This window comes from Lonchura striata, chromosome 7 (genome assembly GCF_046129695.1).
Source record: "Lonchura striata isolate bLonStr1 chromosome 7, bLonStr1.mat, whole genome shotgun sequence".
Classification (NCBI taxonomy): Eukaryota; Metazoa; Chordata; class Aves; order Passeriformes; family Estrildidae; genus Lonchura; species Lonchura striata.
This window is the reverse complement of record NC_134609.1, coordinates 6544689-6616777: the sequence shown is the minus strand read 5'-3', so window position 1 is coordinate 6616777 and position 72089 is coordinate 6544689. Positions and strand designations below refer to the sequence as shown.

General features: G+C 42.0%; 2 protein-coding genes across 2 annotated transcripts; both read left to right on the top strand.

The window, feature by feature from the left end:
- The first annotated feature begins 29602 nt into the window (after window positions 1-29602).
- SLC18A3 (solute carrier family 18 member A3) lies at window positions 29603-31841 on the top strand. The gene has a single exon (XM_021536140.1). The coding sequence runs from the start codon at window positions 29603-29605 to the stop codon at window positions 31187-31189; it is 1587 nt and encodes a 528-aa protein (XP_021391815.1). The 3' UTR covers window positions 31190-31841.
- A 1435-nt stretch (window positions 31842-33276) lies between these two features.
- On the top strand, window positions 33277-69414 carry CHAT (choline O-acetyltransferase). The gene is made up of 15 exons (XM_021536141.3): window positions 33277-33369; window positions 36328-36472; window positions 43676-43867; window positions 45957-46075; window positions 47508-47561; window positions 49060-49240; window positions 50250-50427; window positions 54857-55026; window positions 57329-57429; window positions 57625-57753; window positions 58969-59091; window positions 60525-60666; window positions 63744-63806; window positions 66737-66874; window positions 68518-69414. Exons 2-15 carry the CDS (start codon window positions 36410-36412, stop codon window positions 68785-68787), a joined length of 1923 nt encoding a protein of 640 aa, XP_021391816.1. The 5' UTR covers window positions 33277-33369; window positions 36328-36409; the 3' UTR covers window positions 68788-69414.
- Window positions 69415-72089: the final 2675 nt, after the last annotated feature.

Genomic DNA, 72089 nt, shown 5'->3' with positions numbered 1-72089 from the left:
TTTGCTGCTCCCAGCAGCAGAAGAATGATGGGGTATACAGTAAAATTAGTTTGAGATGTGCATTTTCTGAAGTTCATGGTTTGAGGAGTGTTCTTCATATCTGCCTACTGAAACACATTATGGCTTACATAAAAAGACTGTAATAATCTAATAAATAACAGCTAAAGACATTTCGTTGGGGACCGAGTCCCTTTGGCTTAAAGGAAACATACATCAGGAACTCATCTCAGATTTTGGCTCTTAGTCCATTTGGAGATTGACTTTTGACTTGCTCTTACTACAAACTTTCTAATGTGGGAGTAGAAAGCAGCAGAGCTGTTTCTTCATTCTGTTGGACAGCCACAAATCTAAATGTGCCTCTGCTTAGGTTTGTGCACTCTTATTCATATTGATTACTGAGAAGTAGTGATGGGGAAAGCTGACTTAGAGAGTATAACATGGGTAAATGGTATTAAAGCCTTGAGACAAATGGGGCCTCTGTCCCAAGCAGCAACCAAAGCTGTCCTCTGGACCCCACTGAATAAATGCAAGGTAACAAAGTCACTGAAACCTTTCAGATGGTGCAAAACTTACAGATGAATTGTGAAGAACACAGGGTATGTTCATATGGCCCAGCATAGTGCTATAAGCCTGGGAATAAGCAGAGGCAGCAGAGTGCATTACAGCGAGATGAGAACAGCCTGTCCCACCCAAGAGAGAGACCTCACTTCAGATGGTTTCCTGTGCACATTGGGTCAGAAATTCCACCTGGTTTCACTCTGCACCTCTAAACCTAAAGATGTACACAAAACTTGAGTGATTTCTCTTGTCATTTATCTCCCCCCTAAATATCTTCAACAAATGCTTCTCAGCCAGTCAGGTCCATAGCTGTTCCAGCCTGAGGGTTCCTTTATACAAGTTACAAAAGCTCCTGACTGAGTGAAGAGAAGTAAACAAAGCATTGGAACAAACTATTCAAACTCTAGTTTATTGCCTTGGCTGCTGACTTCCTGCCTGTGAGGGGAGGAACTGAGGTTTCTCATGGCTCATTTATTGGATTATGGATACTTAAAAAAAAAAAACTGAAACAAAAAAAGTCATAGAAAGAAAAAAGAGAGTTTTGAGGGACTGTTCACCAAGACCTAGCAGTACCTGATAACTGGTCACTCTTCTGGCTATGACTAGTTCTCACCACTGGTTTATCCATGTTAAGAAGGGGTGATGACCACTAACAAGTGTTTAGGCTGATGGGCTAAAGAAGTGTACTGTGCTTCAGGAAAATGTCTGAAAGCAAACTGCAGTGCATCAAGAAGCCCAACACATATTTCCAGTTAATTACACAGTTTATCCTTAGCACAGTCAGCCTTCACCACAACATGCTGGCCCAGTGCCCCATGGCACTGCTGGTTGTCCAGGTCTTGCCAGTGGGTATCTCTTACCATCCCCTGCCACAACAAAGTGTTATCTTGAGTAGTTTAGGCTGAAGTATACAAAATCCCATAAGGGTCTTGCACTCTGGAGAGTCACAGATGGCTAGAAACAGGATTTACATTACCCTAACCAAACTACAGGCCAGTGGGGTATACAGGGGATGCAAGGCACTCCTATACACGTAGTATTCCACCTATTCTCTAAAGCAAACTGCATAAGAGCAAAAATTGGAGAGTCAGCTTAAGCCAGTCCAGCCAATATGAACAGCAGTGATTAATACCTGTCCTGTCACTAAAGATGAGAGTGACTACAACAACTGTGTGCCCACTGTTAAAAGTAATTAAATGACACCTCAGGTTATGTCACATAAGCCGCTGGAACTCTTTGCTGGGGATATTTTGAACACAACCAAAATAGAAGTGGAAGGTGGGCCTCTCCTTAGGCTTCAATTACTTGAGTCAGTATCCAACCCCTCTTAACACCCAGTGATCTGCAGCATTATATCCAATATCACTTAAACACCCTCCTGTGCCTCTCACAGGCAAACTAATACTGCTCATTTGTGTCAGAGTGAGCATTGTGACACACTGATGAAAAACAGACTCTCAAAGAAAAAACAGAAGGCAATTTTTCCTCCTTATCCTTAGATACAAAGTGTAATTTCTACAGGTTTTCTTTCAGCAGACATAAATGCCTCACACCTCAAACAGCATTTCACACAGTTCTATGTTCAAGGTTATTAAACGCCCACAACTCCAAATGAAGTTACTATGTCCTCAATAATGCTGCAAATCCAGATCTGGCTGACTCAGCTTTCCTGCACTGCCCACACTCACAAACACCCTCCAGTTCAATAAAAGGGAGTCAGGTTTTTCTGCAGTGCACATTCCTCATGTGCCTCACACACATTGTGATGTGTTTTTCCCAGCACCTGCAATACAGCTGATGGGAGCGTTACACAACAATTCTTCAATAGGGCCACAGGAGGAATCTGCACTGTTCCCAGTCTATCATCATGATTCTTTGAACAGCATTACTGTAAAACAGGGCAGTGAGCTGGTTTTGTCATCACAGAGAACAAAAAGGGCTGCCAAAATCTTAAACATGGACCCAAGTGCTAGTGATTGGTTTGCTTCAACAATGACACAAAAAGTGAAATATAAGATCCTTATAGCATGATGAATGGCAAGTGTTAGTCACAAGTACTCATCCTTCCTGTATGTCTCACTTAAATTTCTGTTTGTGTTCCACCTACAAGGATGACAAAGTAGAGGCTCACACCTCAGCCCATGATAGTGAGAGTTTGCATGTTGGAGTTAAACTGCAAAAATATTTGTACCATCATGCCTTTTTATACATATTCCCATTTGAGATTGTTAGACAGAGGATTACAGTCAATGGTCTGTATGAGCTACCCTGACCAGGCTAACACAGTAAATACTCACAGGGCTTTTTGTTATGAAAACAGACACTTCACTTTCTGCAGAGAAAAAAGGAGGGTGGGCCTGGTGCATTAATATTATGTAAAATAATAAGAATTTTCAAATGGTGAACACACATGCCTACACATATATATTAGGTGTTGTTTGGAAGCCTAATAATGTAAAGTAATCTTTTTTGTATATCATTAAAAGGATCCAGTAAGAGCATTGGGAAGCACAAAAATGCTTCTCAATGAGATGCAAGTCTGAATGATTATTAACACAATTTAAATTGTACATGCAAGATTTAAGAATTATTTTTTAACACTTTGAGATCTTTGGATTTCTGCAGACTGTAATTTCTTCCAGTGTTCGCCATGTATGAAATTTTCCAAAGCAGGTTTTGTTCAGAACAGAACATCAGATTACAGAACTGTCAGAAAAGGAGAGCTACTGCTGTGTAAAGGGGCTGTGCTACAGGTTTTCCTCGTTTCAGAAGAAGCAGGAGACAAGCACAGAGCTCACTGGTTAGGAATAATACCCCTGAGCAGTGCCACAGAGGTGAGGCAAAGGGAGCTGCAGAGAGCTGATACCTCCCTTGAGACTCTGACCCACAGAAATGGTCAAGACAATTAAGATTTTGCACCTAAATGCCAACTTAATGTCTTTCGGATGCAAATTCAATTACCTGTTTTAAAGGAATCTAATTTTAATTAACCCAGGTCTCAAATTAATGTAAACTAATTAAACATTATTTAGAAATATGTTTCAGAAGAAAATACCTAGTTCAGTAGGTCTGTCAAATTCTGTCAAAAGTCAAGTTTTAAAAAATTCTAATTATAGTAGTACAAAAATATGACTCTAGGAAGACAAACATTTGTATCCTACAAACATATCTTTTTTTAAATGGAGACAACAATAGTTCACTTACATATAGGCCAAGTTGGATGGGGTTCTGAATAACCTGGTCTAGTTAAAAGTGTCCTTGCTTAAAGCAGAGGAGCTGGAACTAGGTGATCTTTAAGATCCTTTCCAAACCAAATAAAGCCATTCTATGTTATAAAAACCAACAAAGAATATTATGCAAGTGGAAACAGGGAGCAAACTTGCAAGTGCTACAGCAAGAGTGCTAAATTTCCAATGTGCTTTAGATCCTGACAGTGAAAACAAACTGTATTTTGACAGCAACAGTTGGAGGCTCAAATTGCTGGAGAAGCCACTCTTTTAATCTTTGTGGTGAACAGTGAGAAAACATATTTTCATGGTATTCATTGATTCATGCCCACTGTCCCAAGATTTCTTCCACTGACCTACACCATGAGGTGCTACAGCAACATTCTTGATTTCTCTATCAATAAACTGACCCATCATTCAAAGACAACCAGTTTGCAAGCAAATTATATCACACTGGATGAGAAACCATTGTGCTGAAATCAGCTGTAGAAGCAGCAGGTTAAGGATGCTGTTAACTATGGATGGGGCAGGGAAAATGCCATCAAACAAACAGAAGGAAGGCAAACCCAAAGCTTTAGTGGCAATATTTGTCAGCTCTTTCTCTACTGAACCAGAGTCAGTTCAAACTTTAAAGCTAAAGTTTCAGCACCCTGCAGTTGAGCTTCTGTCTCAGCAGCTCATTGAGTAGCAGCATGCCCCAGGTATCACATGGAATGGTGCCTCTGAGGCATGGATTAAATACTCCATTTCCCAGAGAACTCTGAAGCCTTTCCTTTACTAGGAGGGTTCAACTTTCTTGAAATAGATTACAAACAAAAAAATTAATGGAGACAAGACAGTGGGCTGATTTACTGTTAGCCCTTTATCTACAAAGAATCTGCATACTGAGATGCGTGGCACCACCATGTGATACATCAGCTCCTGGAGGATGGTCTCCAAGCCTGAGTTTGGTACATAAGCTCTCCCCAAAACTGGAATCCACAAAGAAAGTAAGGAAAGGCACCTTAGACTATAAATCTGAAAAGAGGGGGAATTTTTGCTTCATGTCCTTTCTCAGCACATTGAGCCACTTCAGTGCAGCCTGTTTTCAGCAAGGTTTCAAAACTTGGGACTAGGCAACTCAGCATCATTGAATTATTTAATCCAGAAAAGACCTTCCTAGAATCACATTCTTGTACTACAAATTAGGAATAATTATTTTTAATTAATGGTTGGACCTGGTTTTGCCAACTGAATGAGAACATGTAATTTGGAATTTATTTGACTTGACCAGATGCGAAGAAATTTAGATAATGATATTTTTCCAAGGATAAAATGCAAAGACTCCCATGTTCCTAGTGAAAACTTGAATTTCCCCAGGATACTCATAAGGATAAGCAAGATACAGCCAATTACACCTTTTATGGAATTACCACATAACATGTTATATGAACTGAATAGTAGGTTACTGCCAGCTCTTAAAATACAGTTCATAGGTAGATACCACTGAATGGGGACATTTTAAAACCAAAGACTTTTTCTTCACTGAGTCTTTGGTTTTGCTTCTCTGTGCTGTAGTCCCATCTTCAGAGGACATAAAACTGTGTGGAGTAGTAACAAGAGAGAGATGGGTAAATGAGCCATCAGGGTTAATAGTTGTAACCTGAAAAAATGTATTTTGGTAAGATCAACTGAGATCCAAGAATGGAAGTTGCTTATATTTACATGATAGAAGACATTGCTTTGAAAAACAGAGCTCAGAAAAGGACTTAGGGGTCATTATAGATAATCACCTCAATGTAAGCTGTCTGGGCAATGCTGTTGCAAAAAGGACTAATGAGATTCTTGAATATGGGTGGGGGAGAATAATATGAAGCAGAAATAATGAAGGATTTCAGCATCATTTGGCAGCACTGCCAAGACCATTACTAGGTTACTGAATGCTGTTCTAGTGTCTGCATTTTAAGAGGATTGAAGATATTGGACAGAGTTCAAGTGAGTGTCACAAATGAATTCTCTGGCTTTAGAAAAAGCTCATGCCTTCTGACATGATGGGTAGGAAGCTCAGCATATTCACCTCACTGAAGAGAAAGTGTAGACATACCTTCATCACACTGCAGAGGTAATTGTTCTTGGGGAAGACATACGTGAGGAGCTTTCCAATCTGGCTGACAAAGACCCAATGAATAAAAGTTGAGCCAGAAAAATTCAGCCTTGAAGTAAGGGGAAATTTCCCAGCAACAAAGGAACGAAAGACAGAAACAACTTTTCAGAAGAACTAGTGAAACCACCATCACTTGCAATCTTTTGGACAAAGACAGATAGTTATGAAGATACACATTTGGCCTAGTTTCAGACTAGATGATTGTAGTTGTCCTTCCTGGCTTGTAAGCCCTTAGTTTCCCATGCACAGCTTTATTTCCTCAGCCCTTGGTGAAACAGGGCTGCCTATACTGTAATCAATGTGCTTGCAATGTTTCCATGGTGGCTCAAATGATTCAACAGGAGCTATGACTGGCAAGGATGAAGGGATAGCACTGTGGGGCCACATTGGCCTCATGGTCAGGGAGAAAGGGTAACCCTATGTCCTGTTCTGACATAAACAGGTAAAGATAGCAGGTGTTTGAGAGATCATAATCCATTCCTAAGGATGCAAACCAAGTATAAAATCTTGGGTAGCAGTGGAGAGTGATCAACCCTTGTGAAGCTATGAATGCTTTCTTTTACATTAAGGCCAAAACTATTTTGAAACAGCTTCCTAGTTTCTCCAAACTCATCCACAGAGAACTTGGAAAGTGGAGAACATCACAGATATGGTCAGATCTGATCCCATGTGCCTGCTGAAGAGAGTCACACTAGCCAACTTCACTGGTCTAAAAGTTTAGAAGAACCCAGGTGCTTATTCAGAGGCAGGATCGTGCAGGGAAAATGTACACTGGAGAGCATTGCAGACAGACAGATACACCTGCTGTGGGATAGAGAGACGGGGAGAACAGAGTATCAGCACCTCTGAAACAATTGCCTAAAGATGGCATTTGAAATCAAATGTATATAGCAGCCATACCTATGAAGCAGCAATGAGTTTTTACCTGAAGCACCAGTGAAAAAAACATGGTTCTTGACTCCAGTGAAACCTCACCCAGTAGCTGAAATTAGAAATATTAATCCCATGGCATGTCCATAATTAAAGACTCCATCTACCACCAAACAGCTGTGTAACTACTGCTGGCTGAACCTCAGTGCTTTGAAATAGGATTAGGAGGAAATTAAAAGAGAAGTAAGCATTGCAAGCATCAGTAAGACAAGCAATACCGTTGTGTTACATGGATCAAATTATAAAACTGATGTTCTTTTGCAGTTACTCTTTCTTAGAATTCATTACCAGCAAAAATGAGAGTATTACAAACAAAACTAAGGAATTCAGGACTTGAGGCATGTCAAAATTCTATCACCCAACAGTGTCTGCTTATGTTGAACATTTATTAACTTCCTTTTGCTATTTTTCAGGAGCCTGAATTTGCTATTTGTTCTGGTTTTGGCTGGGTCAGAATTCATTTTCTTCATAGCAGCTGGTGTACAGCAATATTTTGTGTTTATAATACAGTGATGTTTTCTTTATGGCTGATCAGCATTTACACAGAGCCAAGGCCTCTTCTGCTCCTCACCCCACGCCACCAGTGAGGAGGCTGGGGGTGCACAAGGAGCTGGGAGAGGACACAAGCAGGACAGCTGACCCCAGCTGACCTAAGGGATATTCTGGACCATATTACATCATCCTCAGCATATAAAGCTGGGGGAAGAAGGAAGCACTTCCCAAGTAACTGTTACATGTGAGGAAGCTCAGCTTTCCTGGGGATGGATGAACATCTGCCTGCCCATGGGATGTGCTGAATGAATTCCTTGTTTTGCTCAGCTTATGGATGTGGCTTTTGTCCTGCCTATTAAACTGGCTTTATCTCCACCCACAAGCTTCCTCACTTTTACTCTCCCAGGTCCTCCCCATCTCACTGCAGGGGGGTGAGTGGGCAGCTGTGTGGGGCTTAGTTGCCAACTGGGGGTAAACCAGGACACCGCTGAAATCTACTCCATTGATTTACCACCACCATGCCTCAGACAAAGATTTACAAATAATTATCCAAAGGGATGGTTTTCTCTCCTTGAACATCTCTAAACAGTGCATGTTGTTTTTCTGACTGAAAACTATTTGTAGATATGGACAAATGACAGGATAGCAATAAGAAAGTGTCATCCTGTGAGAAAGGTGCCATATGGTACACAAATCCTATTAAGAGGGTTTAATTGTTATTTAAAAGCCTACAGACAAGCAGGAATAAAAGGGAGCCCAGTTCAGGCATTCTCTGGATGATGGTTTTGCTTCAGTTTCGGTTGCAGTCAGAATGCAAGATCCCTCCCTCCTCCTGCAGGGAGCCATTAAATGTGACTGGAAGAACACAGAATAATCCCCAGTAAACTGGTGCTGTGCATGTATCTGACCAAATCACCAGGCTCCTGCAGTGTCTCAGTGCTAGCAGCCAGTCCTTTCTCAGCTGCACGGACAATTTAACTCAGAGAAGCTGGTTCATCTATAATGTATGATGGGAATTCCATGGTTTAAAATTTTTTGTGTCTCTTTTCAGAAGGAGTCCACCCTCCTGCCAGAGCCATAAAGCCATGGCTCCAAACAACATTATTTGTCACTATTCTGTCTCTTCTTCCTTTTTTTTTGCTCCAGGTGATGGAAAATAAATTAGCCAGGAGGTCTTTTCAGGCGAGGTGGCTGTACTGTGACCAAGGGGCAGTACTGGAGCTGCAGAGCTGCCATCTGCACTGGTTCCTCACATCCCAAGCTGGGTTTCCTTGTCACTGTCATGGAGGCAGGAATACAGACAAGGAGCTGGCTAACTGCTGCCTCCAGTAATCAAAAATTATGGCACAGAGTTGGCTTGCCAAGCTTCAGGCAGTGGGAAAAAAAATGACCCCTGAAAATGTATCCTGGCTGTTCTATCAAGGGTAAAACTGAAGTGTCTAGTTTGACTTTATTAAATTGGTGTATGGAAATAGTACATAATTTAGAATCATAGGCTTTGGATAAAGATATGATTGCAAGGTTTTTAGCAGGTCAGGGGCCCAATTAAAAAAATTAAGTCCACAAAATTTAATCCCTCTGTACCTTTATGCTTCAATGTGACTCCTGTTAACTCCCTAAAATTAGATTTTTAATCTCAGATTGGCACCCCTTTCTCTGCCTCTCAAGTAACACAAGCAGTGAGAAGATTATGGCCACTTATGTAGTATCTATTTTCCTATAATCCTTTTAGCACCATAAATGCTAAATATAGTATCCAGTTTAAATTAGCTTTAACCTCAAGTTGACTCCAGTTAACCATGCAGAAACAGTCAGAAGAAAGGCAAAATCAAAAACAAACCACACCCCAAAGAAGGCTAGAAAGAGGTAAAAATATTTCCACACTTAAAAAAAAATGTGGTAAGCTGTTCAGTGCATATTAACAGATGACAGCAATAGTGCTGAATTGTCAACAGCTTTTTGAAAATGTGGGGCTTGTGAGCCCTTAGTCTGCCACACACGAGTAGATTGGTCACAGTACTCACCCTTGCAAACAGCCATCCCAAAAAGTACAACAAGAAATTGGGGCTGCTCCTGCAGCTCCTTACTCCCGGCTGTATTTACAAATCATTAACACTGAACATGGAGGCATTTCTGTGAATCAAACTCCCACTAGATTTCCCAGGACAACCCTTTGCAGGCATCATGAGACCTTCACAAGGAAAACTGATCCATCCCCTAATTAGGGGAGGACCCCCATCGTAACTCAATACTAAGAAGAGCTAAAACAGGCTCAAAACCTAAAACAAGAATTACTTCAGTAAAACAACTGCAGAAAACCCTGTCTTTTGCCTGACAATTGCTTCAGGAAGAAATAAGCTCTCAGCACCAAAGCAGGAGGGTCCCAGGGAGTGGGTGCCAGCTCCTGCTGACCACAGCCAGCTTTACAGCTGCCAGGGCCAGATCACTCCATGCATTTTACCTGGGACATTGATAGGTACATACTTGTTATCTTGTATGCTCTGTTTCTGCCTCTGCAACAACACTTACTCTGAGCTGTTTTTCCAGCTGTTTTAGCCAGTTTGCCTATAGAGCATAACAGCAAATGAATCCCAACAAACAAATCATCCTGAAGTAAACAATCATACACCATTAAAGTTACAGGTTCATCTCAAAACTTAATACTAGATTTAATAAAGCTGCAAGTTTCTCCACTGCTTACTTTTGCCCTTTTCAAACATCACATGGAGACAAGGGAAACCCTCCCTCAGACAGCCTGGCGTTTTTCATACTCCAGAGACAGAATGACTGCCAAACCCTACTCTGGCATGGAAAATATCATAGAGATGCAAATTAAAATATACCTGATTGTGTCTGCCTGTCCATTTTGCTTCAGCTTGTTAGGAACAATCAAACAGATGCCTAATGCTGAGCAGTAAAATGAGTACCCAGGAACTCTTCCCACAGTTTTCCTCCTTCACTTGGAGGACTGCCACATACACAGATTGCAACAATCTCAAATGTTCATTATCAAGATACACTCATCTGTTAAACACAGATTAGAAGGAGAGGATAGGCAGGGTTGGTGAAAGGAGAAATAATGAATTAGGAAATGTTCGTGTGTACTGTCACAGCCACTACCAAAACATGTGGTTAGCTTCTGTTTAAAAAGCTATGAAATTTCAGCAAGATAAACAAACACATTGATGAAATGTGGTAAAATTGGGGTTCTACACCAAAAGCAGAATCAAACTGGCTGTAGGCAGGAACTCCAGAGTCCACAGTACACTCATGCATCAAATTTCTTTTACTTTTTGGAAAGGATTTATAGTAGATGAGTAAATAAAACATTTTCAACTACACCTGGCTAAAAAACCAAGACAGCAACCAGTATAGGTCATATCTGGAGGAAATATAAACTCCAGGTACTTGTCTTGAGCCTCCTGAGGTTAGACTGAGCACCTCGTGGACCACAGCAGGAGTATCACTGCCTGAGGAACACTCAGTCTCTCTGAGACATGAGGGGAGCAGCAGTACCCTAGAGAGCAGGGGGAATACCAAGGTGAAAGCTAAGGGCACAGTGGTAGAATCACATATTTAGAGAGAATATTTATTGCAAACCTATTCAATTCCTGACTTCAGCAATCTCTCTCACTCTGAACCAAACCCCTACAGCAAGTGATGGACAAAGATCCCAAGTAAGTTGCACAAGAAGTTATCTGGCTTTCATAAACTTCACTTTTTGGAATAAAATCTTTCTAATTACTCTCAATCTGCAGAATTTTCAAAAGTTTCTCAATGGTTCTTTTAAAGTGATTAGCAAGCTGAGCAATTATCTAAGCTATCATTTCCTCCTGAAATACAGGTTAGTTAAATCTTCTTAGGCTCTGCAATGGTACTATGGCACACGTTACAGTACAGAGTAACAAGCTACTCCAGATGAAGGAGTCTGTTAAGGTTTTGCTCTCCTCTTTATTCCTAAAAATGAAAACCAAGACCTCATCATAACATAAGAAAACCCAGTCCTAGAAACTGGAAGAAAGAGATTACTGTTATGATGCTAGTGGGGCCATGGCCTGTAATAGTGAAGAGTCAGCATGTGTTCTCCTTATTCAGTCCTGTGTGCCATCACCAGCACACACTGAAATGGCAAATTTCCACAGAGGGCAAAAATAAATGGCTCTATGCCAAATCACCCCATCCACAGCCCACAGCCAAAAAAGATTCACAGCTGGCACATACCTGAGGTTGCCTAAGGACATTTCCCACCACAGCAGCACCCTCAGCTGGGCCCCAAGGAAACCTCAGTCAGTCCTTTTTGTTCTTAGTTAGCTCTTTTTCTGTCAGAACAAAAGACTTTGAACTTGAAAGTGTAATGAGAAGAATATTTCTTTAATAAGGTTTTAGGCTTAGCCAATGCCCAGGCACTTCCTAATGCCACCAGTGCTGCAAGTCCCTTGACAAGAGCACTGGACCTCTCTTTAGCTTTTTGGGGTATTTATTTTTTGTTTGTTTTTAATTTTTTTTAATTATTTTCAATTGGGTTTGGGATTTGTTGTTGTTTTGTTGTTTGTTACCTTTTTGTTTTATTTTTTTTACCATGGCATGGATAGGGATTAATCAATTTCACATTAGATTTTTCCTCACCCTTCCCTCAAGACAGCAATGAAATCCAAACTCACATCAAATTGATTTCATTTGTCATGAAACAACAGGTCTGTGTGTTGAGGAGTATTGAGTAGTCCTCATATATAAATATATACTCGTGTACAAATACATGAGTGGCTTGTTTAACTTCTGCACCTCTTAGGGACCTCTCTAACTAGATCTCTGTCATTACTTCCAAGTAATGACAAAATAATTTCTCCAATTAACTGTTTCTAGTAAGAGTAGTGTTAGAGGGAGAGAACAGTCCCTGCCTCTCTTGCTTGGGGATCTGGTGTCCCGAGTACATGCCAGTCCATTTAATACAGTGACCTGTCTCCATTTACTGAATTGATTTGGCATATGAATGTTTACACTGCCGAGTGTATTTAAGCTAATGGCTGCTAAAGCAGCTTATGTGACTTTTTAATCTAGCTTTTGCTTAGAGTCATTTGTGGAATGACTGTTTGAAAGGGAAACAGACAAGAAATTGGGGCAAAACTTACTCTGACAGACACTGAAAATGGGATGATGTGGCCACAGCACTTACACAGGCAGATTTGTGGCTCATTCATTACCATCAGACTGTTTCCCACAGCTGAGCTTTTCCACAGGCCAGCTGACCAGAGGCACAGCCTGCTCCCTGTGAGCAGACCTCAGGCAAGCCCTGGACAGTCTGCACTTTACAAAATTAATTTCATCCTCTGAAGCAGAAAATACTAATTCCTCTTTCTCCCCGAGGAAAGGGGCTGGTGGGGAATGTGACCAGTTAAGAGAGGCCCAGCTGGGTGCCTCATTCCCCTATGCTGTCTAGGGTTTTGACTTAATGACCTCAAGGATATTTTCCAACCTAGCTGATTTTGTGATTCACACATTTGTTTATAGGATTCTGTGTGAATTACAGTGAACCTCAAAAGCTGACAGATAATTCTGTGTGACTATCATTAAGCACTGAGGCTGAAGGGCCATTGGTGACTGAAAGATAGTTTCAAGGGCCTGCTGCAATGTACAGAGACTGGCTCTGATCACAGATTACCTGATTTATTAAGCAGGTATAATATTCTGTGTCACTATATGGTGGAAGTCTCCTTGTGCCATTTTCCCTTAGAGAACATAATGTTGATCTCTTACAAAGCACTGAGATCTGTTGATCTGTTAGCAAATATATCTGTATCATACTATTTTCCTTTTCAAACTCTTCCAAATCTTTTTATAGTAATTAAGCATGCTACATCAAAAATCAAACCTGTGCAAAATCATACTGACCCCCCCCAATATTTCAGACAACTCATCTCATTTCAGCATATGATGGAAAAAGTGAATCAAAGGACAGAAAACAATCTTTGCAAGAGTAATAATTAGATTTACTTCTCCTAATTCCTTGCACATGATCTTCTGATTTGCACTGCAGGCTTATCCACCTGCCACACTGCAGCCCTGCTGCCATCACAGAACCACGTCTAGGTATTCTAGATAACACCTAACTTCTTCACAGGCCTTCTTGTAGGTATTGCCACTGCTGTTTTAAATATGACCAATAAATTGACATAATGTTCATTTGAAAATGAGCATTGTCTAAACCTGCTATTCTGACACTGATATATCCTTACCAACATTTGGTACAAACATTGCTTCAAAATTAGAGAAAACAAAGCCAAAAAACTCCTTCAAGAGGATTGGTGCCTATCCCATCAAACATCTCCACCTGCAGGTGCCCCCACAGAGCCAGGAGCTGGGGCTGCTCTCACAATCACAGATCCCTGGTGACTGTCCCACTGCACTCACAACTCTGCTCAGAGCAGAGGGTTGATGATCCAAGGTACAGAAATAGGAAAAGGAGATGAGAAGGGACACATAACACAATTATGGTTCCCATCTTTCGTTTCCTGAAGGAAACCCTATTCCATCATCCTGACTCCAAAGGTGAAGAGTCAGTTCCCATCACCTGTCACAGCAAGAAAAGAAGTCATCTTTGGGTAATCTCATCCTGGGGATAATCATGTTAGCTCCTCCTGACAGCTGCTGCAGATCTGAGAAGCAGGAGGTGCAGAAGCAGGATAAGCAGCATGATGTGGCCAGCCCAGCTCTTTATGAAAGCCACCTTTACTCCTGTGTGGTTGAAGCTCTGAGCAGGACCTTCCACTTTTCTGGGTATCCCACCTCCCCACAGCAATGGCAGCACCTGACTTTTGCTGCAGCATCCAAAACTTTGGAAGGAAATGGCATGATTGCCTTAAACTGCAAGATCCACCTGGCAGAGGATTTCTGAGTGATTATCGCATACCTCTGCTTGTCCCCGGACTTCCATCACCCAAAAGTGTGATAATCCCCAAAACACACGCCCTGCTGTGTCTTATCTGCAATTACAGCGATGTCTAAACGATGAGTTGTGCTTTCCTCACGCGTGTGGATCTGGCACGAATCCCAGGAGCCAACTCGAGCCCTCTGCTGGGTCAGGTGTGGAAATCGCCTCTCTCCTTTCACCGCTGCCGGCTTAAAGACATGCCACAAGGTCATCTCCAAACACAGCTCATCAAGCATTTCTGACTAGATACTTGGATTCACAGCTGGGAAATGGAAGGTCATTCAGCACCGTGTCTCCTCTCAAAACATAGCATGACTTGGATAGAAGCTGCTGAATGTAGATTGTCAGTCCCAGACTGACAGCACAAAGCAGCAGAAAGCCAAGCAATGAGAAGGGAAAGCCACAGGACCCTGTCATGATTATATCTTCAGTTTCAAAAATTGCTTTGATGTTCTCTCAACAGGGGATAGTTTCCATTCCCTTCAGTCTTTCCTGAAGCTTTAGTACAAATATTGGCTGTTTCTGTTGGATTTTTAGTTAGAAGTGGACTAAACAATTTCCTGTACAAACCACGGTGTCATCCCTCAGCACCCATTTAGACAGTATGAAAAGAGATGAGTAAGACCAGAACCAAAGGGGTGCCTAAAAATACAGAAAATATTCCTTGGAAGAAGGCAAAGACACAGAGGTGCATTCAGGCTGTAGACACAAAACAGTGCAAACCTCTAAAAGCCCAGCTGGCTCCTGCATTCAGCACCTTGTCTAAGGAGCCCAGCCATAGCTCAGCTTCAATTCATTTTAGACTTCCAGGACAGAGCTGAGTGTGACAAGCTGGAGGAAGGTTCATTCTCGGGTCTCCTCAGGCTGGTGGCCACGGGCAGCACACATCTCACTGCAGCTTCATCAGCTCTAAGCAGCCCAGACAGCAGCTGCCCTTCGCTTTGTGCTCTTGCATAAATGCTGCAGATTTTACTCTGCAATCTGGATTTGACAAACTGGGAACAAATAAAGATACTGATAGTAGTACCCAGGTATCTGAGCAGACCCTTAATGGAAAAGAACTCTGCCAGGAAGAAATTTGTTTCTTATATTTTTAAGATTTATCTTTTTGTTTGCTGTTCACCAAATAAATAATTTGAACAATATTAATCTCCTACATTATAACCCATCTTCACTGACATAAACCTAATGCATTACTGGAGTTACAATAGAAAGAAATAAGAAAAAACCAAAACACAATGTCACAAGTGAATTAGTATTTAACCCACTGATCATAAATCACAGTGGGTACATCCTCAGAGAGAGGAAGCTTTTATCAGGATCCTCATGAAGTGTTTAGAGAGTATAAAAATAGGACTTCCTCCTGCAAAACACCTGTTAAAGCCAATAACTTTAAGGTAGCTCCTAAGTGAGGAAAAAGTTCCTAAATGTTCTATCAAGCATGAAGATGCCAACATTTGTCAAAAAAAAAGTTTTTTATGTCAAAAACACTGCCTTGTGCTTCTTAATTCTTTTAAATAGTTCTACCACTACATACCTACCACTACCCTATATATAATCTACTGAAGATATACAACATTTATTTTAAAAATTTCTAAACATATAAGACTGCTATCAGAGTCTCAGAGCTATCAAATCAGACAGCTAATGTTTGTGTGCAGAATTCAGTGTCAGATATGCCAGCCCAGAACAATACTTGCTAAAGCAGCAAATCAGGGTTTATAGTGGTAAGTAACAGAGAATGAAGTTTGTATATCAAACCCTCTAATAAACAAGAGGAAATATCATATAAGTTCACTCTGCCATCCTGAAGATGGAATTAATTTTTAGTATGCCCCAACAACTAAATTCCTTCTCACATCAGAAAAACCTGGTTTTTACATGCAAAAGGTGGCATCAGATCTTTGTGAAAGGAATGAAAAGGCAGAAATCATTCCATGGCTCAAACATGAAAATAAAGTTGTTTTTGTGGAAAACACATGCAGAAATGTGTTGTCAATAACAATAAAAATACTCTATAGAAAATAGAAATGAGTGACAGTAAGTGGAGGGAACCCCATTCCCTGCCAGGCTCCTGTAACAGGCATATGTGTAAAGTGAAATTAGATTCTATCAAATAATGCTTCTCCATCTGCTGACACTCTGCATCACCTGTGTTCCCTTTCTCCTTTTTCATTAAAAACTTCATTAAAGACTAGGCACTAGATACTTGTGGGGCTGAGCTGAAGAATAAGAGGGTTTTTTCCCCATAAAACACACGCTACCTTTGCACCCCCTACCGGAAGAACAGCCACGAGCAAAGAGCCTGCAGAGTCTCACCACGGAGATCTTTCCCCCCCCCATTACCCAAATATTACCACAGAGGAGTTGTGTTCATCTTAAAAGGGTCATTTCTTCTAACCCTGTCATATCAATTGGATTCTAGTCAGAATCTTTACTGACTTTAGATCGAGACAGCAAAAAGTCCACAAACATGAAAATACTTTATCATATTCTTGCAAGGTAACTCAGGTTTTTTGTTTATTTGGGTTTTGGTTCTTGTGGGTTTTGGGGGTTTTTTTGTATGGAGTCCCCTTGCGCTGAGTAGAAAGGCCATTTAAATACAAAAAAAAAAAAAAAAAAAAAAAAAAGCTCTAGTGGCAATATATCACTAAATAATATGTCCAGAGGACAAACAGTTGCTAGTAAAAATCAGACCTTTGTTATCGATGTACAGAAATGGCTGTAGCAGATTTTCTGTTGTGAGGCTGGCAAGTCCTTTTCCAGAACCTTCCCTCTCCAAGGTAAGCAGCAGATCACAATATAATATTTTGGTTCTTATCTATAGTATATTTTACTAGTATAAACAGTAACCCAAGGGAATTTTTTCATGTTACTTGGTATAAAAAATGTGTTTAAATAAAATTATCCAAGAAAGCCACCGAAGAAGTTTGTCAATATTTGTCAATCCCAGTTTGTCAAAGGCAGCAGTAAACCCTTTAAGAGCAGCTCTGCTGTTACGTTTATAACCAGGAGGTGGCATTAAATGGCCACAAATCTGCTCCCAGTGTCCTTAACTGCTGCTGCCAGAGCAGGGAAGGGTCCTGCGCGATTCACACAGCGAAAACATGAAATTTAGGTTACCCCTCGCATAAACTCCCTGGAATTAGAGCGATGTAGTCATTAACTAATTCGTGTTACAGTAGCAAGAAAAATACTTTATTTCTTCTCTCCCGTCTCTTCTCCTTGTACAACCAACCCATGGCATATCTGCTCTGGCTTTTTTGAAGCCCACTGAAACCACAGGACTGAGAGGGACCCCGTTAGTGTGTGCAGTACTCTCACGTGGGGCGGATCTCAAAAGCTCGGGAGAATTTCAGAGGAACAGGTTCCATGATCCTTGCCATTTATTCACATCATCTCCAACGATTCCCACTGGGGAAACTGGGGATGCGATGCGGCTGAACCCTCAGCTGGTGTCCAGCAATTGCGAAAGGCACGCTGCCACCTTGCCTCTCCCCTGCGGCGTTTCTGTGTAAGTCCAGGGATGCACCTCTATCGGTGGCCCAGGAGCAGCTTGCCAGGTTTTACTTTGGACAAGTCCTCCCAGGAGCTGGTGCGCAGACAGGAGCCCTGCCCGAGGGCAAGGGAAAGCTGCCCAGTGCACACCGAAAGCATCTCGCATGGCTGTAGCCTCGGGGGAAAAAAAAATCCACACATGCACACCGACACCAAAGCGCCTCCGAGCCCGGGCTTCCCGCCCGCGGTTCAGGGAGCGGCAGCAGCCCCGATCCCCGCCGAGACCCGGCTGTGGCACACCCTGCCTGCGGCACCCGCGCCTGCCAGGGTGCATTAGAGCTGTCCCGTGCCATGGACGGAGCCGCGGCTCGGGGTGCCGGGAGCAGGCGGTGAGCGTGCGGCTCCGGAGCGGCGCTCAGCCCGGCGCTGGGGCGCGCACGGCGGCAGCGCTCCCAGGAGCACTGCAGCAAACGGCAGAGCCAGGGCCCCGCTCCCCTCGGCCTGCCACATCCCCTCACCAAGTTTCAGCCCCGCCATCTCTTGGAAGAAAAGGGCTTGGCTGCCACGGGGCCAGCTGTGAATCAGTCATACTAACGGCATGCAAACACATGATGCTCTGCCAGGAGCAGTTGCTGTCTCAACACAGGCTGTGGTATGCTGACATAAAAGAACTTAGAAACAAAGAAAAAAAAAAAAACTTTTTTTTTTTACTAAGCCAGTTATTACTCCTTTTCAGTAAAGCCTTCTCTTATTTAGTCTAGTGTTGTCCCCAGCCCATCACAACGAACACATCCGGGAGAAGAAAAATACCATTTACTAAAGCAGTGCAACAAGAGAAAAAAAAAAAAGGCATCCAAAACTCCAGAATGGCAGGATCAACTATTCATGATATTTCAACTGTACTGCAGGATAAGGTGACTAAGTGAATACTGGAATTTCCTTCTTTCTGTAATCATTTACCTGCAAATGCAAAAGAAGATTCTTGCAAGGAACAACCCAGTTATTGGAGCCATTCTGTATCTTTTATACTATTACAGAGTAAGTAGCAATTATCTCAATGAGCTTTGACCTTACCTCAAAGTTTATGTGTAGTCTTGCTTAAAAAAGAAATAAAGATTAAAATAGTATATTTTATTCCTGTATTTCAGATAAATAATTCAGAGGTTTCTGAGTTTTTAGACATTTGTTTTGAAGAGAAGGTACTCCAAAATGATAGACATGTAAAGAAGAGAAAAGCTTTGTCAATCCTCATGGCAGCCCAGACAAAATGAATATATGCATGCAGAGGGAAAGCAGGGAAATAAAATTCAGGGTTGGAAGAAGCCTTGCCATTTGGGCTGCCAGTCAGCTGGATCAGCAGAGCCTCCTGACAGCCTCCAAATCTGCATTTCCTTTTCCTGGGGCTTGGTATGTGAAGGACAGAGAGGACAGGCTGAGACCAGCTCCCAGCATGACATGAGCTAGATGTGGTCCCGAGTCACACCTGGATGTACAATATAAACATGGCACAATATAAACGTGTGATCTGGGGGGTGCTTAGGTGCGACCCCCGTTACTGCTGCCTCAGACTGTGAGCCCCATTACTGCTGCCTCAGAAAACATAAGGCAGGGAAAGGCTTCGAGTGAACAGGCAGTGGCAGGTCGATCCAATCAAGAGCACAGCGATGCTCAGTTTGTAGCACATGAAACTGCTGAAAGATTGAGTGCTCAGAGAGACTTAGGGAAATGCAAACAGAGCCCCCGGAGGGGACCCATTTTTCAGCAGGTCATGAGCAAGCCAATAATGATTTCCACTTCATTTGTATGTGTGCTAAACATACTTGGCATTACTTCAGAGACTGGGGTCAAAAGTTCGATGGTTGCTAAAGGCATTGTGCTAGAAGATGCAGCTGGATAGCTGCTAGAGGAGGGTAAAAGCCAGGTTTGCTCTAACCCTTACCCCTGCACTACCCTGGTGGGGTTTCCCAGCTGAGATCCATTATATCTGCAACTGGCACACTGAAAAACGGCCACAAAGTTCATCTTGCATGGTACCTCATTGCCATGATACATCAAAACAGAAAAGCAGAAAGCAGAGCAACTAGGGCCAACATTCCTTTTAAATATCTCAATAGCCTTTCCATGCTGCTGGTCTCCTGGGCCAGCAAGAACCTCTTTGCTCCTGACTCTCTTCAGCATGTCCACCAAAAACGTATCTAAGCACAACACACACAAAAACCAAGTCACAGACACATGAGCTGAGGGAGCAGCTCCCTCAAACAGCCATTGCCACAGCCCTGTGGCAATTGAGGACACTGCACCATGAGCTGCTCACTGCTGGCTTTGCTGTAATGCAGCAGCAGAGCCAGGCCCAGCACTACCTGATGTGCCTTGAGCCAAGGGATGCACTTGGCAAGAAAAAGGTTGGCCAGCCAATAACTTAATTTCTTGGAGACCCATCAGCATTTAGCCTCACTCCTCAGGCTTTGGTGGTCTGGTAGACTCACAGTGTCAACATCACATGCTCAGAGATACATGGTGGAGTTTCCTCCTACCTCCAGAGAACTCCTCCTTGAACTCCATGACCTCCTTATGCTGCCCCTTATGGTCCCAGTAACACTTCACTGTGCTGCCTGGGGATGAATGGAAAAGAAAACTATTTGCAAGCACGGGTTTCTCTGCTCAAACATGATGACAAAGCTACAGGGGAAAAAAAAAAAAAAAAAAAAAAAAAAAAAAAAAAAAAAAAAAGAGGGTCAAGTACATAAACACAATGCTACAAATGCCCCTTCCCACAAGCACTCCATTTCTTCTTGACTGCCTTGCCTTTCTCTGAAACATAACTGAGTTTCAGCACAAAATTTGACTTTCTTTGCATTGAACTTGCAGGAAAGGAGGACATTTATGTTGGTCCCAGGTATATTACATTGACTGTGTTTTCCAGGCACAAGTAGCCCCATGGAAAAGAAATCTTCCAAGGGAACAACAAGCAGACTCAAGGGAAATGGAGGAACAGAGGCTTCCATTAACTCACACAGGGCATGGCTAAACAGAAGTCAGGTACTGAATATTGGCTGGGGACAATAGAGGCTCATTTTTCAAAGACCCCTGTGCAACTGTCTTGAACGTGACTAGGAGCTTGCAATGTGTGTTCTAAGACTGTAAGCCTGATAGATATGCATTGTCAATTTGACTTTTCACAAGGTGGGGAGGAGTAAAGAAAACAAACCTCTCTTTTTTTAGTAACTCTCCTCTGCCTTTTTCATAATTAAATTCACCATAATGACCACTGTACTAAATCTAATAAGAAGTCCAGTTTCTGGTTTCCATTGGCAGCCACTTGCACAGCTCAATTTAGGCAACTCACTAAAGCATAAGAACAGTATTGTAAGGCAACCTTCTTGAGTCAGTAAGAAAGAAGAAAAGCTTACCTAGAAAGTACTAAATCACTAAAATTGATTGTACCCTATTCCTTATGCTCTGATTCCACTGACAGGAAGGCTCTGAGCTGGCTTATTTACACATGCACTAGTGAACTCATTCACACACAGCTGCTTTCCACCTCAGAGCAATAAAAATTAATAATCAAAATAATTAAACCTCATCAGCCTTCAAGCATTTGTAAACCCCAGAGCCCCATTGCCAGATCCTCTAAAAATGCATCAGCCTTCCCATGAGAGAGGCTGGGGCTCAATTCCTGCAGGGACTGGCTGCCAGAACTACCGTGGTGCCTGGTCATCACACTCCAGCAACAGATTATTCCATGCTATCGACCCTCCTGCTCTGGGTTAATTCTTTTAATTGTCTCACCACATCTTTTCCCATTAGGCTGATGTAACTTGTTTTAGCATACACAGATTGATTTATGATGGCACTAGGGATGTTAATCCGATGCCTGCTCCCAGTTAATGCACGCACAGTGAGAGATGCAGGGCAGCAGTCTCCCATTTGGGAGCTCCAGCCTTTTGCCTTGAAATCAAAGGCAGCTTCCCAGAGAGAGCAGAATTACAGCACTCCAGGAACAGTGGTTTCCACTGGTGCTATGGGTAAGTCAAGGTCACTGCATCCTGCTCTCAATTCTCAAGTGCCATCTTTTTAAATATAGCAGCAACCAAGGAAATGGAAAATCTCTTTAAAAGTTCACTGTTAGGAAACTATTGGAGCCTACAGAATTCCTAAAATCTTGTCAGGAGGTAAAGAGGTCCCTTCAAATGCAACCTCATTTGTCTCCTATTACAACCAGTTTCCTTCACAGTGTATGTTCAACGTCCTTTAGCTCATTGCTGTGTGCTCCCTACATTTCCCTTTTACTCAAGGGATGTGCGCATAGTACAGAAACTTGCACAGAGCAGCCTTATGTTTCATACATACAGTTTAGGTCATGAAATACACAGAATACATAATGCTTATATAGTATGAGTTGAAAAACAGTTCTCAACAGCACCAATAAAAATCACAAAACTCCGGGAGAAGAATAGGATACTCCACAGAACCAAAGTACTTTTTCAGTCTGTTGCATGTTCACAATTAAAACAATTAAGTTCATCTGCAGGTGCTACCATCTTACTGAAAGTCAAAGAAAACTTACCCTACAATTTTGTGGGTTTGGGACAAAAAAAAAAAAAAAACCAAGGAAACAAAACAATCAAACAAAACAAAAAAAAAAACTCCCAACATATCCACTGTACCAAATTGCTTAAGAAAACTGCAATTCTGCTTCTGAATCTGACCTACATATAACCAAGCATTCTTTGGGATTACAACTGGGACACCACCAGTCCCATCACATTTTGACAGTAAAGCCCATGCATTTTCCCACCTCCAAGCGGGCTCAGAGCAGGAGTTGTCTCAACTGTTTCTCCCAGGTATTCCTTCTGCTACCTAGTTGGTCCTGCCTAGGTTAGTAGTAAATAGACTTCATCTCCTTAGATTTTCAAATCCTCCAGACAGCTTCCAGTACAATTTCTAAACACAGACTTACTAGATGTGCTGTCAAATTACACCACTTTTTATGAAGTTTATTCCACTTATGATCTACTTTGCAGTTTGGAGGGCATAAACATGCTCGGGCTGAGATACTAATACTAATTCCATGTGACTCCAGCCCAAGCAGGGAAGCAACAGGTGGTGTTCCACCCCTGAGAGCCAGTCAGCACAGTCCAGATTTCTAATGTCAGGCACCTCATTCTTGTGGCAACTTCTGACAACAGCCTTCATGCTAAGAACAACTTACAACATTTTCAAACAAAACAAGAGACAGCTGTACAAGTGTCTCAGCACATGCCACAGCTGAGATGGCCACAATACACAGAGTATCCCCATACAGTTTCAGAAGGCTTTAAGCATTTGCCCATACAAAGTAACACCTCACCAATCAGAAGGCTTCAGGTGTCTGCCCATACAGAGTAACATCATTCCACTCCAGAAGGCTGCAAGGATCTGCCCTTCTTGCCCTTTGGCCCAGCCTTTTATACCCCTGATTGTTCATGCACTGCACCTGTGAGCCTCTGCTCCCTTTGGTGCTGGTCAGTGCCCTGGGCACTCCCTGGCTCATTGCTGTCACTGCTGCTCACAGCTGTGCTCATGGGGATGAGGCTTGGCCACAGCCCCATCCCAATTATCACAGACTGTGTGCCTACAAACAAGTGCCTTCAGATGGTTCATGAACAGAAATGAAAAAAAAACCCTAATGTATTATTAAGTACAGGCTATTATTCAACTTTATTTTAAAAATACCAATACCAATACTTTTGATAGATCTAAAAGCACCAGCAGGAGTCACTGCCCTTTGTACCTTGCAAAGAAGAGCCCCCAGCTGACAAAGGCCACATATGGACTATAGACTGCTCTGAAGCTGCAATGGAAACAGAGACTTCAGCAGATACTCCCAGTGAAAAAAAGCACCACAAAATCACTAACTTCACTCTTCAGCCTCTACTGAGAACCAGTTCCAAGCCTTCACTCCAAGAGCAGTTTCACAGTGACATCAGTGGCTCATGCCATCCCAAGACCAGCTGCAGGCTAGCAGGCTAAGAATCAGTCTCGTAACCTCCTGAGGTGGAAACCCCTGATTTCCCTACCTAAATTTGTGTGACTACTAATCCCACACAGCTACAAGGACCTTCAGGGTGGCTTCAGTCTCCACTGGCTTTATCTGTGCTGTAGAAAGGAGCATTTTTTTCCACTTCTTTTTAAGCACTTTGTTTTGAAACACCACAGCTATTCAAAATGTTAAGGCACAGGATGAAAGCTACAGAAGCATAACTTCTTATGAACTAAACAGTGCACTGGGAAGATATGAGCAAGTCTGGTGGCAAAAGCTGCCACAGACAAACCTAACATACAACATATGGACAGGAGTAAATATCTAAGGCTTAGATATTTAGATACATTAGATATACATGAGTATTTACCTAGGTTTATTTTTTCTGATTTCCTTAGGTCAAATGGGAAAGTAGGACCCACTACAACTCTGTGTTGAATCCTGACACCAATGCCTAGTTCATATCGGAATTTTCTCCTTGGCAATAAATTTGTAGAAAGGCATTACAAAATTTCCAGATAGCTGAGCTTTTCCTGATAGTGAAATTTTACTTAAAGAGTTAGAAGATACAAGCTGACTTGTATCCTGTCACTGGGATATGTCACTTACAATGTATCTTTCAAATGTATATTTAATTATTTCCCAAGATATTTGCTTCCCCATTTAACTAAAACATTCATATTCAATTCGTTCTGTTTTGGACAAATGAATGTCTTTGCAGATTACCAATCCAAAATATCTGACAAGTTTTTTGATATATCATTCTTCTGTAGTCAGCACAAGGAGAATGTCCAGCATGATGGAAATGCACATTTGAACAGTCAGCAAACCAAATTGCCAATCTGACACCACTTTTAAATCCTGAGAAAATATTTGTGAGCATGTGGAAGATGTGTTTCCTGTATCACAGTTTTGAAAGGCTGTTAAGCAATGAGGAATTTGATTTGGACTGCAGCAAAGCCCCAGAAGTTGAGCAGAGATGAGTAGCTAATGGAGAAGGATGTTAAGAATCAGCAGCATCCAAACATTCATTCAGTTCCTGTTCCCTGCAAAATTGGATCAGAAATGAACTTGAGGAGTCTTGGGGCAAGGACAGATTCTGTATTTTTACAGCTGAAAAGATGAAAACTGGGATAAGTTTGGGGGAGGAAATATACTTTTGTGGTGGGTTGGAGAGCATTTTGACAGCCTTCCACAAAAGAGCAAAGACATGACAGGAAAAAAAGGGTGTTCAAGGACCAGGAAGAGAAGCAGTCATTGGGAGGAAAAGCATCTTCCCAAAAAGCTTCTTGCATCTGGGACTAACACAGGAAATGTTTGAAGAATATAAAGAAGAGAAAAAAAGTGGTTTGAGGTAATGCACACAGCAGACATAGGCTTAGCAGGAACAAAACAGGAAAAGAAATTTCAGACTGAACATCAGGAGATTATTCAAGCCCTGAATTTTATTGGACATGTAAGTATTCTCCAAGAGGGAAAACTGAAATTCCATTCACTGAGCTATTTACATATTCAGAAATTACTTTGTCATAGAGAATACCCTGTACTTTTAGAATTGGAAGACACACCATCATTTTCTAGTTTTCTTTTAACTCTAAATGAAGAACTATCTCTTACAACTATCAAAAACATCAACTATTGCTAGAACTGACATAAACTTAGATACAAATCCTTGAATTGTTTTTTCTCTTATTTTCCCTATCTTCTGCTATTTTTCCTTCCTCTCTAAGCACTATTTCCAAAGAATGAAGCAGCATGAGGTATGGGTATAACATTAATTTTAAAAATCCTCCCTGATCATTTCACCATTCCTCAAAGTATGACAACCATTAATCAAAAGCAGTTTTGCCTATTGAACAAAGCTTTTACAGAAGTGGAAGGACACACCTTCATGTACAGTCTCCATCCCACATTACACCTGCATCACACAAGAACTTTTGACAGAGTTACAAGACACACAGTCTCCCCAGAAGGTTGTGGCTAATCCTGCTAATCACAAAAGTACCGATGGCTAGAGAGGCTAAGGCTTGTCCAGCCAGAACTGCCAACCAGCCCAGCTGGAACCCAAAGCAGAACCAGGGGCACCAAGCCCTGCCTGGCATGTCCCTGCCCAGTGCCACCTCATGGCACCACCAGCCGCTGGCAGGATTCCCTCTTTGCTCTCCAAAGCTCCTCTGGGTGCTTCATGTGCTTCTGTCTGTACTGCGTGTCCATCTGCCTTGGCAACAAAGGTTTCAGAGCCCAACAGGAAGAGCAGGAACCTCAGTTACTACTGACCTACTGCAGTATGTTAATGGATAATGCAAAATACCCACTGTTTTCTCGATAATTACATTCATGACAATAACTTATTGGCTGCCATTTGACAGCCTGACCGTTCTCTGCACAAAAATGCATCTGAAATTAAGTTGCTGAAAACGGACCTTACCTTCAATCTCTTCCATTTTCCTCTACCACACTTCTAAAGATTGTAACATACTTGTCAAAGTAGGTGAGCCTCTCCTATTTGGCAGAATCAGATTAGCAGGTCTTCTAATCAAAAAAGGAACACATAATTAGTTCAGTCCTAAGTGCTAAATGTATTGCCATATCCTGAAGAGGGCAAGCTCTCTACTGCAGACATTAAGTACTCAGGCTATTAGGAGTATTAATATTTTGCAGACCTGGAAGACTCTTAACTCTCTGACTCATTGTGTTTGGACACCTCATAGCAAAACTTTTTCTCCTGTAAAGAAGGGCTTCTAAGGATGCACAATTAACTCAGTTCCATTCCTGAGAGCAGAGTGCATCACAGCAGTTGTTGCTTCTCTCTCTCTCTTTCTGTAAAATTGCCCTGATACAGCATCAAAAACAACTGTCATTTCAAAGCACAAGGACTATCAATTCAGTAGGTAGCAGGACAAGCAAGAGCAGACTGTACACAAGTAATTTTACCTGTTTAACTACTTATATATTTATTTTGATGTTTGGAGAGAAGCCTCTCTGATTTTTCCAAAATTCCCAATGGAGGTAGGTGTTCTTTTTTAAACTGATTGTTAGAAATGTGATCAACTGGTCATACTAAACCCTACTTTACCCTTACATTCAATTTAAACTGATACCATCATCAGATATAAAGGTTTATATGCTCACATATGTTATATATTTTCTAGGATTTTTTTTCTGAAATCTTGAAGATCCTAAGTATAATTTCTCTTCCTGGGCCATGGGCTCTTTTGGATTCAATAATAAATTCCTTTTTATTTCCAAATAGTCATCCTGAGCTATTTTTCCTTCATCTACAGCCTCTAGAACAAAGAAGGTGGTAGAAATCCTAGTGCAGTCATCCCTGTTCTTTATACAGATCCAAAATCTTCTCTATCTCCTTGATATTAACAGTGGCTTTCCAAACCCGCATGTTCTGCACTGGAGGGCAAATGAAGTACATCACCTCCTCCGCATTCCTCCTCTCAAACTAAATAATTGTCACATCTCTGGGCTTTGGGATAAAAGCACAAAATTTTAAAAGTCATCTCATTTCACCTTAAAGTCCCTTCCTAAATATAATTATAAATTTCTAAGCCAAACACCAGGGAGACTTTTTTTTACTTTAATTTACTGTGGGTCCATCAACTTTGACCACACTCGAAGGTACATTTTCTCCCCATTAGTTCTGTCTAGTCAAAGAAGCTCACGTAGTGATGACGCATCTCTTTCAGATAAGGGTATCCGCTGATTTGATTTACTAAGGAAGCTAAATTTATTATGCAACATTTTACAAGTATAATTCTGCTTTCTCTTGATGGTAATAAATTCGATATCAACTCCCACGAGACAAGAGAACCAGTCCTTTTATTATCCAGACATGACCCCCAGAGCCAGATTCCATTTTAGAGACGGGAAATGACCATATCTCTGATTAAAAGGGAAACTTTAATCAAATAAAGTGCCTCATCAAGCGAGAGCCAAGATTCCAATACTCCTGACTGCAGCACAGCAACGATCCAAAGTCATATCTGCCCCCAACCCATTACTGCCTACTGCAAACGTGATATCCATCCTAAATGCATGCATCCTAAATGCAGGTGCATCCTTCAGCCATTTCCTCATCATCTGGGTAGCTGCTCCTCCCATACTCACAGTCCTCTGCAGAAACATGTTCTAAAGAAAGCTGCCCCAGGGGTCTGTTTGAGGAATCAGAGGAGGATGGACTTTGTAGTGTTTAGTTTGATTTTTTCCCAACTAAATCAGTCTCACAGGTGACAAGTATCTTGACTCCACGCAGTCAGCGCAGCCAGCCTTGGCTTTTAGCTCAGTACCCTTCCAGTTAGACTCTTCTATTCCTTCAGACACTTTCCTTCTACACCCTGAAATTAGCTTTTGAAGCATTTAGGATAATAGCTTATTTAGAGTCCCAGGTCAAGAGCTTTATCCCGATTGTCACTGGTGCGTTTCTGCAGTTTTACAGTGGATATAGTACATGAGTCACAACGGTAACAGTGACAATATGGATGTCAAGGACTCTTGTTATTTTAAATATTCTCTAATGTTCTACTTCTGTACAATTGGATGTGTATGCTACTCCAAGCAGGGATCCATCTTAAAGTGTTTCTGGCCATCTAGAATGGTTTCTTCAACAGAGCAAGATACAAAAACTGACAGATAAATCAGCTCCCTTTCAGCTGTGGAAGCCCGGCTACGCAAGCAAATGAAGTTGCCCAAGCTCCACATCCATTCAGGAACCGCTCGGCTGAAAGATGGGATTAGTTCATACAGCCTTCTGCAGAGATCCTCCTTGGATCAGCCCACATGTCATTTCTGCTACAGGAGTACAGATATGCTGCTTTGCGCTAAGGAGTACTTCTCAATATCAAAGCCTCTGCACCGGGCGAGGCTCCTTGCTCCGCAGCTCTTCCAGCCGCCACGCTGGCCCGACAAAATGCGGGCAGTGTCCAACCGCGCCTGAGGATTATTTCCCTGGCGTTTGTCTGAGTGTCAGAAACACGCTCGCACGCAGGAAGACAGTTATTGTGTTGCTCTCTGATGTCCAATAAAGCTTCCGTGGTCTCACGCCCCCGCTGAGGCGTGCCCACAGCCCAGCCCTGCCAGCCCCGTGCCCGACGAGCCCAAGTCTCCCCGAGCGCCCCCACACCCTGCCCTGGCCAGCTCCCGCGTGCTGGGGAGCAGCCCCGAGCAGCTCTCGGGTTAGACGGCGGCAGCACAGCGGCAGAGCCCGTAAGCGCCGACCTCCGCAGGCGGGCCGGGCGCCGCTGAAGCAGCGGCGACGCAGGGCTGAGAGGACACATGGCCCGCGTCGTCCCGGCCCAGGGGGAAGCAACCGAGAGCTCCGGGAGGCTGCCGGAGAACGGGGCTCGCTACCAGCGATACCCGGGCGTCCGCAGCCAGCCGCGCCGTCGGGCCCCCGCCCCGGGGGCGGTGCCGCGTCCCCAGCGCCCTCCCAGGCACACCCCCGGGGCGGAGAGCCCCGGCGGCACCCCCGCCCCGCGGTCCCCTTACCGCGGCGGGCAGGGCTGCCGTCCCCGGCACGGTGCAGCGGGCGGGGCGGGGCGGGGCGCGGAGTGCGGGCGGGCGGGCGGGCGAGCGGCGGGGCCGGCGCGGTGGCGGGGGCGGGTGGGGTTTCCGTGCGCGGCGCTTATTAGTGTGGTGATGGAGGATCGGCCCCTCGGAGCCGCCTGGCAGCGGCGGCGCGGGCTGACGGCAGCCGCCCGGAGGTGAGCGGCGGCGGCTCGGGCGGCTGAGGCGGCGGGGCCGCCCCCGCCGTGCCCCATGCGGGCGGCGGGGCGGCGGCGGCGGCGCTGAGGGCGATGTCGGAGGCGGGGGGCGCGGGCCGGGCGCGGGCCGCCGTGGAGCGGCTCTCGGAGGCGGTGGGCGAGCGGCGGCGGCGGCTGGGCACCGCCATGGGGGAGGCACGGCGGCAGCGGCGGCTGCTGCTGATGGTGGTGTGCGTGGCGCTGCTGCTGGACAACATGCTCTACATGGTCATCGTGCCCATCATCCCCGACTACATCGCGGCCATGCGCGGCGGCGGGGGCACCGCCGGCCCGTCCGCGCCCGCGGGGGGCAACGGGAGCGGCGGCGGCAACCGGAGCCTTCTGCCAGCGCGGTACCCGCCGTCCTCGGGGAGCAACGAGGACGTGCAGATCGGGGTGCTGTTCGCCTCCAAAGCCATGCTGCAGCTGCTGGTGAACCCCCTCAGCGGCACCCTCATCGACCGCGTGGGCTACGAGGCGCCGCTGCTGGCCGGGCTGGCCGTCCTGTTCCTCTCCACCGCCACCTTCGCCTTCGCCGAGAACTACGCGACGCTGTTCGCGGCGCGCAGTCTGCAGGGGCTGGGCTCTGCCTTTGCCGACACCGCCGGCATCGCCCTCATCGCTGACCGCTACGCCGAGGAGCCGGCGCGGAGCCGCGCCCTGGGCACGGCGCTGGCCTGCATCTCCTTCGGCAGCCTGGCCGCTCCCCCCTTCGGCGGCGTCCTCTACGAGTTCGCGGGCAAGCGGGTGCCCTTCCTGGTGCTGGCCTGCGTCTGCCTCCTCGACGGGCTGCTGCTGCTGGTCCTGGCGCCGCCCGGTGGCACCGGGGCGCGGGCCAACATGCCTGTCGGCACCCCCATACACCGCCTCATGATTGACCCCTACATTGCCGTGGTGGCAGGGGCCCTGGCCACCTGCAACATCCCCCTGGCCTTCCTGGAGCCCACCATCGCCAACTGGATGAAGGATTCCATGGGGGCCAGCGAGTGGGAGGTGGGCCTCACCTGGCTGCCCGCCTTCTTCCCCCACGTGCTGGGCGTCTACGTCACCGTCCAGCTGGCTGCTGCGTACCCACACCTGCAGTGGTTTTACGGGGCCCTGGGCATGGCCATCATTGGTGCCAGCTCTTGCTTGGTGCCTGCCTGCAGGAATTTCGGGCAGGTCATCATTCCCCTCTGTGGCATCTGCTTTGGCATCGCCCTGGTGGACACAGCCCTGCTGCCCACCCTGGCTTTCCTGGTGGATGTGCGTCACGTCTCTGTCTATGGCAGTGTCTACGCCATTGCAGACATCTCCTACTGTGTGGCATATGCTCTGGGGCCCATCGTGGCCGGCCAGATTGTGCACACCATGGGCTTTGCGCAGCTCAACCTGGGCATGGGGCTTGCCAACGTGCTTTACGCCCCTGTCCTTCTCTTCCTCAAAAACGTCTGCCAAATGAAACCCTCTCACTCGGAGAGGAACATCCTCCTTGAAGAAGGACCTAAGGGACTCTATGACACCATCAAAATGGAGGAACGCAAAGGCATGGGTAAAAGCCTCCAGCCAGCGGGCGAGATGGATGAGAATGGCATGGGCTCTTACCACAGAGACCTGAAAGGGGTGTCTGAGGAGGACTCATCCGACTATGACTACAGTTAGGTTCCCCCATGTGGCTCAGACCCAAGAACAAGGAGAGATGTGGGAGAGAAGCAAAGTGGGGGATGAAAATGTTACTGCATTATGTTTCTGTACTGACGTGCAATATCTACAGTTTAACCTTTGTCATGATGTAATGGCTTTCTTCTAGACTTACTTTTAATCAGTATTTCCCTCAGCATTCTGACAAGGTGGAGGGGGTGGGAAATGGGAGACAATACTGAAAAAAATTATTGGAGTAATCATTAGCAGAAATCTGAGGGGAATCTTTCAAAAAAAATCACCAAAAAGAAAACAAAAACCCAACAGCTTTGTAGCTGGGGTATAATTGTGCAGAGTGTTCTCAAACTGAAACTGTGTGTGACATACTGTATATCTCTGTAAAAATTATGAGAAAAGCAAAAAAGTATGTGTAAAATTTCAAATGGTGTATTCAGGGACTTAGTAAATCTTGTGTACATATTCTCAGACTTTCAGTTGGTTTCCTATATTTAAGAGCAACAGCTGTCTCATTTTATTCTTCCTTGGGAATAAACTGAAGTATTGTACCTTTTTTTCTCTCTTGTGCTGCTCTCCGGTAAGTGCAATATGCTGTATTATGTTGAAGTCCAAGTTACAAGAATAATACGATCTGAATAAACAGAATTGAAGGGGACCGATTGTCTTTTGTTTTTGAGGGCTGCTTGAGGAGGGAGCTGGTCGTGCTCAGTGTAACCCTAAAGTAACAATTTCCCAGAGCATAATTCTCACTAGCTACCAAAATGGCACAGGAGAAAACCCCAGTACAAAAGGTTCTCATTCATTCTTCACAACATAACGGGTCTGAGCAAACAACATCGTACTGCAACCGTGCAACTGCTTGCTTTAAAAACAGCTCCTTGAATTCTCATGTGAATTCAATTTTAATTCCCCACAATAATGAATTTCAATTTTCTAATATTTCAAAAATTACGTCACCAGCAGTTAGAGGTACAATGCTGGAAGGTGCCTTTCTCAGTGCTAAATGCTGCCCGAATTAAAAGGCACCCACCTCAGTGACTCGACAGGGATTAGACAAAAACAAAAGATGGGTGAAACCCTTCATTGAAACATTTGCAAAGAGTGGAAACCTTCGATTCATTTACAAGGGAGCCAGACTGCATAATTTGCCCTATAAATTTCTCTTAATATAAAATGAAATCGTTTCTTTTAATTCCTAACCCAATAGGAAACAAAATTAATTACTTGTAACCGCAAAAGGGGCAAAAAGACATTTGCAAGCGGCCGTAACACCTATTAAAGGGCTCCCAGCCGTCCCTGGGGCTCTGGGCGCCGCGGAGCAGCGGCCGGTCGGTTCCGCTGAGCTGCGCGGGTCGCACGACTCCGCAACTCCCGCCGGGGAGGCCGAGTCGCTGCTCAGGCGGCGCAAAACTAATGAAGACAGCGGGATGGCGCTTTGGCACGGGGGTTCGGCGAAAGAGCAATGGCCACGGCGGTGTGAGGCGGGATCCGCTTCCCTAAACCGCAGCCGCTTCTTTGCGGTAAGCGGCAAAAGCGGGGCGTCCCCCAGGCTGCCGCCCGCGCTGCCTCCCCGAGCCGCTGCTGCTGCCGGCCCCATGGCAGCTCCTGCAGAACCCGGGCCCCTCCCGGGACCGCTGCCGCCCCGTCGGGGCTTCCACCCTTCCCCGCCGTGATGCCGGCAGCCACCGGCAGTGCCGCCCGCCCGTTCGGCCACCGAGCTTTCAGGAGCCGCAGATGCCCCACAGCGACACTTCTCGACATCGGCGACAACCCCTGCGGCAACGCGGGTCTGCGAACACAGCAGCCCCTCGGGGCTGGACTTGCCGCTGCCGAGGCTGACCCCGACGGCCCTAAGAACGCCGGCGAGCCTGGCTGTGCCCGACTGCCGCCGCCCGCCCGCAGGGGACACGGGCGGCACTGGGCGCAGCAGCCGCACGGGCACAGCGGGCGGGCAGCAGCGCAGGCAGCAGCGCCTGTTGCGCGCAGCGGGAGGGGCAGTGGGGCCGGGCAGGGCAGGGCCGGGCCGGGCCGGGGAGGAGCCAGCGGCGGCGGAGTTGAGCCGCCCTCCGCACGCCCCCACCCAGAGGGGACCTGGCCGCGGAGGAGGCGGCGGTACCTTGGACAGAGCCGCTGCGTCTTGCAGAGCCCGCCCGGCAGCCGCTCCGGAGCTCCCCGACGAACAGGTACGGGCGGGCGGGCTGCGCGCCCCGCGCCTGCCGCTGCCCGGACGGCGCGGCTGCGGGAGAGCCTGGGGCCGGGAGAGCCTGGGGCCGGGAGAGCCTGGGGCCGGGAGAGCGGCAGCGGGGGCGGTGGGTCCCGCGGAGCGGAGCCGAGCGAGCTCCCTTCGCCAAGCCCGGCGGGTTAGGCGGCACCTACGGGGCCGCCCGTTTTGCCGCCGCCCAAGCGTCCCGCCGCGACGGATGGTACGGGAGGGAAAGGGCTCCTTCGGGGCTGAGGCTTAGGAAGGCTTCGGGACGCACGGGCAGCCTCCGGCGGAGCGTGAGCGCTCCCCGACGGGTCGGGCGCTACCATGGCCCGCAGGGAGCTCACGGCCGGCGACAGGGCGGGTCCTGCTCCGCTCGCAGCGTCCACTGCCGCGGCAGTGCGCGCTTCACACGTGTACTCCTGACAACGCATATGTTCCTCTCAACTTCAAGCATAGGTTCCTGAAAACTTTAAGCTTATCCTCCTGATAACACTGAGTGAGGAGTAATGGATGGGGACTGAATGTATTGCCCCAACAACACCATATACTGCAAGCTGCCTCCTGAGTCCATCATGTCAGGAAAGCTCAAGTATAAGCACATGGGCTTTAGTTCTTCTCTGCTATCTGCTCATGGAGAGATCAGTGCCTTTTGTTATGGAATTGAGTCGCTGCTCTGAGCTGTGGGGAAGGCCACCCGGCTCCCCAGCCTGCTGTGCTCGAAGCCACCGTGCTAAGCCTCTCACCCTGGCCCTCCAGCTAAGCCAGCTGTAAATAAAAACAGCTAGGATTTTTTTTTTTTTCTGCTTAATAACTTTGAAAATGTACCTCACAGCTTTCTAGTGAGCAACTTTGAAGTCATCTTCAATATCTGCAGGATTTTCTCCTGTGTCAGTTTTCTTCTCCTTTATTAAGCAAATACAGGATTGGGTGTGATGCTAAGCTGTCAGCACTTGAACCAGAGACAAAGCCTCCGTTCCTCCCTACAACAGAGAAAAGCACAGTTCAGGCTACCACTTCCAAACTCTTTATCACACTGTTTTTACAGATATGCAGGGCTGTTAGTAGTAGCACTTCCTAGAGACACTGAGCCAATATAGACTTCTAGTCACCGTGACACGATATTGCAGTTTGACAAAAAAGCATAAGGAAAGAAAGAACAAAAGTGACAGCAAAAAGAATACCAGCAGGATTTTTCCTTTAAGGGAGTACAGTTTGAGGGGCTCTAAAGACAAAATGGCTGCTCTGTATTTGAATGCAGGTGGGGGCTGAGGCCAGCCCATAAACAACTGGGCAAGCCAACAGTCTTCCAAGAGTTACAGGATGTGCCTTATTTGAGGTGCTTTGAACCTGTGTTGTAGGAATAGAGTGAATGGCTAAGTGATGAGCCCTGTGCAGCACACGAGGGGGAGTGGAGCAGTGCAGCGAGTTAATGTGGCCTTTCCACAAGGGACATCGTCTCTCTCCTGGGTTGAAATTGTAAGCAGATGACAAATCAACACGAGTTTGCTGTATAGCTCATTGCAGGGCCCCAGGGACATCTCTGTACCTTATACAACCTATTTCACAGCACATGGCCCCAATGACAGCCAGTGCAGGACAGGGAGAGGACAGGATCAACACAAGGTGTCAGTGACCACATACACATTGGCAGAGCCATGCTGAAGCTGCAAGGCTGCAAAAGCCAAGCTAATTCCTCAAGAGAGGAATAATCCACAACCATCTCTGCCCTATTGCTAAACAAAACTCTTCAACTCACTTTCATACATTGTAGAGTTTAATACAGATTATTCTTAAAAGCTGTTGTAGAAATAATTTCAGCACCCTGAATGTAATAATTCCAAAGATTACAAAAAAAAATACTTTCTACATAGTCAACACATGTTGTCTTTTATATTTTGCATATGCACAATGCAAAGTAATTAGAAGAAAACAACAAAAAAAAACTTTTAGTCCGTCAAGACCTGACTGAACACAAAAAATTCCCTCTGCTTTAGCTGTACTTATGTACTGTCATAATTGAAGGACAGTTAGTGGTCACTAGTATATCAGAAGAAATAGAAGAAATATCAGATAGCTTATTCCTGCACAGAAAAGGAGTGAAGAGGCATCTTCAGAAGTGAAAACCAGAATAAGCACAGTACAAGAGAGAAACCAGTGGAAGTGTTTGCTGTGTCACAGATCATTTCTGTGACTTTTAGAAGGTTAAAATGTCTCCTTGGATAAGTATATGATATTTGGAAAAACTGCTCTACAAGGCAGCTCAAACCCAGGGTACAGCATCCCTGGTCAGTCCTCCCACAGCCTTCACAGGCAGGCTCACAGTGTCCACCTGCCCAGACCTATGCCCCAAAGCACTGGTACCCTGTGAGATTCTAGGCTGCAGAGTGCAAAGGCACATCTCCATCAAGCTCCTTTTTACATCTTCTAGCACAGCACCTCACCGTACCCATGGAGCAATGCCATGAAAAATACATTTAAGGGCTGTGGTGCTTTCATATAAAATGGTAATGGGAGAAAAGATACGATCCTAATAGAGAAAACTGCAACATTATTATTACCTGTGTCAACATAAATACATTCAAAGGAAAGTCCTCTCTTTCCTCTGGCTAACATATAATAGTAATACAAAGCACGCAGGTTATGCCACAATAAATTGCAAAGTAAATTACAGTGACAAAATAAACCATGCTGAGAAGGGACCTTTTATGAGCATCAGATAGTTCTGAATAAATAAATTTATAGCAAATTAGACTAACAGAATGTCAGAGCAATCTCCACAGGGCTCAGTTTAGCTACATTGAATGTTGCACTTCTATTTCTCTTCAGGTTTGCATTCTGAAGCTTCTGTATGTGTTTGTGCAGGGAATACTCCCCTCATACATTTTGGTTATAAATAATGGGTACTGACAGGACTTTAAATCTTTTCTATTTCCAGAACTGAGGCATCAGGCTCCATAAGTGCCCCCAAGTGACTTCAATTTCTGTCCTCAGCGAAAGATACCAAAAGAAATGCAGGAATGCCTGACCTAGAAAAAGACATGCAGAAGAACGAGAAAGATACATGCAGTAAAGATGAAAGAGTAAGTAACTCTTTCTGGGGAATCAAAAAGGAAAAAAGAAGATGACTTAAAAACTTTTAATTCTGTAAATTAATACCATAATAGTAACCCAAGCTCTGTTCTAGAGCTAATTTCTTCATTTCAGGGAATACCAGTTATCCTGCAACAGTTTATAGCCAGAAACCTTGATTTAACACTATGCTTCCCATATCCAAATAAACTCTTTCTCCCAACATCCTCTGAAGAATTACAGTAAATTAAATATCATTATACTACAAATATTTTTATACTACAAAGTCAGACATGGCATGAAATTATTCATGCTAGTACAGCACTATTAAACTATCGCATATGATTCACTTTCAATCTGGTTTAGAAGGTGCTGGGTGTGTATGTCTGTCAATAGTCAGCCTTCAGGGTTTTTTTCCTAAGCAAGTTATGAACTGCACAGGAACCTTTCCCAGAAAGATTGGGCTAAAGCCAGGTATCAAAAAGAAATACTAGTTAGCACATCTGTTTCCAATGACTGAGAAATCAATGACAGAAGAAATATGTATTGACTAACCTGTAGAATTGTCATTATTTTCTTCCTGGGTGTATTACAGGCTAAGTTGGATTTTCATTTCCATTAATAACAGGTAATCCTATGACACTTTTCATGAGTATCTAAAATCTTTGGTTTCTAGATAGGGAACATAATGCAGCACTGACTTTTCTGTGTATGTCAAAAGGCAGAACTGGTACTTTAGCTCAGAGGACACCCAGTCCCTGCCTACTGTTCTGAGCACTTCCTCCCTGCATGCACTGGACTAACTCTGAGCAGCAGGTGGGACAGGTAACTGCTAATCCTTTCTTTCCACCCAAAATCACACTATGGTCTGCAATCCTTCCTACTAAAATGAATGTCCATTACAGCAAGAACTAGCAAAAAAAAAAAAAAAAAAAAAAAAAAAAAAAAAAAAAAAAAATCTGAACATTGCCTACTTTAGGAGGCAATGGGCAAAAATCAAATCAGAAAAATAAAACCTCCAAAAATTTATGGCCTACACTAATCACTAATGGACAAGCATAGCTGCATTAGATGACCATTTCTCAACTAGGCAACACAGCTCCCTCCCTGAGGAACCACACTTAGAGCATCACAGCCTCTTGCAACTTCCCAGTCTTTCATGAATTACCTCCTTGCTTTGTTTTCCTACTGCTCCCATAATTGCTTACTGGTGATGGAGAGAGAGAGAGATGGGGAGACTAAGAGCTGGTCAGAATCCAAATTCATTGTGGATGTGCTTATATACTATTCTAGGAAGGCTAGTAACGTTTTACTACAATGATTGGGTTAATCATCACATAAACAAACTTATACATTTTACAACATCTCTTACTTGCAGAAGTCTTGATGTCATTTTCTTTTTCGGTAAGTCTTGATTTAATCTTCAGCGAGTCTTGATTTAATCCTCAAAGTTCTCTTTGTTCTTGCCAAGACATCCTGATGATCAAATCTCTTATGCTAACCAAGACCAAAGTCCATCATCTGTCTTGTGTGTCCCAATATCTCCTCCTTCTCTTTTCAACCAAAACCACTCATTTATGGGCCTTATTATTTAATCTCTGCACACACTGAAACAAGCAAGATATCATTATTAATACAGTTATTATGAAAATCATCACATACATACCCATCTTAAAAATAATCTTTTAGCTAAAACCTTAGCCACTAAAGGCTCAGGCTTGATCTTTATAAACTAAAAACATTCCTGATGGCAGGCACAGGAGGGGCATTACTGGATTTAGAAAGATTACAAAAAGAGTAATTGCACCAAAAGGTTGGATTCTTATACATGGGTTGATAGGGAGAAACATTTTTAAAGTTTTAGAGTCATTTTCCCCCTGTATTTAAAATTAACACAAAAATCCATTTTCACAGAACCCAGGGGCTCTAATTCTTAGGGTTCCAAGAGTGCTTCAGGAGGGTAAGGGGTCAAATTTGATTTGATTTAAAAATTTTTTGTGTCAATATTTGTGTACAGTTCTGGAGGAACTATGTTCCCCCTAATCTTTTTGGGTTTTGGTAGCATGTGTATTTCTCATTATGAACGTGAAGGCAACATAGAACAATAAAAACAATAAACTTATACTAAGTAAAAATAAATTAGATAATATATACATTTAGTAGCACTTGAAAAATAGAATGGTGATATAAAATAATGCATTATCAATTTCTCAAATATTGTACTATTACTTAGAGTCTGTAGCAATTGGCAAGCTTCATTTTTTAAAGTGAGGGCTTGGAGAACTATTCCGGGTAAGCCCTCCAAGTTCACTTTAAAAGGAGGTTTAGCATTTATAGGTCCAAATTTGGCAAGTCAGAATGACTTGAGTATAGTTTTGATGTAGAAAACACTTGGGCTTATTGGTATATTTCTCTACTAGTTAAGACTAGGATTTGGCCAAGGTCCAGCCTTTAACTGGAAGAGACTTTTTAATATATTTTAAAAACCTCTTATTAATAGTAGCTAGAAAAATAATATATGTCTTGTAAATAGCTATACAACAATATGTGAAGGTTTGTAAATCAGCTGGCTTTGTCATTTATCTTTAGTTAAATAGTAGCAAAACAAAAAAAAAAGCATTAAACGGATTACAACTGATAGCAGTCATAATCTGAAATTATTACCCATTCTTCAGTACTACTTATAAAAATAAAATAGCACAAATTGTTCTTATTTCTATTATAAAATAATTGTAACTTATAATTTAAATGAGCAAATTTTGACAAAATTCATTTAGGCTTTATGTTATTCGCTTGTATAGTAAAGTAATTATATCTTACAATTTAAACAGGTATACATCAACAAAACTTAAAATCAACTTCACTAAAACTTAACTTCAGTAAAACATTAGAAAAATATACTTAAAATAACTTAAAGTAAACATCATTGAGACTAAACAAAAATTAATCTTAACAAGAATTAACTCATTTAAACTCTGTTATTATCAAAAAGTTACTTAAAACTTGTCATATAACAGTTAAACATCAAGGCAAATAACAACTGTTCTGAAAAATTTACAATAAAATTACCTTTTTGAAACTATGGAGTAAAAAGCAAGCACTTAATAAAGCCTACAGTGGGTGCCTATACACTAATTCTAGTTAAGTCTCAAATAACTACTACAAATAAAGTTCAAAGTTTGTCTTGAATCTGAGCTAAGGAATCTTGAATTTATTACTTATCTAATTACTCTCAATGAACTATGCAGTTTTGCTTCTTTATTAATATGTAGGAAGACACCACTTTCACACAAGCACCTCTGAATTTTTCTAGTAACAATACTGTTAAAAATCACAAATCACAAGTTACTAAAGGTAAATGTTAACAGAGTTCAGATAGTATGTAGCATCAATTGGTATTTTGATGTGCTATAACTTCAGCATGCCATGTAGGTTAGACCATGCTGGTGCCAGGCAGGGGGGCTGCACCCCCTGCAGCAGCTTTTAAAGATTGCTTGTATGAGAAATTTAAGTTTGAGAGATTTAATAAAAGTAATGGGATATAAACATTGAAGGCTAAAACAATAAAAAAATAGTTATATAATACTTAATAGCTCTCCTAAAAAATTCAAAAGAAAATACATTGTTAAAAAGCAAGTACCTGAAAATATAACTGATTTGACTAAGGTGAGGTGTCCCTCAGGGCTTTACATCTGTATCAAGTATTGCCTTTATTAGCTGAGCTGCTCCTTCTAATGCTTGAAAGCGTCTGGGGCACTTCAGTCAGGGACCATTGTTGGGGGGTGTCCCAATGACTCCTATACAAAATTTGAATGCATAAAAATTCCTCACTGTGTCAACACATCCCTCTCCCATAAAACCAGGGGGACAGACAGCACAAAATGTTTACCTGTGGCAATCTGCCCATCAGGCCCTGTAATGTACACGAAGTGCTGTCTTCACAAGCTCTGACTATTCCCACCCACACCAGAGCACTTGAGGCACAGACAGTAATGGCCAATCACTGGGCCATTGGCCTTTTGAGATAACAGTCACATCTGCTTCAGTATCAAGGAGTCCTGCTAAAAAGTATGAGTTGGGCAATTCGGCTCCCAGCCAGGACCACACAGGGCAGCTGAGGAGTCCAAGCCATGAGCTTAAATTCCCCAACCGAGTCAGAGTGAATAGCCCCAGGGAGAACAAACAACCCTCTAATCCATGTGGATGATCTGCCTATGATCAGAGCCTGCATATGCTGTCTCAATGGTCCGAAAACTCCTGTGGGAAGCAAATGAACAGATGAATCGAGTAATGTTACTGTGATATTGTTTGATATGTCCAGTCCTGTGCTGCCTGTGGTGGCTGCACGTAGGTCAGCGAGAGTAGTCCGGCGGGCAGGAGCAGGGCTGGTTGGAAGTTGGCATTGCTCCTGATTGCTGCATCAGCTGTGGGATTTGTGACTTTGCATGGTGCTGCTCCGCGCTCCAAGATGAGTTTCCCTGCAAAGGTTGGCCATTCTGGTGAAACTTATAGCGGCATAGATTAGCAAAGTGAGGACCTTTCCAACAGTGAGGTCGTATATCTGGGGCTTTGGGTTTCTGTGCTTTTTGGCAGTCTCTTTTAATGTGTCCAGACTCCCCACAGCCAAAACAAACCAGCTGCTTTCCGGGGGTTAATTTCAGGGCAGCAAAATCATCCACTATGCCTTGCCCCATGACTTGATAGGTGATTGCCGTGGTGTGTTGTAGTATCCCCAGGTGGTTGCATGCTTGTATCATTTGGAATATAGTGGGCTCAGGTTCAGAAGGCGAAGATTTCAAAAGGCAACTACAATTCTCATTAGCATTTTCTATGGCAAATTTGAGGAGTGCAACATTTCTTGCTTGATACTTATTGACTTGTCTCTCCATTGTTTGATTTAATCTGTCCACAAACTGCATATAGGGCTCTTGTGGACCTTGTTTGATATTTATGAAGGACTGTTGAGGGGTTTTGGCATCAGGAACCTTAAGAAATGCCAAATGAGCTGATTCTCTAGGGCTTCTCTTGGTAAGACAGCTTGGCCATTAGGATTGGTATACCCTCCCCACCCTCCCCTGCAAGGTGGTCAATATTTAAGGCAGCCAGGGCTTGGTTTGCATGCCCTGCATACATTGTAATTAAATTCTCCAGTCCTTTGTTCCATTGCACCATAAATATTGCATATTGTGTTGGTGTGAGCAAAAGATTTGCCAAAAACTTAACATTATGAGGACTCATGAGGTGAGTAGTAAAAGTTGCTCTTAATAAATTACAAAAGTAAGGGGACCCCAGTCCACATTCCACCATGATATGGCACAGCTCCTTAATTTCCAAGTGACCTAGGGGCTCCCATCATGGATTTTCCGCCCTCAGGCTGAGTCGCATGGGGACCAAAAAGATTTCTGCAGCAGTGTCAAAGTTTGACACTGGCTTAAGGCTTAAGGGCTTCCTTGCTCATTCGTAACCAATTGTTTTGCATACCCGAAGGAAATAAGTCCGGATCTTTTTCAGGCCGGGGTTGAAAGGGTCCAGCTCCCCTTTACTGCTGGAGTCAGTGTCTGCTGCATAAGCAGTAAGCGTCTGGCAGCTCTGGGATCACCGGTGGTGTGGTGGTGGGACTGGAGGGGTGACCAGGCTCTACCCCTGGTGCTCATGGGGGAGGGTATGCGGACAGGGGATGGGGAGCGGGACTTGGGAAGGTTTCAATCTGGCATGGTTGCCGGGACCGCCTCAGCAGTAACCTCACTGGCTGCCTTGCTCCCTCTCTCCTTTTTAATCATGTCCATGACTGCCCTCAAGGCAGGAAGCATTCAGAGCTCTGGCTTGTGGCTAGGCATCATAGCCAGGTTGTAGAGTTTTACACTGGCCTTATCTGAGAAGCAGAGGGGATGGTGTCGAGGAACATGTGTGACACCCATCGTAAAAGTGATTTAAGGTCGCGCTTTAGGATGGGGGAGCCATGCCTGCCTAGAAGGCAAGCAGGTTTCATCGATGTCTCTCTCACTGGACATGTTCCATGCCATAGTTCAGCTCCCCTGGCTCACCTGTCACGTCACAGCAGACAGGTGATTGTGGGCCCAAACGCGGTTCTCTCACTGTCACAATCAGTTCCAGGGCCTCGCCGATTGCAGCCAGATAGGCTGTTCCTTCTCCTCACACAGAGCACCAATTATCAGCCATGGAGAGACTGATGGGAGACTGAGAGCTGGTCAGAATCCAAATTGATTGTGGACGTGCTTATATACTAGGAAGGCTAGTAACGTTTTACTACAATGATTGGGTTAATCATCACATAAACAAACTTATACATTTTACAACATCTCTTACTTGCAGAAGTCTTGATGTAATTTTCTTTTTCGGTAAGTCTTGATTTAATCTTCAGCTAGTCTTGATTTAATCCTCAAAGTTCTGTTTGTTCTTGCCAAGGCATCCTGATGATCAAATCTCTTATGCTAACCAGGTCCAAAGTCCATCATCTGTCTTGTGTGTCCCAATAATTGCTCTGGTTTTTAAATGACTAATTACACTTCACTTGGTTAATTCTACATTAAAAAACAAAGGAAACTTTATTGCATGGACAGCATGGAACTCTTTTCTTCCCAGATATTATTGCTCCAAACAGGGTAAGGATAAAGGAAGTATAAACAGAAATGTTTTATCAAGCCTTTTGGAGGTGGTCCAGACTGACTGACAGCAGAGGTTTGGCAGGGTGAAGTACAAGCTTATTGAGGACTGTACATAGTCAGTATTAATAAACAGGTAGACCTGCATGTTTTCTACGTCTATCATTGTATAACTATTCATATTACCAACCAGACAAGTATTAACCGATGGTTTTACTAACCAAAAGCTAATCACAACTTCTTTACTAATGAAATACCATTAAGATATTATTTGATTATTTTTTAATGTATTTGCAGATTTCCTAGAGTTAGTTCAGGGTATTTCCTTGCCTCGTGCCTCTTTGTCCTAGGATTTCTAGAATTTTTACCAAGGAATAGTGTCCTCGATAATTTTCCACTAGTCCACTGCTCTATCCATTTGAAAGTCTACAAACAGTAAATTTGGCCTCTCAAATGTATTAATTTACAAATTAACTTTAAAGGGATGTAACATATTAATCAACAACAAAAGAAAAAAAAAAGAAAACAAAAGAGGACAGATTGGAATCAAGTAGAATTACTCACTAATATATATTTCTTTTTAATGACTAGGAAGTGCCAAAACTTCCTGTTCCACCACTGCAACAGACATTACACATGTACCTACAGTGCATGAAACACTTGGTGCCAGAAGAGCAATTTAAAAAGACCAAAGCCATCGTGGAGAAATTTGGAATTGCAGGAGGCCTGGGGGAATCCTTGCAGCAAATGCTTGAGGAAAGAAGTGAAAAGACAATAAACTGGGTAAGCAAATGCAGTGGAAAAATAATTGCTGTGTTTCACAATGCTTATTTACAAGTTCTTTCTGATGTCCTTTATTCAATCACTGTTTTCTTTCAGCAGGTCAATGCAAACAGGGGCCACTCTGACAAAGGAATATTTCAGAAGTAATAGGCTAGATTTTTAAAATTATGTCAAAATCCATGTCATTATTATGTTTTCAGATCAGCAGTTTGTTGACATTAATGACGACATTCATTCAACTCATGTTCATGCACAGAAGTGTCACAGCACTTGTAGGAAACACACCTTTTGGATGTAATTCCTTCCTTTGCCCTAAATAACTGAATGTAGAATTTTTATTAGAATGAAAAATACTTTCTGATAGGGCTTTAAAAGTGCCTTGCACAGCCATCTACACAAAGTTGTGATCCACTCCAATTATTCTGGAATGGAATACTTTATTCTAGGAATTAGTCTTTTAAAATTGAACTATTATTTGCCATTCATTGTCACACTATACCAATGCAGTTACCCTGAAGTAGTTACTTTGCCAAATATGCACATACATGTATACACATGTACATCTATCACACAGACCACTTTGCTTTTACAAAAGCTCAGCTTTCTGCTTCCCAAGGCAAGCAAATTAGGTAAGGCACAGCTAAAGTAGATTTTACCATTCCACAAGGTCACAGTTCATCCTGCCCTCATTAACCATGTTAAAATATGGCAGCTGAAAATTAGAGTTTTATTGAAGTCCTTCTATTCCAACAAGAAAAATGATTCTATGCATTCTGTGAAACCCTGCAGGCTTGTTACTGATGTCAGTGAATTGTGTTTCTCCTTTTTGTGTGACACACCAAAAAACCTCAGCAAATTGCTGCTACAGTCAGGGGGAAAAGGCTACAGTGTTGTCAGTGCTTTCCATTTTAAAAGCAGTGCTTAATTTGTGAACAAAATGCTGCCCAATCTTCTTTTCATATTGTGATCACAGAACTTTGTGTTGGTTAAACTAACCAGCATTTAAATAGCGTTCCTGATAGGAAATAATATTCCAGAAGACAACTGCTCATTTGAACACTTATAGCATGAAAATTACACAGGAAGGATGCATAAGTATTTTCTGAAATTGTGACAGTTTAAAATACTTGTTATTAAAATAAATACCTGATTCTTAAGGTAAATTAGAAATGGTTTTATTTGGAATTTAACTTGCCAGGAGTGCATCTCTAGCATGTTCCCCCAAAGACTCCAGAGACTGTGGGGGAAGCATCTGTTCTAACAGCAATGAAATATCTCAGAGGAAAACTTTTTCAACTGATGCATGCATTTGTAATTATTTTTGCATAATTTTGTTGTTGTTTATAGTTACCATATGCAAAGCCTGACCTCTCAAAAAGGCCATTTGATCTTTTTATGATCTTTTAAAGCCTCAGTTTTCCAAATAATGATTCTTCAATCTCTGCTCAGACATAAAGGAATGCAGTTGCTGCTCATCTGTGTTTTCAATAAAAATTGTTTGAAATTTAATGTGTGTCTGTCTGGGTCAAGAATCAGCACTCTGCCTTTGTGTCAGTGGACACAAAGGAAATTCTCCAGGGGCCCTATCCACATGCCACTCTCTGCAGGACTGAACTATTAGGCTTAGGAAATTCTTCTCTGCTCTGTCTTGCTACAGGACAATATCTGATGGCTAGCAATGGAGCACCTTGGCACCATTCACAAATATTGAAGCCCCCTGAGAAAAGGCATCACTAGTAAAACTGTGGTCCTCTCTTAAACATATTCTAATTGCCATGCAAGAGTTAACACGTATTCAAACATTTTCTGGTTGTAGAGAGAAGCAAACAACAAAATACCCAAAGCACCACAATCTGTAGTTTTTAATGGAACACACTGTAAATTGCTACTGATGGAGAAACAGGATTATGGAATTGTGGCTGACTTCTGCTGAGCTGAGGTCACAGAGCCCAGACTGAAAATGCTCAGCAGCTCCATTAATCAGAGCCCATGGCTGACACCAGGAGCACCAGGCACTGTCCCCTCACCCCCCAGACTGCTTTTCTGAGTGCTGTTGGCAGCTTTGAGACGTTGTGTCCCCTTCCCTCAGGTGTTTAACTACTGGCTGGATGACATGTACCTCAACAACCGCCTGGCTCTTCCAGTCAATTCCAGCCCCGCAATTACCTTTGCTCCTCAGCATTTCAAGGACATAAATGACCAGCTGAGGTAATGTATTACGACTTTGCAGCTTTTGCTAAACGAAAGGATATTTTAAATGTACGGCCTTTGCAAAAAGACAATCAACTTTCATTAAAAAATAAGGGCTGTAGCCATTAAAATGATTTCTTATGAGGCCTGCTGACTGAGGGTAGTGTTTCTGGGGTAACTCATAATGATATGCAGAAAGAAAGATGTCATTACTATTACGTTCATTGCATGAAAAAATGCCAAGGTACTTACATTTTTAAGGAATGTTAACAAAGCTTTTTACTGTATGTGATTCAAGTAAACCACTTTGCAATGAAAAAAAAAAAGAGTACTAATTTCTGACACACAGTTTCAAGGGAAATAATCTTTAACATGGCTTCACTGTAACTCATAGCCACCCTGCAAACTGAAAAGGCCACGCTGCCATTAAATTGCCCCTCTCAGATGCACAAAAGGGCACCAGAAACACAGGGGATCTAAGAATAAGAATTCAGAAATCATTCTTCCCCAAGAATACTGCTTCCTTCAGGGCCATCAGTCCCAGCTCTGATCTGATCTTTCTACTTTGACCTGTTGTGGGCAATTACTATCATTTAAAAAGTGAGAAGGTAAGCACATAGCCAAGCACAGAATATACCTCTCCAGACACCCTTAAAACAGGATTCCATTCTTCAGCCTTTGCCAAAACATCCTTCCTTTTAAAACAGTAAAAATCTACCTTCATATAGTGCAATTTTCCTCTTTGCTTTTAGCACTCTCTAGCTGCTCATTACTGAAATAATTAACTGCATGTGAATTTATGCTACTATAAAACAGCCAGAACCTTGAAACAAATATGCATTATTTTAACATTTTGCATAGACAGCTAATGCATCTTTTTACTTTACTTTAAACATAACTATAAATGCTTCCATTCATTACTAACTAAATATATTGTGCACACAGCTTTCAAAAAACCTCCACTTTGCATTTTCTAATGCACATGCTTTAACAAGGAAATATTTTTCTCAGAGCTTCCCATTCTAACGCAGTGCAAACAGATAATATCAGGAAAAAATACACTTGTCCACAGCTCTGGAAAAAGAATATCTGTTTAGGACAGAAAGTTCTTTAATACTGGACGGGTTGTGAGTATTGATATTGAAACCCATGTGAGGATTCTATTAAATATTCAGTCTCTGCTCCCATTCTCTAAATAAGCACTTTCAGGCTTCCTCCTGTGGTAGTCTGTTTAACCATTTGAAAGGACTGTCTCTAGGATTTCATATTTCTCTTGACATGAATTAATTTAGGTTTTGGGTGGGGGCAGGGAGCTCTTCTTGGCAAGCCAGAAGACTTTCTCTCCTTCTGCCGTGTCATCAATCATTCAGGCTTTCCTCTTGTCTCCCAGAAACAGCCCAGTGTTGCCAAATGACAAAAGACTGATGTCACTTCTCTCTGCTACTTGCAGGTTTGCTGCCAATCTCATTTCAGGAGTGCAAGACTACAAAGCTTTACTGGACACGTAAGTGGCTTGGAAGGAGAGCTTGAGTATCCACAGGGCTTCTGATTCAAGGCTGCTCTCAGTACAAAGCTGGACTGTATTGCACCTCTCCACCATGGGGAAGGGCTGGGGGTCCAGCATGCTTCAGGGCAAGTGCTTCAGCAATTTTTTATGCCCTTTCTGCTGTATCCTGCAGTGTAACATATTGAAGAAGGATGGTTTTTGAGGGCTGGCAGTCATCACTCTGGAAGGCACAGTGCAGCCCAAAAGGGCACAGACAATTTGCCTAACAGAGTTATTGAGAACACAAGAGGAAGCTTGTGCTCCCCACACCCAAAGGGCAGCAGCACTGTGGTTACACAGCCTGCACACCTTTCCTGGCACTCTCCACTTACAACAGCACTGTCCCACCTCCCTCCCCCCAGAGAAATAACACATCCCAGCAGGGGAGGGAAGTCTCACCACAGAAATGCTGACTCAGTAGCTAGTAAAAATAAGCTACTTAAGCTCTTGTTACTTTCTGGATAAAAACACATGGGAAATAAATGATTCTTCAAGTCATGTATGTATTATGCACCTGCACAAGGAAATAAGTGATACGGAGAATTTAAGAGTTGGGAGCTAAAGAAACAGTTCTAAAGACACAGTTAAGCAAAGTAAACTAGGATAAAACATTACCCCTCATAAGCTGTATGAGAGTAAACCTTGCCTGCTTCTTTACCCCTCCCCTCTGTCTGACAAGTTGGAAGCTTAGTCCCCTTTTGCAAAAGAAAAAAGCTCTGCACTGTAAGATTTTCTTCCTCCTGTGGTCTCTGCAGCCTCTCCTGACCACACCACCATTATTTCCTGCTGCACTGGGGCATTTTACAATCCATAATAATAATTGTGACTGTGGTAATTCTTTTTTTTCCCTGGCCACTAAAGAAGCTTTTAAAGAGATGTTGGTTTCACCTACCTTCCAATCCAAAAAATAAGTTTTAAGCACATATTACTCCATGGATCTAAGTAAAAATTAGCACAAAAGTAAATACCTGTGGAAAACAGAAATTCCCACTGTATTGACCAAGTCATTCCTGTTTGTCGAGCAAGACCCTCACATACACACTCTAACCAGTCAGCACAGCACAGTACATGACTTCTGTGATTTGCAGGGAATTTCATCAGTACCTTTCTTTGAGGTGCTGGTCCTTCCCAGCTGTTCTGCTGACTTCTGTCCTGCCAAATTTCCAGGGTCCCATCTAGGCAGCCTTCCTATGCACATTGCAAAGCTGCTCGTAACCTGTCATTTCCATTTCTACTAGATGACAATGCAATTGCTTAATGAATATGCATGAAACTGCCAGAAATGATGTATTTAACTTTGGTATGGGAATTCATCTATTTCCCTTATACTGTAATCGCATTTTATTATTCAATTTGTGTTATACCTGATCTAATTGTAACAGAACAAAGGACAGATAAAATTTCTTTTCCTTTCTGTCTCCCTTCTTTTCCTCTGGCTTTTTCTCCTTCTCTGCAGCCATGCTTTACCGACTGATTTTTCTCGTGGACAGCTGTCTGGCCATCCTCTCTGCATGAAGCAATACTATGGACTCTTTTCTTCCTATCGTCTTCCAGGACTTACCAAAGATACCCTCGTGGCCCAGAAAAGCAATGTAATGCCAGAACCAGAGCACATCATTGTTGCTTGTAACAATCAGGTAAATTGGTTTTCTTTTTTCATACCTTTCTATATTTCTTAATTTGCTTAAATTCAGTCCAGAAGAGCCTAATCTAATCTCTGTTCAGAAATGCAATTAGCATGCTATGAGCTCACTTCTTAGCAAGCATTTGCAGTCAATATTTCTAAAAGATGCTTCTGCAGCATTTTTGTCCTTGGCCCATATTATGTTCCAAGTACAATGATGCAGAAAGGAGGAATGTGACAGAATTTATTTGCTTTTTCTTTCCAATAAAAATGTTTAATAAACAGAGATGAAATCACAAAATAAAAATAATCCAATTAGAGTGCATTTGCTGGAAATGCTCTTCTCATGACAGTCAAGTATTGGCACAGTCAAGTTCATGGCAACTATACCACCTATCACACCTATGCATGGCATAGACACCATGTAGGGGCCCTAAGCTATGCCTGAAGAAGTTAGCACAGGTGCAGGCAGAAATACTGAAGTGTTAGAGTCAATCTACCCCAACCAGTAATTACCAGGGAGCAGCAGACTCTGTTTCCTGGGCACAGTACCTTATAGGCCAGCTTGACTATTTGCAGTACTGGAGCCATGCCTGTAGGTGCTCTTGGAATGAGGAGGTAGCTTTCAGTGAAGTGCTTTCTGCTTTTCCAGGAAGCACAGAAAATTTTCTAGATTCTCTAGGTTATGTCTAAACAAATAATACCATAAAAATTACTTACATACTACCTGATTTTATCTCTCCAAGTTTTTTTTAAGCTTATTCAAGTAGTGTACATTTTATTTGGGTCCAACACAATATATAATTCCCCTAAAGAAACTGGCATTATATTGGTGTTAAAACACAGGAGGGGTGAGCCCTGGGCCATTCATTCTCCAGTGGTTTTGTGTTGTATTGCATGCAGGCCTGGCCCTCCAGGCAGGATTTCAGCATCTCAACACCTACCCAGGTGACAGCAAAATGTTGGACCACAAAGGGTCCAACCCACCTCTGACTGATCTGACTTCTGTAATTTTTTTGCAGTTTTTTGTTTTGGATGTTGTCATTAATTTCCGTCGTCTCAGTGAGGGAGATCTTTTCACTCAGTTACAAAAGATAGCAAAAATGGCAGAGAATGAAGAGGAAATGCTGCCTCCAATTGGCCTGCTGACAACAGATGGAAGAACAGAGTGGGCAGAGGCCAGGATGACCCTTATGAAAGGTTAGCCTCAGCAACCCCAGCTTTCTCTTCATCATCTTCCTCCTCACCATCACCTTTCTTTGCTGAGAGCAAACATCACAGCAAACACAGGACTGAATGTGCAACCCCACTGCTGAATTTTTCCAGCAGTAGGAAACTCTGTAAGATGTGTGTTGCCAGGGGAGCAGCAGAAATAGCTTGACCCTTTGGCTGTGTATGTTTAAGTGTTATGCCATGTAATAACTCTCACTCCATTCTTTGTTTTTCATCACATAAATTACATTATGTCAGATTTTGTGATTTGTCTCTTTCTTCATATCTATTTTGTACCAATAGGAATGATGTATCCTCTTAGCTTTTGGCAACTATTTGATATTGTTGATCTTATCAAACAAAAGCACTTGCAAGTTAAACACCTATTGAATCTAGTTGTGTACTCTCTCTAATCAGAGGAGAAGGTACCAGGGCTGATTCAACCAATTCTTAAGTATCTAGGAAAGGTAGCACCAGTTATTACCTGGGAACTGCTATCTCTTTTCCAACAGGCAGCATTTAGCTGTCTCACATTCTGGACTTGAATGTCAGACTTGAAAACAGATGAAAATAAAGGGTGGGATTAGTGACCTCCATCATATCACATCGCACCTTATGTATTTTACCCTGAGGCTAAGTGATAAAAATGCCCTCTTTTTGCCATTTTACCTGTAATAAGTATTTACTTCTTCATCCTGAAGAAAACATTAACTAATCTCTCTATCTCCAGTTCAGCAATGCCACAGAAAATACTGCTGTTTTACTAATGCCCTGGAATATACAAAAGTTGCCAATAGTCTCAAAATAAGTTTAGCCTCCTAAGCAAGATTCCCCTTTTCTTATTCAAGTTTATCTGTGCTTATAAAACTTGGTACAGATACACACACAGAGAGTCCTGGCCATTATTTCAGCAACATTACATAGCATTAGTCCCATCTTTAAGCTTTCTCCTCCTCTTCCCATAATTTCTTTTTAAAGGAGGAGACAAAAAAAATATTATTTTAATGATAATTGAAGTGAACACTTAATAATTTCTTTTCATATCATGCTAAGTATGACAGTAAATACCTTGAAACTTCCAACAAAATTATCTGTGTTAATGCCTACATCATCCAAAAGAAAAACAAAAACAAAAATCAACAAAAACTAGCAAAACCCTCTCCATGGTGTTTTTAGATTGCCTGGCATTCCCCAAAATATTAATTTTAATCAGAAAGCAAACAACTCATTTTTGCAGCTGAAAAAAAACAGATTCTGCACTAGTAACCCTCACAGCACCATGATGTGAGTCTTCTCTAATCTAAGCAGGAATCCCATCCCATACCATTCATGTTAGGACAGCTCTTCTATACAGGTGAATGAATTGCTGTTATACATGGATATATGATCATCAACAGCCCTTTTCTTTCTTATCTGTGATGGTGAAATTTCTTATCTGTGATGGTGAAATGTTCCTGCAACAATAAGAGAGGAAGAGAGAACCTGGGAAGCAATGTGGGTGAAAAGGTCACTCCACAGCTGGTCTGTGCTGGGCAGGGCAAGAGAGAACACTTTGGGACAGAAAACCTGTGCGGTGCTTTGCAGAGGCTACAAAGGAGTTATACCCATGGTATCCACAGACCTGCAAGTAGAGCATTGGTCTTCTAGGAGAGAAAATGTCCAAGAGATTGTAATAAACTCAGCCATCACTGATTTATAAACACACTCAGCATTGTAACTGCCTTCAGGCTGCAGAACCAGCTCGCTCTTCCTAAGGACAAGAAGTGAATTCTGTATGAAGTGACCGGCTACAGTCCCATGCATACTACATCTGAATTTGATTCAAAACTGTCTTCTCATATTTTCCTTTCTACAACTAAATTCAAAAACCCCAACTAACCAAGAGCTGACTGGTCAATTCAATGCAACTGTGCATTAGAAAAGAACAAATGTGTTGCAGGCTTTAGGCTTGGTATTACTCTCCTTTGTTTTAGCTCTTCCTGCAGATATTTTCAATCCCAAGTCATGGTTCATGAGTTCTTGTGCAATTTATTGCCTGCTTCACATGATAATTTCTCAGTGTTTGATCAGCCTTCTGGATATGTCTGTTTCCTTCTGTAAAAGCATCTTTCCCCTACTTCTCTGTTTCTGGCACAGCTTAATTTTATTCATTCTAATACCTAGACTCCAGATACCCTGAAGCCATATGTCAGACTAAGGGTTTCATATCTGTCAAAGATGTGTGGTAGCAGCCACAATGAAATATATATAAACAGTGGAAAGCAGAATGCTGAGCAAGCTGTGAGCAGTTTGTAAATCACTATCCAAGCTGTTTTTCCTCAAAGCTGCCTGTCTGCCAGCACCAGAAGCTGATGTATACAGGGCAAGTTCCATTCACAAGGATCTTTTCAATCTTTGTACTGATGCACCTGGATCATCAATGAAAAAAATGCCACGATTACAGTCAGCCCTGCAAGTGTGAGATACTAGGAAAGCTTTACATCCAAGTGGACAGGGATGTGTCTTCTCTCTTATAAAGCTTTTGAATGCTTTTGAAGACACTCCAAAGGGATGCTGGTGTTCACATTTTGCAGGGAAGCAACCTCTCTGCACGCCCCATCAAACACAATCTCTTGGCTCAAGCCTTTGTAGGAGCTGGCAGGTGCTCCAGCTGCTTTCCCTCAGACTCTTCTGTTGGCAAGGTGACACAACACACTCTGCACTCCACCTGGTCCCCAGGGGCCTGCAAGAAGTCAGGCTGACCATCTCTGTCCCTTGGGCCCTGGCTGCTAATGCTGCCTTGCAGGAGCCACCAAACAGCAATAGGCAGAACCTTACCATAACCTGCACAAGGCCACAGCTCCCCCTCTTCCTTCTCACCCACTGCTACCACTTGCCTCTCCTTCTCTTGACACATTTTTAATTTCTTGCATATTTGGTCTCTTTTTCACTACACAGCATCTGAAGAATGAAGCTGGATGGTAACAAGTGTCTGGGCTTTTTTTCAAGGTCCTGACTAACCTATGTTACTCCTTGTAACCTATGTTACTTTCCAGGAAAGGTGCATTATTTCTTACTATGAAAAATGCTGCTCTTTCAAACAATCAAGCTACTTTAAATACTTGCAAACCTTGAAAATATGCACATGTTGAAATGGCCCCATATTTCAAATGCAAATCAGAATTGTTTACTTTTAAATTTTTTTCCATTCTTTTTGGCTAAAATAATTTTCTGAATTGAGCACAGATTTGTTGAACTTCACCTAGACTTGAAAGAAGCTTTGATAAATTTGAATTTATATCTTTTGTTGAGAACATTCTGAAACAAGTTTACATTTACACCAAAATCTAACAAAACCAGAGAATGAAAGCTGCTCTGTTAAGAACAAAATGAATTTTATGTTGACACTTGAAAGCTCTTTTTCCTTTGATCTTGTTAACAATTGTTAAAGCAATTAATAATTTGCTATGTTTTTAAATGAAGCAAGTTCTTGTTATAAGTTACACACTTCTATCTTTTCAATGAGGAACTGTAAAAAGTGCTCACAATTAAATATTTCCTATGCTTCAAACTGGTCCTCAGATGCAAACAAACCCTGAACCTTTGCAACATTTCTGAGCTAGGCAAAGAAACTGAGAAATACAAAAATATACCATAAATAAGGAGAAAAGCACTGAGGATAAGGTAAAAATACCTGCAGTAGTCCAACCATATAAGAGGGTCAAGACAGGCAAAAGAAATAGAAGGAAAACCAGAAAAGCCCATTTTATTCAGCAGTATAGTAGTGATAGGAGAGCAGTGTAACATGGCAACCCATGGCTTTGGCAAAACCACGTCCAAAAACTAAACCTCAAAACCTCATTCACAGATGTTTCCTCATGTAATGTAGGCAATATAAGCTAATGATCAGAGACAGGACAGACAAGAGGGTTTTAACACAATAAGACAAAGTCAACATAGACCCCGATGTTCCTTGTTCTGAAAAGTGTTTTCATGGGAGAACAACAAAAAAACACTCCAAGCTCTGCTGTTCCAGAGCAGAATACTGCAGCAATAGCATGAGCTCTGAAGTTTTCTATTTTCCACCTGTCCTCTGTAACTGTTATTTATAAAATAAGTAAGCAATGCTGGCTTTAAGAGTAAAATAGATCTATTTTGTAATACAATTACTTCAAGGAAATGAAAGGCAGAAAAATTAAGTGGTTATTATTGAATCATGTGAGAGATACACAGCATTACAAAAGTTAACACAGGAATGAATGCCTTGGTATAATGTTCCCTTGCACTGAGATGATCTGCTGCTGAGGGAATCTCTGCAGACACCAGCTCATTGCAGAGTCAGGGTCAGATCTTCAGTGCCCTCCAAGGCAGAGGGTTCTCCAGCCAGTGTTGTACTCAGAGGTAAGAGGATGTGAACATTTCACTCTTTTATCCCCAGACTCCACCAACCGTGACTCTCTAGACATGATTGAACGGTGCATATGCCTGGTGTGCCTGGACAGCCCCAGTGGGGTGGAACTCAACAACACAAACATGGCATTTCAGATGCTACATGGAGGAGGCTACCATAAAAATGGGGCCAATCGTTGGTATGACAAACCTATGCAGGTAAGAAACTTGCATCACTGTGACATAAGTTGCACATTGCCTTATGGTGGGGACCACTCAGAGTCAGGTGGGAAAAAGAGGGGAAGGTGGTGTCAGCATCTGCCTGGACAGGTTTGGTGTAAGCAAGGCTGTCCCTTGCAAGGCAGGGGAAGCAGGGATACTTCCATCTTTTCCAAAGCAGCCCTTTGCTCTTGAGATAACATAGACATTCAGATGTATGAGTAGGTAGACATAGGATATAAAAAACCAATGCATTTTTCTACACTAAGTCAAATGGAATGAAAATACTAGCCTAGTATCCCAGAATGAAAAAAAAAGCACTATATTTTTCTTCATATCCTCTTCTTACCCATTTTCCTGACATCCTACTGCTTATAATTTGGCATGGGTTTAAATCCTCACTTAGCAGACTGTTTACTCATTTAATGGCATCCTTGTTGAGATTTTCCTTAAGTATTGACTTCTCTCGCCATTTTCCCCATCAGATTTTACTGTCATATTTTAAAGTGTTGCACTGTTATTTCCACACTTTGCAATAGACCCAGAGTGAAGTGATGTATTAATCTCCAACTGTCAACAATGTTGACACCTTATGAAAAATTGAAAAAACCCCGACTGATACATTGCTTGCATAATGTTTTTTGCTCTTGCCGTATCTAAGAACAGCAACATGAAAAGAGAAACACCTAAAATAATTGCCATGACTGAGACGGGACTTTGAAGGAGGGATGAGAGAAGTCAAGGCAAAAAGAAGCCAAAGGCACTTTATTGTTATCACAGATCAGTTTATATATTTTTGTGGCCCCAAGCAGTTACAGCCCCAAGCAGTTACATCCTTAAGCAAGAATTTCCCACTAGTTACACAATCAGCCAGCCTACTGTATGTGTTATTTGGCAGCCTTACAAAACCACATAGTTTCAAAAACTTAATAGCTGTATATGCTGTACTTTTCTAGTTCTTCTTTTCATCTCTATAGTTTCTTATCCCACAATCTGTACCAGACCAAGGGCAGAATATCTCGATCCATAAGCTCAACTGTGCTCTCTGTTCCATCTCCCTTCTGTAGTCCCATAAATAATTTCACTTGCATCAACTTACCCAAGAGCAAATACATTTCAGTAATCATTCCTGATTAATGGCACTGCAAATGACATTATTAGCAGACTCTTTTGAAGAACAGACCACTTGTCTTTAGAAGAGTTAGAACCCTGTTATTTGCAGGGTCAAGCGTTGAGATATTTCAAGCAGATGAGAATAAACAACATTTTCTTTTTGTCTACTATCATAAGGCAGCAGAAAGCAAATAAAATTGCATAGAGTGTAAGAGCACTTAATCTGTCCAGATGTATTCAGGCCAAATTAGTTCAAAGGTGAAGAGAAATTCTTAGGGAAATAAGATCTCATTTCCTTTTATGCAAACACAGATTATTAGGAAGCCATTGTCACAGTAGAATTTGTTCTTTCTCTCCATATTCTTCCTCACCTTTGCAGTAAGGGTTCAGAAAATGTCCAGGTGAACTTGTTACATCATGCCCACTCTCTGAAAACCTCATGGAAATCAGGGAGGCAGGGTGTGATACAAATGTGCAAGAGAGAGCTAAGTGGGTGAAGTCCAGGAAAATGCTCTTCAAAACAAGTGTGAGGAAAAGCCCAGAAAAAGGACAGGAAAGCTGCAGTATTGACCTAGACATCTGCTTTTGTATGAGACACAGAAGTTACAAATTGCATGGGTGTATCACAGAACTGGAGTGCAGCAGGTTGTCACCAACAGTGCCATGGGTACATGATGAAATTAAGAATGAAAACAAGAGGGAAATGAAATGAAGAAAGGATCTAGAAATAAAAAATTCAAAACAAGCTATGAGAAAGCTATCAAATAAAGATGAGCTTTGTAATAAAATGGGGTCCTAAGGATTTCCCAGATACAGAAGTTTTGTTGTCCTCAAAAGTGGAAGGTGAACCCTGGCCTGTCTTTGTATTGATGGGTTTTATGTACCATAAAGCAGGTGCTAAATCAAATTTTCAGATTCCATTGGGAATTGCTAACATTTACATTCTTACAGGATTCAGTCCCAAATAGCATGAAAGGAATTCAGTGCAACACCTTTCACAGGACAAGCAAGTCTCCTGCAGTAGATCTGTAAGTCACCCACTGATCTGTAGGGCAAGGAAGTTCCTGATATGAGCAATAAGAAACCCACAGGAGAAGGATAACACCTTTGTCAGGTTTCCATCATGGATAACTTAGCCAGAACACAATTTATCCCTGTGTATGTTGCACCTATCCTTCTCCTGCTTTAGTTTGTGGTAGGAAGAGACGGACTCTGCGGGACCGTGTGTGAACATTCCCCTTTCGATGGCATCGTAATGGTGCAGTGCGCTGAATACCTGCTCAGGCACATGTGAGTTCCCTTTCTGTACATTTTATACCCATTCTGGCCCCTGGGAAGCTCCTGCCAGTGGCAAATTTCCCGATGCAAAGGGGCATTAAGACATGTAAAATGGTTGAAAAGCAGTAATTCACCTGCTAAAAGAGCAGTGTTTAATAAATGGATTATTCCTGTGACCTTAATAACTTCTGTCTCACATACCAACAGAAAAGAAAGTTCCAAGAAATTAGTCCGAGCTGATTCAGTGAGCGAGCTCCCGGCTCCACGGAGACTAAGATGGAAGTGTTCCCCTGATATTCAGACACATTTGGCATCAGCAGCAGAAAAACTCCAAAGGTAGAACAGATGCCTCATCTTTCTCAGCCATGACTGCAAGCTGGGAACTACCCAGCACATTGCATGGGCTCCCTCCTTGGGGGCCTCCTGTCTTCCTGCTCCTCCTTTTCTTACCAAGCTGTATATACTTAGCATCTCTCTGCAGGATAAGACCCTTATGGGCTGAAGCTACTTGTCTGTGTTCAGGAATTTCATTACCATTGTTTTCCTTCTGTGTAAATATTAGGTACTCCAAAAACCACTGGAAAAACAGCTTACCCATATTTGCACAGGATGAAAACAATACTGGTTTTGTGTCTTTATGGGTTTGAGCTGACTCAATCTGAAGCCAGGGCAGTAGGGGTACATATAGAGAACAGGAGAATACAACTGATTTGAATAAACAATTTGAATTTAGGAATGTAATTTGTTTGCATTCATATAGCTCCTACGAAGTCTAGTTTTTCTGACTCTGTTTCCAGGCTGTCAAAGATTTGCATGGTCTGTGGGGGTGGGGGCACCAATAAGAATTTTTTCTCAACATTCAGGTCTGTGATCTCTTTGTAGAGAATTAACACATTGTCTGTATGATCAGCTGTAAGCATGTCCAGTGTGGTTGCATAACATAAGACTTCAAAGTGGCTAGAAAGATACATATGAGTGAGAACATTCAGGATGCAGAATAACCCCTTCATGTTTTTAAATAAAGGTAGTTGAATTGAATCTTGCAAGGAGCTTAGGGCCGTCATCACATCCTACATGCACCCAATTCTCACACCAGTAAATCTCTCAGAAATTTGTGAAGAACAAAGGAGACCCTTGCTTAGGCTTCAGGAGTGGAAACACTAAGCTTGAGGGGAGGTTGTTGGATTTTTGGTTTGATTTTTTGTTTGTTTTAAGGGTGTCTTACTCAAATGAACAGACTTAGGTGCTACAGTTAAAGCTGCAGATAACAAGCCTGGTATAGAATCTGTATGAATAAAAATTGCTGACTAGGAACAAGTTACCAAAAGCCAGGACTATCTGCAGAGCAGGAGCCTCTAGGAGGGTACTGGCAGGAAAAGATCTCTGGGTTTTATTTGCAAACAGAAATGGGGCAGAACATGGTTTAGTGGTGAACAAGGTAGGTAGGTTAATGGTTGGACTTGATGATCTAAGAGTTCTTTTCCAACTTTAACAATTCTATGAGATTGTTACATCTACCCCAATAGTAACTGCCTTCTGCTTGTTTCCCAGGGCAGTGGAAAATCTGGATTTTATAGCCTACAAGTTTGAGCACTATGGAAAGGAATTCATTAAGAAACAAAAGATTAGCCCAGATGCCTACATTCAAGTAGCACTTCAGCTAGCATTCTACAGGTAAGATTAGTTCAATTCATAGGAACAAGGTACACAGGGTAGTAGGATTTTATACAGGGTCCATTTTTTCCTCAACATTCAAACAAATGCCTCCTGCATGAAAATGAGTGATCTTGCCTAATGACTGTAAGGCAGACAAGATAGAAACTGGTTCTGGGAGAGAGTACTCCTTTCCTTCACTCCCTTTCCCTCTTCTTGCTTTGCCTTCCCATCCCTGTGTCCCACACATGCCAATCCCAGCCAGTACCCTCCCGACAGCTGTCCCTGTGCTTGGCGTAGAGAGGGTGAGGGAATATGGCAGGGATGTCTGGAGCAGCAGCAGCTGGGGAGCCCAGGTCCCTGGGGCAGAAACTCCACTGCCTGGCCTCGTGGGTAGCCTGGGAGGAACCACAGCAGTAACCACACATGCATCTCTGGCACAGGCTGAAAACCATCCACTACAGCACAGCGTATCAGATTGGGGTTCCCACACAGAACAGTAACTGCTGCTGTTCCCTTCTTCACAAGCATCCCAAGATTTGAAAAGATGCCCTAATTTCCATGGTTTTATAAAAATTAAAAGCTCCTTTCTATATTGCCAGAACAGGTAGAGATAGGTTGCATGGTTTCCTGCAGATCAACCTATTACACAAATAATTCTTTATCACATCAAATTAATTCCCAGGTAAAGAGTGGTCTTTACCTGTCAAGACTAGAGATGCTTAACACATATCAGGTACTCCTTTAACGTCTGTTGGACATCCATTTTGCACATTCCATTAATAAAACTTCAACAGTAACCTAGCCCAAGATTTTCATCTGGATCCCAGACATGATATAAATCCCATGTTTGCCATAACCTTAGGGAACAATTGTGTTCTGAGACCACCTGCTTCAACTGAAAGACAGTCTATCTCCTGAAGCAAGGAGTAGTATCTGTATACCTGGACTCAAATTAAATAACAGTCTTCATAATCTGTTCTAATTGCAATGAGGGTTTTCATTCCAGATCACAAAAACACCCTATTTCCCTTTTAGTTTTCTTCTTTTCATTCACCCACTCAGTGCATTTTCTCTTGTTTTATATAAAACATATTTCAAGCCCATAAGTAAATGATTAATTACACAATTATTTTATGATGCAGTACAAATAAAACATTCCTTGAGATCTTTCAGTAAATTTTTGTTTACTAGCCTTGTTTTTATACAACAAGTCATTTTTTCACTGGCAATGCATAACTAAAACATATACAGCTGTATGCAGCTCTTCCTATTAGAAAGGAGTGAGCATCCATCTTTTTAAAGTTTCTTACAGAATTCTATCGACATTGAGATGAATACTGTGCAAGAAATAAAAGTGTGGCTGTAACAATAAAATGTACCAAGCCTATATTTCTCTTAGTCTTTATGACTCTTAGAAAACAACCATTCTTTGTTTTTCTTCACTCTCTCAGGTGTCACAGGAGGCTTGTCCCAACCTATGAAAGCGCTTCCCTGCGCCGATTTGATGAGGGCCGGGTGGAGAATATTAGGTCTGCTACCTCCGAAGCATTTGCTTTTGTCAAGGCAATGGCAGGCGACAAGGCAGCTGTGTCGGTATGTTGGGCTGGCTCCCTCTCTCCTCTTTGCCAAAACACTAAGCAAATAATGCATTCATGGCCCCAATTCACTCACTTTTTAACTCTTAACTGAGCACATAAAGGCATAGGGCAAGGCAGCAAGCATTACAGGATTTAGCTTTTTGTACAGACTGACCATTAAGCTAAATATAAATATTCCCTTTCTTTTATTTAAGCATCCAAAAGATTCAGAGGTACCTAAATGTGACATTATAAGAAAAATAATATCTAATTTTAGATTTAGTACTGTGATATGAATGTTCTATCATCAGATCCAAGTTCAGTTCCCTGGAGAGATCTAGGCTGAACATGCAAAGTTCAGGATCATTAAACTGCCACACCAGGGGAATTGCCTGGCAGGTCTCCTGCAGTGGTTAGTTTTGCTGCAGCCTGCAATATGTGATGTAATTGCCATGCTTTCATTTCTGGATATGTGGATATCTTTTGATATCTTTTTTGTTTTAAAGGGATTTTTCTACCAAATAGACAAAGTCCTATAGGATCCTCAAGGGAGCTGAACCTTAATGATGAAAAGCTTCATCAAACTAATCATCTCTCTAAACCGTCCTGATATCATACTGCAAAAAGAAAAATTAAAATTACCTTTCTCTGGGACACCACCAACTGTTTGCCAGAAGCATGATCTCTGTACAGAGTAGATGGGGATGCAAAGAGGTGCAGCTGAGAGCAGAGTTGCACAAACAGCCCTGTGCACTGTCCTGCCCACCATCCCTGGGGAGCCTCCCTCAATGTCTCTGCACCACTTCCACCCACTGCACTGTGCTGCTGTATGGGGAATTTCCAGGTGGCTGTTTAGATGCAAAATGCTGCCACAATACAGTTTATTTTTCACAGTAAGCTCATTCCAGTGGCAACAGCCCACATGGCTGTTCTTTAGAATTTAGCATAACATTGCCAGAAGCATTGCTGGGCTATAGATTAGGTGTAAATTAATGAAAAATTATAAAACAAGATCTAACACAGAGAGAATTATGAAAATTTGCCCAGATAAGTCATCTCTTCATCCACAGCTTCTTCAATTTCCTTAAGGTTATCATGCCCAGAACCTAGCTCCTGATAAACAAAGCTCAAGTAAGTCCCATGGTAAAATAACTCAAAAAACCCAAAGTAACTCCCTTTCTTGGGTGGGTAATTCATGGCAGACTATTGCATATTGCAAATGACCACAAAGTAGGCAAGAAGAAGCTGGTTTTATTTGCTGTCAGTGTCCTGTCTGACAAGATGGTTCTCAATCACATCACATCAGAAGTTCCTGTTTGCTGTGCACTTTCCTCTCCCCACCTGGGCACTCAGCACAGTCCCAGCCCATGCTGTGGCACACTCACTGTGCTCCTGGCAGGAACCAGCATGCTCCTATCACGTTGTTTCAACAGATCTTTCCAGCCCCCTGCAAAAATTTCTTCCTTCCTGCCTTTTTCAAATACTAACTGACTCCTGCAGCTCTCCCAGAACTTCAGCATTTCCCACCTTTTTCCCACCCAAATCTGAGATCATACTCCCCTTTCCCAGCCTCCTAAGCTGTCCTGTTTGACATAAGCAAGCCAAAGAATGCCAAGTGTCTCATGATGAAGTTCATATCTTTATACTGCATGCCTTGGCCATACAGAATAGGGAGAATAATGGTTTCATTTCCCCTGAAAAACCTGTAATGATAAAGCAAACCAACCCAGTGATAGTTTTCCTGGCCTCTTCTCCACCAAGAGATACAAAGGACACTTACACTGGTCTGAGATTGTTCTTTCCAACAGACATTAATAAATCTTTGTTTTGATATGAACATCTTCATCTTTCCATGCAAAACTACATATATATTAGTATCACAGAAACATTAGAAAATTAATTTAATACAACCCTATTCCAAGGTGATTTCTTTAGACCTACACACTGCTCTGAATGTGAAGGGTTAATTCTTTTTTTCTGGACAAAGAGATGCACTACCTGGTATAAGTAGCCTCGAAGTCCCCAAAATATTGTTTGTTAAGAGCAATTAATTTAAATCCAATTAAAAAATGTTTTTCTGATACAAACAAAAATTATCCTCAAACGATAGCTTGAACAGTCACCAAAGATTGATTGAGTCAGATTGATTCTTCAGCAGGAAAAATATCTCATGCATTTGACACTTGCTGTAAAAGCAGCAGCTACTGACACTAGAGATTGCTTGAATAGCTGTAAATTAATCAGATTTAAAGACTGCATTTGGTAATTTAATCTGTACAAGGGAACTAAGGCCTGGCTCTAGCCTTGTGAAAAAATATCAGACTTTATATTCTGAAGGTCCCTGATGGTGACCTTGAGTTGCTTCTAAAATGAATTTTTTGTTAAAAAGATCATTCATCGTCCATAGAAGCTGAAGGTCCCCTTTTTATCTGGAGACCCACTCATTTCTGGCTGTTTCAGGGTCTCCCAAAGTTGCAGTGTTGGATTTGATGTACAGCAAGGCAACATTTCTTAGGATCATTCCCTTAATATAAAAGGCTGCCATTTGACAGGACTTAAAATTTACTAGCCTGTTATCTGAAATGTGAGGCATCTGTGGATGCGGCCTTGGAAAATTCTAGATGCCCTTTCACACATGGGAGTTAATTTTTTGACTGGCTAGTAAAATATCAGTAATAGCTTTCATTAATATATCATTGTCTAGATAAACCATTCTGGAGAAGGTACACTGCCTGTTTTGAAAATACTGTATTACTTGAGGCAATTATTTTCCCTACTTCAAACATAGTGATTCTATTGGTAATAATTTACATCCCCAAAATCAATGGAAAGAATACACAAAAGCAACTGCAAGTCTTTTCCTGACTTCTAACAAACCACCACCAAGAAATCTGTTCTCCCTTTGCACAATAGATGACCAGCTGATGCTGATCAGGGCATTGATCCCTGTGGTTTTTCATCTATCAGAGTACTTATACCTGAGCCAAGAGCAAAGGACATTTGGGGTGCTTGCTATTTGACTCTCAGTTGATGGAAGGTGCTATTTCTTTGAGAGTTGATTCAATAATATATATATTCTGATTACCCCAACAGGATTCTGAGAAGATGCAGAAATTTAAGGATGCAATTGCAGCTCAGACTAATTACTCTGTTCTGGTGAGTAAAACACTGCCTGTCTGAATAAGAACTGGTCAGCTTTTTCAAAAAAAGTATGAAGATAGTCATTAGCTATTTAAACACTAGAAAAATGTAGGCATCTCCAAACAGGAAAGTATCTGCTGTGTCACACTTTAGGAACATTTCTAATGGCCCAGATAGCCATATTCAACTAACCTCAACTTAAAAAAACCTACACCTAATACTAACCATCTATGCATTTTCTTATATTCCTCTTCACTACATGGTAGAGGTCCCTATCTGGAACCAGATCCTCAGATAGACTGGTATTCTGGAATATGTATTCTGGTATTCCCAACTGCCATTTCTAATAAAGGTCATTAACGAAGGAGTGATTATAGTAGTTTTCTTTTAAAGACCTGAATGCAGTGTCTAATAACAGGGAGAGATGCCCTCCAGTAAAGAAATCAGTTTAATATCAAATAAAATTCATTTTCTGTTGATTAAAAATGAGACAATCCAGTCTGGGTAATGCTGTACGTCCCACTGTGCCAAGACAAAGCATAGACTTGTTCTATAAACAACTTAGTCATACCACTTATGAAATGAATATATATTAATAACCAGCTATGATAAGTGAATTTGCTACCTATGGTTTTGACTCAGAGCATTGCCTATAAACCCATATTTTTGATTATTCTTTGAATATTCATAATATTCAAGAAATCATTCACCTTCAGAGGTGGTTTTAAAGGTATATTCTGAGCACTGAAGAGGCAAAGTGTTGCTTTCAGGCAGGACTGTGAAACAAAAGAAAAACAATTCTGTGTTTCAAGCCTTGTGCTTAGAACCCGCATCTTAGAAGCTGAGACTTCACATGTTCTGTAAAGAGAAGCCAAGTCTTACTTCAGGGCAGCTGCCTTGCTTGAACCATCTTAGGGTAACCTCACAATGAACACAACACACTGTAGGTCTATAACAATGGGTTGGGTCATAACCAATGGAATTTCTGTACAGCAGCTCTTAAAAAAAAAAAAAAAAAAAGAGAGAGAGGAAAAAAAGCAAAACACACATTAATTCTCCCCTCCAAGTTATTTCAAACCCAGAAACTGCTATAAAATTCAGCCTCCCGTGGATCTCATGGGAAAATATTAAAACTTCCATTGGAAAAATAATTTTTCTTTAAATTTAAAAAGCTCTCCAGGTATTTCTATTTACCAAGCTCCCCCTCCTTTCTCAGAATAGCAGAATGTAATCTTTAGGGCTTTAAACTCTGAGTAAGACTTAGATGGTCTGACTAAATTGTGCGTAACAGACTGAAATGTAATAGCTCCTAAGAAAACAAAAAAAAATATACTTCATAAAACAAAAAGCAATTTAATGATTTTATTTCCCCTTGTTAAGGCTTACTAGTAGCATTGCTATCTTAAAAGTGGAGCTCTAAAATTCAATTTAGGCCAGTTTTTTCCTATGCGTTGACTCACAGTTTATTTCGTTAGCCTGTCTCAGCCTCTCTTCAGACTAGACATTGATCTATGTTGCAAAAATGTCATTGCTAACAGCCTTATAAATCTTGTGTGATAGCAAAATATTTCCTTTGATTATCAAGTCAGTTTCCCTGTATGGGAAAAAGAACATAAACACAAAGCTGACGTATGCTACTTTTTTGCAAGCATCCTTCCTCTGGGCTGATGAACAAATAGCTCCTTTACCAATGGGTGCTCAGTTCTTAATAAGCTAAACCAGGCTAAGCACTCCCAACCCCCTGTTTCAGGCACTTAGCAATGGTTAAAATGATTCTCCTCATAGGAGAAGTAAACTTGTTATTTTCTTTTTCTTTTTTTTTTTTTTAATCCTTAAGAGGAAAACCAAGCTCATGCTCTTTTTTTATATCCTGCCTTTTCTCAGGCTGTTTGTTCCCCTTGTTACAAGGGTCCTGTGCCACAGGGATATCAGCTCTGCTCCCAGGGCAGTACAATGCCCCTAGTTCAGCATTCCCTTCCTACGTGACTTCAGCCTGGGCCACAGAAGAGCTACAGCTCAGTCCACAAAATCAGTGCTTTCACCAGCAAGAGCAGACCTGGACTGAAGGATTCTGAACACACTTATCTGAGGCAATTCCTGGTTAGCTGGACAAATTTTGGTTTAGTTTCCTAAAGAAGCAAAGCTCTGTAACTATCCTGTCTACCAAGCCCCCAGTGCTGAATTTTGATCCCGTTAGCCATCTTCAATCACATTTACTGCAGGGAAAAGCTCTTAAAGCTAATAAATGCCTTAAGTCTAGAGCACTTGGTAGCTGGGCAGAGCAGAGACCTGAGCATAGGCAGCTGATGGCAGGGACTCATTGCAGGCTCAGCAGCAGCTCCTGTGAGCTGCCACCACTGCTTCTGTATCCCTAACTCAGTTTTCTCAAGGGGTGGGGCTTGCTCATGGATCTGTGATAGATCACTGGCAAATCTATCCATTATTCTGCTCAGCCTGTTCCAGACATCTACCAGATCCTTGGATCTACATGCTATGGAATGGCATATGCTCTAACTGCCAAAGGGAGATGCAGGCAGCAAAGTGATGGAAGATTTGTTCCAATTTGGAGGTGTTTTGCAGCCCTCCACCTTGAAACATAATCCAAATGATGCACAGAAAATTCCAAAACAGACTTAGAAATTTCTGCTGGCCCATATGCTCCCCTCAGCATCTTTAGAAGCCCAGCCCATGATATTCAGCTCTGAGAGACAACAAACACACAGATAACATCAGCACATAACGCACATCAGGACTGTCTCCTTCCTAATTTGTAACTCTTCAGAGTTTCTAGTTATTGATCTTCAGCAAAGTACATACTCAGAGTAATATCTGAATGTTATAGGCTTGACATCAGTCAAACCAAGTTCATCAGCTCTGACCAGAGCACTGGGCAGTAATAGCCCAAATGCCTGCAAACTCAGTTAAATGCTGTTGTCTTATCACAGGCTGTTACTGGAATGGCAATAGACAATCACCTGCTAGGGCTCAGAGAGGTGGCACGGGAGCACTTCAAGGAACTGCCAGAGATATTTACAGATGAGACTTATCTGACAAGCAATCGATTCATCCTCTCAACCAGCCAGGTGAGTGCCTCCTGCTCACTGGTTTTGCCAAGCAAAGCATAGTGCATTTGTGTTCTGCTGGACCTTGTTACCCACAGTAAGAACAATGTAAAAAGGCAAGCAAACAAAAGCAGTATCATCAGGAAGTCTGCAAATTGCTCCACCTTTTCAATCCTGTTTTAGTTCATCAGCACAGTAAATACTGAGTGCAGTTATCACTTCAAAGGCAACATTCCAAAGTCCTTTGCAGAAATTCTGGAAATGCACACAAACTAGTAAAATTCACATGAGGGCTCAGTTTCCAAACTACATATATTCCCATTCCCCTTGTTTTCTTCCTTCCCTTAAGATGACATCTCTAGTGAGCAGTCATTACTCCACTGACAGTAGCCACAAGCCAGAAGGGCTGCCACTCTGAGAAACAAAAAGCCAAGAGCCATGAGGAAATTTTAAAAGTTGCTACATTTAAGATCTTTGGGAGCCTTCTTTTTTTGCTGTAGGACAGCAACACATGCAGATGTGCAACTTAAGACTTACAGACATTTTAGACAGGTACAGACATTTACAGATTTACGATTATTTGCACATACAAAGGTACTCTAAGACTCAATACTTCCTATATTTAATGTTATGAATAAGGAAGCATTTTTATGTCATACAGCCTAAAAATTAAATGTTTCATTGCATGTAGTAGCAGTCCTAATGAAAAAAGAAATCTATGTAGGAATTCATTAACTGAAACACTAACCCAACTGCAGCAGATTGGGACTATGCAACAAAACAGACTTACAATATCATGCTACAGCATAAAACCTTAATAAGTAACTTGATCTTGTCATAATGTTTGTAGGCTTGCAGACATGAGTGAATGTAACCAACATGCTAGTACATAAATTCTCCAAGAAACTATCCATGAGCCAAGAATGCTTCTGAATAGTTTTATGGCCTTCGGCTGTTGCACAGCAAATTCATCTGACAATTCTATGGCTCTATTAGCAGGACTAATGGCCTGTTCTACACCATTAAAAAGGCAAATGTTGTTTGAGAAGGCCTATGAACACAAAGTCTGAAACATAGAGATTTCTAACACCTTTTTTTTCTGCAGAAGAAAGTGTTTCACTGCCATATTATGCTATGATTAAAGTGGGGTGTAATAGAATGCCTACTTGCATTAAATTATTTTTATACAGCATTAATTATAAACTATTATTAGAAATGGACAATGCTCATTTCTCTAATTTAATGAAGTCCTCACATTACAAATTTAACATAACCTTAAGAAATTAAAAACCTTAAAGAAGTTTTACATATCCATTTTATGTACAAGGATTACATAAAATTCCTATCAATAACAAATCTTCTAGCTTTCAAATATCTATAGAAATTGAGCAAAGAAATGCATTATAGCCACCTTAAACTACACCAGTTTTTAAACCATAGCAAACAAATAGAGCAACGAGATTCTATAATGAGATCAGCTTTTGCCTTCCAAGGTAAATTATCTCCAGGTCTGGACTTCTGAAGACAGTGATACTCCACAAGGCTGGATTCACCACATTACCAGCTTTTGTAGCATTTTTCCCTCTTTTTCCTAATTCCTAAGTAGCTGATTTTATGTGCCCTGATTAATCAGAGATCTCTCTTTCCCTTCTCCCTGCAACCAGGTTCCTACTACGATGGAAATGTTCTGCTGCTATGGGCCTGTGGTGCCCAATGGATATGGGGCATGTTATAACCCTCAGCCAGAGCATTTATTATTCTGCATCTCAAGCTTTAAGGAATGTAAGGAAACCTCCTCAAACTTGTTGGCAAAAGCTGTGGAAGAAAGTCTCCTAGTAATGAGAGATCTGTGCAACAAATGCAGTTCTATTACAGCAAAGCCACCTGCTAAACAAGATGCAACCACACAGCTGCAGAGTGACCACCAGCGCTAGGAGACTGTGGGAATTATCCTCCTGAATCCACTCTAGGAAGAAACATGACATAGCTGTTCAAAGGCAAGATAATACTAGTAATATCATAGTGTAGAACCAAAGTGTCATTTGTTTCTCATTGTTGCCAACACTTACAACTCTGTGTACTAAATCTACCATTTCTTGCTTACAAGTCAGCAAAAAAGATTAGGTCTCACTGACTGAAATGAAGGAGGAAGTCATAAAAGTATGTGTTGTACTACCATTTTCTAACCATAATTACTTTGTGCCATTTTATTACCTAAAAAATTGAGTAAGTTATATGCATATGACATAAATTAAATGCTAAGGAACATCAATTAATTAATATCCCCTGCAAGTAGTTCTAAAATATTCTCATCTATTACTGCAAGATTTGCATGTAAAGAAAAAAAGAAATTTCCCCTATTAGAAATTTTGAGAGTAACACTGTAAATAATAGGCTGATGCCATTATATCTTGAACTTTTGCATGAAGAGTATTTAATACCACCAGTCTATTTACCATATAAGAAAAACTGATTATTTTTTTAAGAGTGGCCCCTGTGCATTCCCACAGAGTTTAGGAACATGACATGAGAGTTTGCATGTTTCCCCCAATTTGAAAATGCTGCAGAAATAATTTAGCTTTATTCTAATTTGCACTGGTCTCAAGCACAGTCCTGTTCTGAAAGCAGCATACTGGAGACATGATACATCACAGATAACTGGGAGAATTTTGTCCCTAATGAATTGGCTTAATAATTTCTTTCTATTGGTGAGCAAAATCCAGCCTGACAGAGCAGCAAAGCACAAAACAAAAGTACTATTCCATCCTACTTAAGACCTTTTCTGTTTGTATTGGAATTAATTTAGTCACTCTGACTGGCAGGAGAGTGAATGCAACCACACAAAATCAAAGAGCAATAATTAGAATGAAGAGGTAAATTGCAATATAAGGAAGTCTTCATGCTAGAGTTATAAATACCAGTACTGGTACTCATATCGGCTTTGCATCATCCTGCTTGGAGGGATTTATATTTTATATGTTTTAATAGCAGATATAGGGTATCATATTCCGCAATATACAGTAAATTCAACCAGGAAAGTGGTAATATATAGTGTCTGCTAATTCCCATTTTATGTGAATGTTATCCTGAGGTTTTCCTAATTATCTCTTTCATTCCCTATAAATCCTTCCAGAGACTGATATTTCCAGTTACTTTCTTGTGAGATCAAATATGCTGCCTTACTTCCAGGTGTTCAGTATCATTGTTAGAACATAAGTTACTCACTGACTGAAGATATTCAATTCCAAACTCCAGTGCAGATCCCGTGCTGCACAAGCTGGAACACCCTCTGAGGCCTGGCCAGGGATTGCTGCCTTGCCTGTGGAGAGGTGATGTTCTCTCTTCCTTTGTAAACCGAAAAATCACACATTTAAGCACTCTGAAGCCTAAAAGGAGAATAGATTTATTGCAATAACCTAGAGATGCAGATACATTTCTGTTTAAGAACGCTAGATATAAATTCAGGAGATTCTATATGTCCGTGATTATTTTACTGCCTCTTTGGAGGTGCATATGTGCAATTAAGCAGACTGCTGGATAAAGGATATCCACAATCCCATATAAGAAAGCACAGTGGGCCGGATAATCAATTAGAACAAGTAGCTATGTTTAAGTAAATCAACTATGATGATTAACAGACATTAAGAACTCGGTTCATTTTTTTAAAAGTTATTATATTTCACTGAAAAAATATGTATGTTTTATTACTTCATGAGCTGTGGTTCAAACCAAAGATGAAATCTGGTTTTAGATTACATAAATAGTATTTTAGCATAAAAGCTGCCCCAAAGTTATTATAGAGTGGTTTAGGTTGGAAGGGATCTTAAAGATCATATTGTTCCCACTTCCCTGCCATGGGCAGAAACACCTTCCACTAGACCAGGTTGCTCCAAGCCCCATCCAACCTGGCCTTGAAAACTTCCAGGGATGGGGCATCCACAACTTTTCTGTGCAACCTGCTCCATTGCCTCACTGCTCACAGTAAAGATCTTCCTAACATCTAATCTAATCTAATTTAAAAGTTAAGATGTAAAAATACATAAACAAAACCCAAGAAAATTGTTACCAAGACCAAAAGTTTGCTTAAAGAATGCACAGTTCAAAATAAAACTTTAAATTGTTCCTATATGATAATTATGAAAATTACTTCAAAACGTTCCCAGTAATTTTTCTTTTAGTGAAGTATCACTTCACTACAAAAGCATTCTGCATTTCTAACATAAATGTAGCACTATATATTTTTTGTAAAAGTTTATGTTTAAAATTGTAGTCATATTTTAAGTGTGTAAAAAAATACTGTGAATAGTTATTTGATAGTTTATTAATTTTCTTCTATTTAAATATATACTTTTATTTTGTAATCCTAGCTACATAAGTACAGATAGTAATTTGAAAATATTACCTGTTTCTCATTTTACTTTTTTGTCTATAATCTTAACAGTAGCTAAGACACTATGCTTAACACAATCACTGAGAACTCAGGAAGCATCTACACCCACACCTGATACTTTATATTGTCTGCAGCTGCTGTAACAGGTGTTTTGCATTCTCCAGCTCTGGAAACTACTGGTGGTGGAAAATACTGACAATATATTTTTATTTGAGGACCAGTGACTACCCATACTTCCTATTTATTCAACTAACCACTCTGTACTTGTATCTTATTGATCTGGTCTTAGTGTTCAGCCTGAATATCTGAAAGGAGCAGCTTTGATGACCTCAATCCCTGCAGAAGAAATCTTTTGTGTACATGGTTTACCTTTGCCACTACCTGTGCTAAAAGCACTATCTGCAAGGTACCTGACTTGGTGCAGGAAGCTTCAGGCTAAGTTCAGATCTGTTTAAATTGGAGGATTCTGGTTAAATTACAGATGGATAAAAATTCACAGGCCTTACAAACTTCTCTGACAAGGGACTGTACTGCTTCTCAGTTAACACAATTCCCTACACCTGTGTGGTGTGATCGCACACTGTATCCATCATGGATTTCAGGAAATAGGTTAAGATCTTATTTAAAATTATTTATGTTATGCAGATGAAGTTCTTTTATGAAGTGTAAAAATACACACCTTTATGCACTTATGGAAACCAAACATGAAGCTTTTAAAATGTTTCTAACCAGAATACTGTGGAATAGATTGTTCAGTATGAAAAGAGAGAAAATTGACTGACAAACTAAGTGTAACTGCATTGATGTAACAAGTGGCTGTGATTTAATGAGCCCTCTTGGTGGGAC

Bases quoted from the DNA above. Each gene is read 5' to 3' on its own strand.
- SLC18A3 (XM_021536140.1), top strand. From the start codon at position 29,603: ATGTCGGAGGCGGGGGGCGCGGGCCGGGCGCGGGCCGCCGTGGAGCGG.
- CHAT (XM_021536141.3), top strand. From the start codon at position 36,410: ATGCCTGACCTAGAAAAAGACATGCAGAAGAACGAGAAAGATACATGC. The intron at 50,428-54,856 runs GTTAGCCTCAGC...TTTTATCCCCAG, and splicing joins CAGGATGACCCTTATGAAAG to ACTCCACCAACCGTGACTCT. The intron at 59,092-60,524 runs GTAAGATTAGTT...TCACTCTCTCAG, and splicing joins CTTCAGCTAGCATTCTACAG to GTGTCACAGGAGGCTTGTCC.